Source organism: Arvicanthis niloticus, chromosome 13 (assembly GCF_011762505.2).
Source record: "Arvicanthis niloticus isolate mArvNil1 chromosome 13, mArvNil1.pat.X, whole genome shotgun sequence".
In the NCBI taxonomy this organism is placed as follows: domain Eukaryota; kingdom Metazoa; phylum Chordata; class Mammalia; order Rodentia; family Muridae; genus Arvicanthis; species Arvicanthis niloticus.
Genome location: NC_047670.1, coordinates 21,811,182 through 21,883,270, shown reverse-complemented (window position 1 = coordinate 21,883,270; position 72,089 = coordinate 21,811,182). Strand labels below are relative to the sequence as shown.

Here is a 72,089-nt window from a genome sequence, read left to right as displayed (position 1 = left end):
ATTCTCTTCATGAGACTTAACCAGAGAACAACGTCTCTGCTGGGCTCTTTTGAGTCTTTCTTCGTCAATGCAATTATTATAAATCTCTTTTCCTTAGCCTCAGGTAGACTCTTCAGACAAGGGCAAAAAACAGCCACATTCTTTACCAGATTACCACAAAAACAGTCTCTATTCCATGTGGGAAGCCATGGCAAGGCCTTACTCTTGGCAAACATTAACCCTTGGCTCTCCTATCTACTATTCTTCTTTCTGCTTACCTTCCATGATTCACTTGTCAGTTCTCAGAACTTCAAACAAGGCCTCATAGCAACCCACCTTAGTAACCCTTCCTCCTGATCTCTAGCTTTAGACAACATCCTGCTAGATAGATGTTTTTAGACCCCCTGGTAACGGAAAGGCTTTGTAAGAATAACTTAGTTAGACCCCACAGCTGCAGCTAGCTTCCTCCACCTGCAAAGCCCTCTTTCCTTTCCTACCCCTCCCCATATCCTGTTTTTAGAATACATAACTGGTATGAACAATATACATTTTGCCAGCTTGATCAGACCTCTTGACTTGCTGTGCCTCCTTGTTTTCTCTCACATCTCAGTCCTCTCCACAGGGTCTAAGGGTCCCACTTGATTGTCCAGATGGCCTGGACAATTCCACATACTGAAATTCTTCTCCTCTGAAACCTCTTGGGCCAGGTTTGCACTGTTCAAATCACTCACACCAAAAAAAAAAAAAAAAAAGTCCTCCATATTTTTTACTATGATGGCGCATTAAGCCCCACTTAAAATATTCCATGGCTTTTCAAATCCAAAGTCCCAAAATCCATATTCTTCTATACAAAAGCATGGTCAGGCCTATCACAGTAATACCCCACTCCTGGTACCACCTTCTGTTTTAGTTATGGTTTTACTGCTCTGAACAGACACTATGGCCAAGGCAAGTCTTATAAGGGACAACATTTAATTGGGGCTGGCTTACAGGTTTAGAGGTTCAGTCCATTATCATCAAGGTCGGAGCAAGGCAGCATCTAGGCAGGCATGGTACAGCCTGAGCTGAGAGTTCTACATCTTCATCTGAAGGCTGCTACTGGAAGACTGGCTTCAGACAGCTAGGATGATGTCAAAGCCCTTCAATGACTTTGACACATCTATTCCAACAAGGCAACACCTCCAAATAGTGCCACTCCCTGGGCCAAGCATACTCAAACCATCACAGTGTTGAAAATGAAAATACTACTATGTGCATATAAGAAAATGATTTATTAAACAGGGTTCACAGGAGCTCACAGAGACTGAAGCTACAAACACAGACCCTGTATGGGTCTGAGCAAGGTCCTCTGCATATACTTTATAGTTGTGTAGTTCTTGGTCTTGTGGGACTCCCAATGATGGGGCGGGTTTGTCTCTGACTTTTTTTTTTTTTTTTTTTTTTTGCCTGTGCCTACATTTCAGACTCATTTCCTCCTACTGGTTGCCTCATCCAGCCTTGATATGAGGGTTTATGTTTCATTTTATTGTAACTTGTTAGGCCATGCAGTGGAGATCTCTGGGAGGCCTGCTTTTCTTTTTGCAAAAAAAATGGAAAAGGAGTAGATCTTAGGAAGAAGGAAGATAGGGGAAGGGGGAGAAGAAGGGGAAACTGCAGTGGGTATGTAATACATAAAAGAATAAAAGACAAATCATTTATAATAATAATTTGTAACTTTTCTGAAAGTTATAGTTTGTAAGCCCCTCAAATTATTATAGCAATTTAATTCATTCTTGGAAACAGTTCATATAGAAGGCAAGTATATGTGGTTATGAAATAAGCTAGGAGACAATAACAACATTAGATGCAATACTGGAGAAGCATTTTAGATAGCTGCATTATTGGCTCATTACTTCTGCAGCACTGCAAAGAGCTACAGTAGATTTGATGTTGGTCCTGTTATTTCTCCCTGGAAAGAATCAGTTCTGGCCTGCTCTATCTCTCATTATTGTGATGACGGCTGTATCCAGATGCTAAACACTCAAGGGGCACTCCAGTGCAGTGTTAAGGAACGAACACTTCATCCCCCAAGAATGTAACATTCCGAGAGAAAACAGCCCTCCTTCTGACACTAATAAAGTTGTGAAGGTGTGTGATAAATCAGAGATCAAAAGGAAGGACTTGAAATTGTTAAAGGTATATGGCCCCTCACAGGAAGTCTCTGTTTTTCTCTTTCCAATACATAAAGTCACACATTATAACTGTAATAACAAAGCTTGTAGATACATAAGCACAAACAATGATAAAGTGTTCAAACATAAATCAGACAATTGCTGTAGTGCTAAGAAAGAGCTCTTCTTTCCTTCCTTCCTTTCTCCCTTCCTCCCTTTCACCTTCCTCCCTCTCTATACTTTCCTTCCCTTCTTTCCCCTTCCTTCCCCCTCCTTCCTTCTCTGCTTCCTTCCTTCTTTCCTTCCTTCCCCCCTTCTCTCCCTCCTTCCTTCCTCTCTTCCTTTCAGAGCTGCTCAGGAACAAGCCAAGGGGTCTAACATATACTTTACCATTAAGCTACATCCCCAGCTCCAACAAAGCTACTCTAATTGAGAACCAAGAAATAAATACCTAGAGATATAATACCTAAGGATCACTTATGAAATGCCTTATTCTGAGCTGAGTATCCCATTTTTCGGGATTTTTCATGTCTTCCTATTTACAAAAGGAAGACTACAGCATTTGACAGTCTCATTTACCTGAATAAACCTTCTAATAAAAAAAAACTAAATAAGAAAATCTAAAGAAAAACAAACCCAAACTTTGTTTATATAAAAGACAAAGTAGCCTCCAAATAATTTTTCTATATTCTACATTTTTCCACTGAACAATCAGACTTATTTAACCAAAAGTATGCCAAAAATACTTTCTAAAATGCCCATGTATGCACTTGCTAACAAAATATGAATTATTGTACACACACACACGTGTGTATATATATACACATATGTGAGATATATATACATATATACATACACATATATATATGATGCCTATCAGTATAAACTAAGATGCACTAAATAAATGTACTTATTTTGCTAAAACATGTAATTTCTAAGGTTTTTCTTTTTGTTTTTAAAAACAATTCTGTGTGTGCATACCCGGCTGCGTTAAGTGTGTGCTGCATGTGTGCATGTACTCATGGAGGCCACGAGAGAGCATTAGCTCCCCTGCAAGTACAATTACAGGAGATGGAGAGATGTCTGCCATGTAAGCACGTTGAGGCACAGGGCCAGCCAAGGACTTCCCCTGAGTACCTCCAACCAACAGGTTCCACCCACAGAACAAGGAAGTAGGCTTCCTGCATGAAAATGACTTCGGGCTAGGACAGGGAAGTCAGCTCAGATATTTTGGCCATCCTAATAAGCCCTTAGAAACAGCATTCACGATCACTAGAGTGTTCATGGGACTTTGTTTTTTGCCTTGCTTGTTCTTTGACTACGTGTGTTTATTGTCTTGCTTGTTCCTTGACTATTTGCATCTATCGTATTGCTCGTTCCTCAACCTAGAACTGACCTTAATACTTGCATGTAATTAAAATGGTATAAAAGCAGATTGAGGGAAAAGTAAAAAATAAAAATAAATAAATAAATAAATATTAAAAAAAAAACTTCATAGCCATGTATAAGACTCTCTTGAGTTGTTTTTAAACATGTGGACCCCTGGTCTACATTCCAAGATTCAATAGTGAGTCTGTAATAAGTCCTAAGATATGGCACTTAAGAAGCACTTCCACATAAAGAATCTCTTCCCTAAAAATACCTAAGTTGACTCCTGGCTTCAGAAGTCTATTACTTTCCACTTGAAAAAATAATATTTAGGTACTTTCCCACTGAACACTGATGTATATGATATTTAATGTTTTTGTATAACGCTATGTTTTGTGGGGCTTTTTTTGGGGGGAGGGGATCAAGACAGGGTTTCTCTGTGTAGCCCTAGCTGTCCTGGAGCTCAGTCTGTAGACCAGGTTGGCCTCGAACTCAGAAATCTGCCTGCCTCTGCCTCCCAAGTGCTGGGATTAAAGGCGTGCGCCAACACTGCCCGGCTTATTTTTTCTTTCTTGGAGCCAGTCTTTCAAATGAAGTTCCCAACAATGCATAGAAAATGCAAGTTGAAAAGATCATAATGAGTTATTTATAAATCAAATGCACTTTAAAGTATTGGCATTTATTTTGAGATATTCCTTTATAATTCTATTGTTGGGGGGATTGGTCTGGTGCTATGTATACAAATGCTAAATTTTGAACCCCAAAATCTGGTTGCCATCCAGACAAGTGCACTCTCATGTACACCAACCTTTGTTGTGTAAACCTTGCCACCCAATTTAAAGGTGAATGGTTAATAAAAGGCTAGAGCCTGTGATTGGGGAGTAGAGAGAGGAAGGCTGAACTTGGGGGATTAGTGGGGGGTCTCGGGAGAGACTAGGGAGAAGATACAGAAGAGGAAGATGGAAAACAGAGAAAGAAGAGGAGGCCACCATGAGACCAGATCAATCTTGAGCATGTGTCCAGGAGAAATGCAACCTGAGAACAGGCTGATGGAACAAAAGCAGCCCAGACAAGAGTCAAACAGCAAATAACAAGAGGTATCTGGTCTGGATACAGGTAAGACTAGCATAGAACCTGCCTAGTCTAGGTTTACAGCCTGTAAATAACATACCAGGTTTTTGTGTCCTTTATACAGGCTAGCTAGAATAAATAATTCATTTACATTCTATCAGTAAAAAATAATTCTAATTTATAAACAGTTAAAATTTTAATGTCATTCGATTTTTCTAAGTTCAAACCGTTATGACTTGAACTGATGCCACTGGGGGGATGTATAGTGATATAACTTCATTACTTAAACCAATGGGCTTTTATTTTCTGACAGAAAATAAAATATTTTCTACTATTCCAAAAGAGTACATCAGTGAGCACATACAATTCATGTCCTTTTTGGTCTGGGTTACCTCGCTCAAGATAACATTTTCTAGTTCCATCCATTTGATATTTGTGATGTCTTTGTTTTTAATAGCTGGGTAGTATTCCACTGTGTAATGAATTACATTTTCTTTATCTATCATTCAGCTGAGGGACATCTGGGTTGTTTCCAGTTTATGGCTATTATAATAAGTCTGCTGTGAACATAGCTGAGCAATGTCCTTTTGGTATGATGGAGAACCTTTTGGGCATATGCCAGGAGTGGTATAGCTGGGTCTTCAGGTAGAACGATTCCCAATTTTCTGAGAAACTGCCAGATTGATTTCCAGAGTGGTTGTACAAGTTTACAATCTGACCAGCAATAGAGTAGTGTTCCTCTTTCTCCACATCCTCACCAGCATATGCTGTCATTTGAGTTTTTAATCTTAGCCATTCTGATGGGTATAAGGTATAATCTCAGAGTCATATTGATTTGCATTTCCCTTATGACTAAGGACTTTTGACATTTCTTTAACTGTTTCTCAGCCATTGGAAATTCCTTTGTTGAGCTCTGTACACCATTTATAATTGGGTTATTTGTGGTTTTGGTGTCTAACTTATTGAATTCTTTATATAGTTCAAATACTAGTCCTCAGTCAGATGTAGGGTGGGTAAAGATCTTTTCCCAATGTGTAAGCTGTCATTTTGTTTTATTTATGGAGTCCTTCGCCTTACAGAAGCTTTTCAGTTTCATGAGGTCCCATTTATTGGTTGTTGATTTTAGTGCCTGAGCTCTGGGTATTCTGTTCAGGAAGTTATCTCTGTAGGAATGTATTCAAGGTTATTCCCCACTTTCTCTTCTATTAGATTTAGTGTATCCAGTTTTATGTTAGGATCTTTGATCCACTTGGACTTGAGTTTTGTGTAGGATGATTAATATAAATCTATTTGCATTCTTCTACATAAAGATATCCAGTTAGACCAGCACTATTTGTTGAAGATGTTTTCTCTTTTCCATTGTTTGGTTTTAACACCTTTGCAAAAAAAAAAAAAAAATCAAATGTCCTTAGGTGTGTAGGTTTATTTCTTGGTCAATTTCATTGATCAAACTGTCTGTTTCTTTGGGAATACCATGCAGCTTTTATTACTTTTGCTCTATAGTATAGCTTGAAGTACCTCCAGAAATTCTTCTTTTTTCTTTTCTATATGAAGCTAAGAATTGCTCTTTTAAGGTCTGTAAAGAATTGCCTTGGAATTTTTATGCCAATTGCATTGAATCTGTAGATCACATTTAGTAACCTGACAATTTTCATTATGTTGATCCATGAGCATGGGAGATCTTTCCATCTTCTGATATTTTCTTCAAATTCTTTCTTCAGAGACTTGAACTTCTTGTTATACAGATCTTTCATTTGGTATTGTCTCCCTAACTCCTTTCTCAGCCTGTTTATCGCTTGTACAAAGGAGGGCTACTAATTTCTTTGAGTTAATTTTGTATCCAGCCACATTGCTAAAGGTGTTTATCAGCTGTAGGAGTTCTCTGGTAGAATTTCTGGGGTTGCTTATGTATACTGTCATATCATCTGCAAATAGCCACACTTTGACTTTTTCTGATTAAATTTATATCTCCTTGTTCTCCTTTGGTTGTCTTATTGCTCTAGCTAGGATTTCAAGTACTATACTGAAGAGATAAGGAGAGTGAACAGTCTTCTCTTGTCCCTGATTTTAGTAGAATTGTTTTAAGTTTCTCTCCATTTAATTTTATGTTGGCTATTGGCCTATTGTATATCTCCTTTATTGTGTTTAGGTATGCACATTATCCTTGATCTCTCTAAGACATTAACATGAAGGGGTGTTGGATTTTGTTAAAGGTTATTTCAGCATCTAATGAGATAATCATTTGGGTTTTTTTTCTTTCAGTTTATTTATATGGTGGATTGCATTGATGGAGTTTTATATATTGAAGTGCCCCTGCATCCTGGGATGAAGCCTACTTGATCATGGTGGATGTTGTATTGGATGTGTTCTTGGATTTGGTTTGAGAGTATTAACTGCTTTTTTCTCCTACTCTTCTGTCAAGAAAACTTTCTAAAAATGAAGGAAAAATATCCTATCAAACCTTCCAAACTGTTTCTAATGTCTATTCTTTTTAGTCTTTGTCTATGTATAAGTTTTAAGAGTCAGAAATAAAATACACATAAACATGCAACCATTGCCACATGACATTTTTAGTACTCTGTGGGTGCTAAAATTCTTCTCAAGGTGATTTTCTTGTATGTGATAAATGTATTAAAATGTACTATAACCCACTGTAAATTTAGACAGACATAGATGTTATTTCTGCTTTACAAATGCAAATGACACCATTGTGCTAGTTGACAAAAACAACTCCTGAGAGGACAAGTTTATTTTGGCTCAAGCACTAGTCCATAATAGAGCAAGAAGGCATGGTAGAATTCATGTCAAAGCAACGTGGCAGAAACTCGCCGTGTCTTGGAGGATCAAGATGACAAGACTAGGACTGGAAGTAAGATAGAGTTCAACTCTCCAGGCCTGTCCCTAGGTGCCCACAACTAGCAGCTAGGCCACAACTAGAGCCTTCCAAAGCAGTGCCACCATCTGGGAGCATGTACTCAGAAACATCAGCCTATTGTTCTCACTTCACAAGCAAGCCATATAATACTACAATATGTAATTTTGTGTACATTTTAAGTGACTTTTTAAAATATTTTAAAATAAATTATAGGAAGAAAGGAACATTTAGAGTTTTTGATAAATTGTGCTCCAATTTTCTATTACTGCATAATAAAATCCCCACATTGTTGTGGCTAAAAAAAATAAAATAAAATAACAATGTAATTTTTCTACTTAATCCTGCCCAGCATCACATACACAATTGCTCCAACCTGAAAGATCCATTTCTACTGGAATGTGCAAGATGAATCACTCACTTCTCTGGCACATAAACAGAGATAGCTCAGATAACTTGGTGCTGTCTTAGCTTCTGTGTGTCTGATACCCTTTTTCATTTAACACTCCTGCTTGAGCCTCTTTATATGGTTATGAATCTCACCAGCCCAAATGTGAATATAAGGTTGTTTTTTTTTTTTTTAAGACCTTGACCTAAAGGGTCAAATCATGGGGAAGCCCACATTAAGGAAGGAGAGAAATCATCTTCATTTTCTCCACTAAGAAGTGATTCAAAGTCGTATTTGGATTAGGAGGAATTATTATGGACATCTTTGGAGCAAATGGAGAGTGATATTTTGCTTTTTGATGGGGTGGCTAGAATCAGACCCAAGGCCTTGTATAGTCTAGGCAAATACCCTGACTCTAGGCTACAACCTTACCATCTTTTGTCCTATATTATTATTTTATGAAAATGAATTTATTTTAAAAATAGATTAAACATGTTTTAATTATATTTTCATGAATTAAAAGTGGCAGGTCATAGCAATAAGTAACTGCCACACACTCTTAGTGGTTGTGGTTATAATTTGAATCTTAAATGTTGCTCAATGACCATAGACTGAAGTTTTAGTGATCAGCTTGTGGCACTATTGAGAGATGGCAATACCTTAAGGAGGTGAGACTTTGTGAAGAAAATTAAGCATGTTCTTGAAGAAGATTTTGAACCCTACTATGTTTCTCTTTCTCTGTGTGTCTCTTTCTCTGTCTGTCTTTGTCTCTCTCTGTCTCTATGTTTGTTTGTTTCTGCCCCTGACTCTGTCTATGTGCCCCTCTCCTTATCTCCCTACCCCCAGCCCCTGGCTGCCTTTATGCAAGCCAGTTTATTCTGTCATGTGTTCTTTACCATGATGTTTTTATCCTATAACTAAAGCTATCTTTTCTTCTTTTAAGTTGTTAGTTTCAAGTATTTTGTCATTGTGTAAGAAAGTTGACTAATACAATATAATTTTGAACACCTAGTTTTTAATTAGTCAGGATTCTTCAGAAAAACAGAACCAATCTAAAAAAAATAGAGATATTTATATTTGGTTCATATGGTTCATCAGTTTGGCTCATACAGTTGTAAACTGACTAGTCTAGTAATAGCTATCTTCATGGTATGGAGCCAGAGAAGCTAGGAAATGCCCAGGCAAAGAAGCTAGAAGTCTCAGAATAAGTGAGACCAGCTCTAGTCTGAGACTGAAGATGTGGAAGTCTCTGGATAGTCCATAATGTGATTCCACACTGAAAGAGAGAAGAAGCTGTTGTCTGGTACCTGCAGGCAGTAGAGGCAGCAATGGGTATACCTAGGCACAGCCATGTTGCATAGGTTTTTTTTTTTTCTTTTAATGTCTTCTTTTACCCAGAACCCTAGCTTAATGGACAGTGCTGCTGACATTCAGGGTTGGTTCTTTCCAGTGAGCCTCTATGCTAGTGTTCCTAGGAAATATCTTTATAATTTTTTTTCTTTTTTTAATTTTTTTTTATTTTATTTATTTATTTTATGTGAGTACACTATAGCTATCTTCAGACACACCAGAAGAGGGCATCTGATCCCATTATAGATGGTTGTGAGCCACCATGTGGTTGCTGGGAATTGAACTCAGGACCTCTGGAAGAGCAGTCAGTGCTCTTAACCACTGAGCCATCTCTCCAGCCCGGAAATATCTTTATAGATCACCCATAGGTTACTCTCATAGTTATCTCTCAATCCAATTAAACAGTCAAGCAAATTAACCAAGTCAATGGTAAGAAACAATTGGTATTCATGAGCATATATTGTGAAAATTGCAGTATGTATAAAGGGGGATGTAAGCGTAGGAGAGTTTATTAAAAAACAAATGAACAAAAAACCAAAAAACAAACAAACAAAAAACATCATTTATAGTTTATTCTAGCCTTTAATCTGGAAATTCCAAAGTTCATCAACTCTATAGAAGACTGTGAATTGTATACCATTTTATGCAAACATCAAACACTACATACTCTATAACATAGGCAAATTCTTTAAACATAATGTTGAAAATAAAATATAAGTCATCTGTGGATGCAGTGTGATTTCAGTTATATTTAGCTTTTAAAAAAAGCAAAAAATAAAATCATGGTGTTTAGTTGTATGCACATATGTACCTATAAAGAAGAGAAAGCAGACATACTGTTTCACCCACAGGGTTGAGAGAAAAAGACTGATACAAGTTTCAGGCCACCCTGGGCTATGGTGAGAGTAGCTCCAAGAAAATGAAAAGAAAATTAAAACAAAAGAGAGAATTAAAAATAAGACAAGAAATACTCACTACATTAAGGTTAGAGTGGGTGAGCTAAGGCAGTGTCTCAGCTTGGAAAGTGGTTTCTACACAAGCGTGAGTACCCAAGTTTGTATCCCCAGCACCTACACTTAAAAACTAAAAGTCAAAACAAAAGTTGTGCCTGGTGGCATGCATCTGTAATTCAAATGCTGGGCCAGAAAACCCCTGTGTCTTGTTGACCAATTAGTATATGCCTTAACCAGTTGAATCTGAGAAGCAATAGGAAAAAAAGGGAAAACAGGCCATTCCAGGTCCACTTGAGAATTTGTGTGTGTGTGTGTGTGTGTGTGTGTGTGTGTGTGTGTATGCTAAGAATGATCAAAAGCTACTGACAGTTTTAAGCTAAGGACTCTTAGGGTTTTATTTTCAAAGTGTCAAGAGTGGACACAAGAATATAACTAAAAACAGTTTTCAATCGCTTCAGGGGAGATTCAAGTTGCATATTAGATAGGCTTCAAAAGTGCAACCAGGGACTGAGGAGATGGCTCAGTGAATAAGGTTTGCTGTGCAGAAATGAAGACCAGAGTCCAAGGCTCCAGAACCCAGTCAAAAAGCCATTTGTGATGGTGCTCATCTGTAACCTAAGTGCTGGGGAGGCGAAGGCAAATAGATTCTGGAGGCCTTGCTGGCCAGCCAGTCTCGACAAAAGGTGAGTTCTGGGGTCAGGGAGAGTTGCTGTCTTGAAGAAGAACAGGGAGGTGGAGGTGGAGGTGGAGGAGGAGGAGGAGGAGGAGGAGGAGGAGGAGGAGGAGGACGAGGACGAGGACGAGGACGAGGACGAGGACGAGGACGAGGACGAGGACGAGACATTCACTACTGACCTCTGGCCTCTAGATTTGTACTTATGGGTGCACATATGTATAACACACACACACGGCAAGATGAAACTAAGTACAAAGTGTTATGTGATTCTCAGAAATGGATGATTAATTCTGGGAATGTCAAGAGTTTGCCAGAGGAAAGGAATTTCAGATAGATAAAAAGCACCATGGCTTGAATGCGTCTTATATACCTGCATGACACCCACAGCTATAATAAGTGCACTGAGTTTAAAGGTTAAAAGGAAGGAGGTCAGACCAGAGGGAGAAAATTCATGGTCATAGGGGGTCTTACAGACTCTGTCATGGGGGTCAGGTTTGTTACGTAGACTAACAAGTGATGGGGTAATGTTTGTATATTAGATGACCTATATCAGGTGTGAAGTGGACGGGGAACACAGCAGACCTGCTTAGCAAAGAAGCAGGTGACTAAGCAGGAGGTAGTAATAGAGATATAAAACATACAAAAACTTTGCTTAGAATGACGCTTTAATGCACATGTCTGGAAGGTATTATATATGACTGGTTCCAAAATTTACCCCAGCTTTAAATGCTGTAAATGTACATGGGATGTAGACAGAAAAACTACACTCCATTCCTGACCCAGTAGAACTAAGTAGCACCACATTCTGCCTATATATAAGTTAACCTATCATAGTGGTCATGCAGGCAGTATTTATTTGTATTACTAAAAGCATTCAAGACAGGTAACACAGACATGGTGTGTTTTATAAAAGACACAGAGAAATAAAAATACTTAAGAGACACAGAGGTACTCTCAATTGGTTAATGGTTTCCTTAGATTACCAATTCTTATAGACTCTTCACAACTCTCAGATTCCTCTGAGATACTCCAAAGTACTGTGGATTGCTACTTTCCTCCCAACTAATATAGTTTACATTCCAGGTCCTAGTGTTGAGGACAGATGAGGAAGAACAGTGACAGTTCCATTTCTTTACATCCTTCTAGTCACACACCGGAGGGCCACAGAACTTGAAGGGAACTAGCTGTCAATCTTAGTTTTATATGAGGTGATAAGTGAAGAGAATGGGATAAAGTCCTCCGAAAGTGCCTCTTCTCTGTGTGATCCTTTAGTGAAGATGACAGCAGGACTGACTGAGGCTTCTGGAAACTCTCATATAGGCGTTAGGTGCAATCAGTGCATAAAGAGTTCCAGAAAGGTCTCTCCGGAGCAATGAGGTCAAGAAAAAGTCATCTTCCAAAGATAATACAAGAAATAGTGATTACTTTGCCTTAAGAACCAAACAAATAGAACTCACATGTTAGTTGTCAATCTAATCAAACCCAGATCACTGTGTAGAAATGCTCAGATATATTATATAGATATAACTGCTCATATTACTGCAGTGTAATCTTGCTTTATATCTCTTTCCTTCTGCCTTGCTGGAAGTTTTTTTTTTTTCCTTAGAGAAACAGTATTTCAGTGGTTTTATGTTATAAATCTCGTAGTCTGGCATAGATTAAGAACTAAAAATGCATTGACAAAATGAAATAGAAATATAACTACAGAAGGCAGATGTACCGAAATACAACAATGGCCTTTCCTGGCTGTCCACAGTACCAAGCTTGAGCTGCACTTCGTAACCTCTTCAGTCCTGAAGCTTTCATGTCATCCAGACCGAAACCATGAGGACAGTTCTTCCACGATGTTCAGCTGCCACCAGGAGATGCAGCTTGTTCCCCTAACACTGAGAAAATGCTCCCAGAAGATTTAACCTGAATGAGCTGGTCTCTTAATCATAGCTGATTTTTCATACTGAGCTAATCATCATCAATTTGTCCCACTAAACAATGTTTTCACTGCGGGAATTCTGGTCTCTTGTTAGTCACAGCCGATTCCTCGTGTTGAAATAACCAGAAATCACAGGTTCTTAATTTAAAGTATCACATATGCCCTGATAGAGTCTTTGAAGGACTCTCAAACAGCCATCATTCTGAATTACTTTCAGCATTGCCTTCTGAGTTCCCACAATAGCTCAATAAGCTCTGGGCACACAGGGCTTTTTCATACCAAGTTTCCAAAATCCTTTACTGTCTTCCAATAACAACATGGTCAGGTCTATCACAGCAATAGCTCACTCTCTGGTGCCGATATTTGTCTTAGTTTGTTTGCTGATGCTGTGATGAACAGCATGACCAAAGCAATTTCCGGAGCAAAAGTCTCATTTTATCTTTACAGGTGACAGTTTACCAGGAAAAGAAGTCAAGACAGGAGGAACTCAAGAAAGGGAAACTAGAGGCAGGAATTTAATTGGCGTCCTTGGAGAAACGTTGTTTATTGGGTTGCTCTTCATTGCTTTCCCAGTCTGCTTTTCTAGACAACTCAAGACCAACTGACAAGTGGTGGCATATCCCACAGTAGGCTGAGCCCTGCCACGTCAGTCATCAACTAAGAAACTAACACACAGACTGGCCAACAGGCTAATCTGATGGCGGCATTTTCTCACTTCCTGTTCCCTCTTCCCAAATGAAACTTGGTTGTGTCAAGTTGAAAAAATAATAATTCTGTACTAGAATGCAGTCTAATAGCAGCAAACAATGCTTGTGTGTTAGCTAAAATATTAGAGGCTCTGACTTAAAACTTCCTTTTCAAACAAGAGAGTGTTAGGAAATATTATTTCAAGTCTGTTTTGCACTTGCAAGAATACAGAATGGAGAAGGGGGTGTTTCATGTACCTCTTCAAAAAATTTACATCAATAGGGTGAGAGGAGAGAGAAGACTACTAGAAGACTACTTTAGTCTGGGAGTTTTACTGAAGAAACAGTAATGTTGGAAGTTTGAGCAGAGATTATTGTGGAAGGGATATAAGGTTCTGAAGAGAGGATGCCATTATGGAATGTATTAAGAATGTTTAAAGTGTGCAGGCAAATAGATAGAACTAGAAAATATCATCCTGAGTGAGGTAACCCAGACCCAAAAGGACATGCATGGTATGTAATCACTGAAGAGTAGATATTAACTGTTAAGTACAGGATTCTCACATTATACTCCACAGACTCAAAGAAGCTACACAAGAAGAAAGGCCCAAGAGAGAATGCTTGAGTATTACTTAGAAGGGGGAATAAAACAGTCACAGGAGGCAGAAGGGGGAGAGAACTGGGTGAGACAGGAATGGAGAGGGTTGTGGGGAGGGTTTCAGGATCAAGTATGAGGAGAGTCAGCAGAGAGTGCCAGAGGGTCAGGAGAATGAATGGAAATTGGTGGGTGGCAGGGGTGGGAGTTGGGGATGGGGGCTTCTCTAGGACGTGCCAGAGACCTAGGATGGGGGAGGTGCCCAAGAATCAGTGGGTGTGACCTTAACTGTGACTCACTACATTGGGGATGTGGAACCTGAAAAGGCCACCTCCTGTAGCCAGGCAGGGACCCCAGTGGAGCAATAGAGATACCAACCCACCCACAAAACTTTTCACCCAAAATTTGTCTTGTCCATAGGGATGGGGCATGGAGCAGAGACTGAGGGGATAAATAAACAACAACTGGCTCAACTTGAGACCCATCCCATGGGCACCAATCCCTGACACTATTAGTGATAATCTGATGTGCTTGCAGACAGGAGCCTAGCCTAGCCTCTGACAGGCTCCACCCAGCAACTGACTAAAGCAGATGCAGAGACCCACAGCCAAACATTGGAGAGAACTCAGGGAGTCTTATGGAAGAGTCAGGGGGAGAGATTGAGGGCCCCAGAGGGGATGTGAGCTCCACAGGAAGACCGACAGAATCAACTAACCTGGACCCTTGGGGGCTATCAGAGACTAAACCACCAACCAAAGTACAAACACAGGCTGGACCTAGGACCCCTACATATATGTAGCAGATGTGCAGCTGGATCTTCATATGGCTCTCTAATAACTGAAGTGGGGCTGTCCTGTTGCCTGTCTGTGGATTCTTTCTCCCTAACTTGGCTGCCTTGTCTGGCCTCAGTGAGAGAGGATTCATCTAAACCTGCAGAGATTTGATGTGCCAGGGTTGGAGAATACCCAGGGGGGACCTCCATCCTCTCAGAGGAGAATGGAAGAAGGGATGGGGGGGGGAGGGAGGGACTGTGGTGGAGGAAGTGTTAAAACTGTACATAAAACAGGAAGTGACTTGGTATATTGGTTAGACTGCCATATCAAATTATCACAGAATGTATGGTTTAATCAACAGATATCTCTTCTCTTAACAATCCTGAAGGCTAAATATCAAATATTAATATGTTATAGATTCTTTCTCATAAAGCCCCCCTCTGTGCGCAGGTGCCACACACACACACACATATATATGTCTTTACAACATCTTTTCACAATACATATCTTTGCCCTAATCTCTGGTTTTTATGTGGACTCTACTTATAATGAATCAGAACCCACTCCAATAACCTGGTTTTAACTTAATTATTTCTCAAGACATTATCTCCAAATATAGTCTCTTGCTGAGGTACTGGGTTCTAGAATATCTGCCTTTCTACCTGGAGAGAGCATAATTCAGCTCATGAGCAGGATTGTACCTTATTCAAATCACTGGTCTGGTCTTATTTGTGCTACTATAACAGAGTATCATGAACTAGGTAATCTGTACTAAACTGAAATCCTGGTTCTGATGACTGGTAGTATGAGATCATCATGTTGTATCAGTCCTTGTAGAAAGACAAAAATTGTAAAACTGAGCTAAAAAGAGTTAAACCTATTTTATAATGGATACATTATTGTGACAGTTACATTAATTATCCCATTCCCCCCCCCCCCGTCTTAGTCAGGGTTTGTATTCTTGAAACATCATGAACAAGAAGCAAGCTGGGGAGAGAAAGGGTTTATTCAGCTTACACTCCCACACTGCTGTTCATCACCAAAGGTGTAGATTATGTAAAACAACTTGCATATGAAAATGCTAATCCTGCCTGCCAAGCGGCCATTAGACCTTACAGGAAAAAGATAGACCTTACGGGGTATATCAGACTCTGTTCTGACATAGGTCCCTCTTACCAACAGGGCTTAGCTATGGCGGCTGCTATGCAAGGAAAATCAGTAAGAGATTTTTTTGGCAAATAAAGACAGAAAGGCATGTTTTAAATGTGGTAAACCTGGACACTTGGCAAGAGATTGCAAGGTAGAAAATGAGTTAAGCCAGAGACAACCCAGAAAACAGCCTGGGCTCTGCCCACGTTGCAAACGTGAAAGGCATTGGGCTAGTGATTGTAGGTCTAAACAAGACGCACAAGGTAACACCCTTTCCCATAATAAGGGAAACGGGAACAGGGGCCAACTCCAGGCCCCGAACCTACGCAAGCCAAAGCAGGCTTATGGAGCAGTCAGTTTCTTACCAACAAACAACAATCCTTGTCTGAACTTAGTCGAGCAACACCAGGAAGCACAGGACTAGACCTCAGTTCTGCCACATTTTGAATTTGAGCATATAAACCTGGGTCATATTGCATCTGGTTATCACTAGAAGCAAATTGCCCTTTCCTACTAAGGCATCAAAGGACCAACCATTGCCTGTCTGAATGTTTCTCCTAGCTGTCTCTTTACAATTCTCATGATACTCTGATTTCCAAATTAAATAATCTCCACCAGTAAGAACTGCCCTCGCTAGCGTATTCCAATCACTAGGAGTTAGCCACTCCTCTGTGGCAGAGTCTAAAATTGCAAGAGTAAAAGGAGCAGTGGCACCGTATTGAGATACTGCATTTTTTAATTCCTTAATAATTTGAAAATTAAACCCTGTGTGATGTCTCCAAGCAATCCCTTGATTGTCTCTAGTCTCTGATACAGGGAAAGCCTCAGCGTTTCCCTTCTTTGGATGATCTGTGGCTAATCTTAAGCTAGACGACAGAGAGTGTCTTTGGACTCCTAGTTGAGGAACACAAGGAGCCAGGGGATTTTCGAAACTTACCTCTTGAGACATCTTTCCTGTCTTTAATTTTTGTAGTTGATTAATTAAGTCCTGATACTCTTTTTCTAATTCTATTTGTTGTTTAAGAACACATATTTTTTCCTGTAACTCCCTAATGGGATCTATAACCACCATCTCCATTGGGGGAGCACTTGGAGGTGAAGGTGCATGGGGGGGGGGGTCTTTCAGCGTCATAAAATTTGACTTCCTCTTCCTCTTGGTCAGCACAATCTGGCTCTGACAAATTGTCATCAACCTTTGGTTGTATTTTGGATTCTAACTTACACTTCCTTTTATTTTGAGCAAAAAAGACAGCATTCAAGAACAAAAGCAGAAAATTAACACATGTGAGCAGAAAACAACAAAACCAAAACAGAGTTGAATTCAGGCTGACTAATTTCTTGTCCCATTTTCCTTACCTTTCTCAACGCGGCAGATTCCTGCGACAATCAGCAGATCCTTCTTCTGGTAACCTCCCTCACTGGATCTCTCGTTCTCGCTGCCTCTTGTTGAGCACCAAAATAATGTTGGGAGCCGCACTAGCCCCACGTTCAGGCACCAAAAAAATTTCTCGGGCCCAAGCAAAATGTTGAGGCCCAGGCCGACCCACGTTTGGGCAGCCACTGTATCCCGGCCCAAGCTGCCACTCTGGTCCGAGGGTCGGGGTTCAGCAAGAGGAATGGAGACCAGACAAAGTGTGATTCAATCCCGTTTATTCTTCAGTCTCTCTTCCTCTAAGTGTCTCAAGTCCTAAGTTCCTAGTCCCTAGTGCCTCCAAGTTCCAAGTTACTTCTTCCAAGTTCTCTCCCAAGTGCCTGCTTCTCTGTCTCCTCTATCTGCTGTGTCTCCCTAATGTTTGATGTGTCTGATTCTCTGATCTCAGTCTGATTCTCTCCATCTGCCTCTGCCTTTTATATGTCTTACTTCTAAGCCATGCCTCTAAGTTACACCTTTAATCATGCCCTTAGGTCTTGTCTCTAAATCTGATCTCTACACTTCTAAGTCATACTCTTAAATCACACACCTTTAATCTCACGAACCTTTAATCTCACGAACCTTTAATATCACGCACCTTTAATCTCAAAGTATCTAAACCAAGATTATCGGAGTGTGCTCAGCTGTTGTAGGCTATTTTAATCCAAGTCACATGTCAGGGTATATGGCTCAAGATGGCTGCAAAGCTGATAGCCGCTTTCTGCTAAAATTCGGCCCCCAACAAGTCAGTACAGGAACTCAAGCAGGTCAGGAAGCAGGAGCTGATGCAGAGACCATGGAGGGATGTTACTTACTGGTTTGCTTCCCCTGGCTTGCTCAGCTTGCTTTCTTATAGAACCCAGGACCACCAGCCCAGGGATGGCACCACCCACAGTGGGACCTCCCACCCTTGATCACTGAGAAAATGCCTTACAGCTGGATCTCATGGAAGCATTCCCTCAAGGGAGGCTCCTTTCTCTGTGATAATTTCAGCATGTATCAAGTTGACACACAAAATCAGCCAGTACAACTGACCTCTTGTTAACTTGACACACAAAGACATCACTATTAAGCCTCAACCCTTACTTTGTTATTCATCCCCACGATCTAAATAACTTTAAAAGTCCTACAGTCTTTACAAATTCTTACATATTAAAATTTCAATCTCTTTTAAAATATCCAATCTCTTTTGAAATTCAAAGTCTTTTTATAATTCAAAGTGTCTTAACTGTGGGCTCCACTAAAATACTTTCTTACTTCAAGAGGGAAAAATATCAGGGCACAGTCACAAACAAAAGCAAAACCAAACTCTAACCATCCAATGTCTGGGATCTACTCACTGTCTTCTGGGATACTCCAAGGGCTTGGATCACTTCTACAGTTCTGCCCTTTGTAGCACACACCTTGTCTTCTAGGCTCCAGCTGCCTGTACCCCACTGCTGCTGCTGTTCTTGGTGGTCATCTCATGGTACTGACATGTCCAAAACAATGTTGTCTTCTGCTGCAACTGGACTGCACTTTCACAAATAGCTTCGCATAGACTCTTTTCATGGTGCTAAGCCTCAACTTCTCTGCATGACTTTTTCAGTCCTGGATCTTCAACTGCCACTGAGGCTACACCTTTACCAATGGCCTCTCCTGGCCTCTCACAGTGCCAAACATCAGCTGCTACCCCTTCATGTTTCAAAAACAGTACCATCTGGTTGATTCTTATATATTACCAAATCTGACTGCCAACCAGATACAATGGTGGCTGCTCTCAGGAAACAGTCCACAAAAGGTTTCACCTTAGTGATATTGATCTATTCTTAATCACTGCTAATTTCTTAGCTCCAGCTAACCAGCATCTATCATCCCAGTAATGCAAGAGTTTTGATTTAGTAGTTCTGGTATCTTGTTAATCACAGCTGATTCTTCAGCCCCAGCTAACCCAAACCGCAGAATCTTCACAATCAAAACTGCAACAACCTTGAAAAAAGTCTTTAATCTTCCTTCTGAAATTTCACAAGCCAGGCCTCCATCATTTGCACTATTCTCAGCATTATCTTCCAAGTTCCTACAGAACATCCCACAGAGCTCTTAACACCCAATGGTTCTTCTAGCCCAAAGTTCCAAAGTCCTTCCACAGTCTTCACAAAAACAGTACACCCCCTATGGCCCATTAATCACATTAGTTCTCATCTCTGAACAATGTCACATTAGGGCCAGTCTCTGAAAATGCCCACAACAGGGAAGTTTCCAATACATGAGTTTGGCAACCATTCAAACACTGTGGTACATAGGTACGAGATACATTTGGATGAACATTACAGTGGTCTATGTAAATATGATCAGACTCTCACAGGCGACAAAAAGGGACATGGCAAAAAAAAAAAAAATCATGAGAATCAACAGAAAAACTAATGCTTGAAATCACTCTCTTGACCCATCATACTAAAAGTGTATAGTCCAATGGATGGAATCTACCTACCACGTCAGCACATAGGTTCTAAAATTGGAGTCCAGCCTACACTTCACAGCAAAACCCCACATTAAAAAAATTCACAGTTTGGGGATGTAGTTCAGTGGCAAAGGACCATGTGCTAGGCCCTAAATTCTATCCTCAGAAGTACATTAAATAAATAATTCTGCAGCATGTTACTCAATTCAACAGAATAGTCCATGGCCTTAGGACAACTTAACCATAATGCCCTGATATAGACTCATGTCTTGCCAGGAGATATATGATGCATGTTCCTCCTGCCATTAAGAATTTCTCAAAGTCTCCATCCATTCTATGCTTCTTCTTAAACTTGTGTGCCTTCTGAACATCTATACGTACAGAGGTAGTCAAATGTTAACTTTCCCAGGAAGCTCTTACTTTCTCTGGCAGTGAGTTGTTTCCCTCTGCCAAGCCTCAGGAACACTGTGCATAAGAGTATCCTTACATGATGTTATGATTGGCTTATGCTTTGCATAATTGCCACCCCTTTGAAAGTATTCCTTGTGGGCTAGAATTAATTTTTTCTTTGTCTCTCAAGAGTTCAATATGGTGATCATTCAATATTCATTAATGATTCATTAAGCATTCATTAAATATTCATTAAACATCTGGTGAGTTTGTAAGAAGCAAACTTTACACCTGACACTATCACAGTAGGTCAGGTGAGGCTCTTCTTGTGCTTTCTCTGTAATATCTCTTTTCTGAAACACTGGGAAGAGACTACATCAGTAAAATTAGATTTTCCATATTTAGAAATGAACCTCCCTTTTTAGAAATGAACCTCCCTTTCTTATAAAGAAAAATGCTTTTGACTAACCAGCAAGGAAAATTCCAGAGGAAAAGCCAGGCAAATTAAAAGAGTTTCCAATCTGTCACAACCTTAATCAGTCTTATAAATCAAATCCAGGTTAATTTTAAGGGACAAAAAAAATCATTGTTTTCATATATTTTGCAATTTAAAATTTAATAAGGGGCTCTCATTGCCTATCTTGTCAAATCAAGGTCTCCCAGTCCAGCTTTGAAGGTCTTTAGAGACTCCTCATATATCACTCTTCCAACCCACTAGCCACACAGCTGTCAAAATTAACCTTCCTGAAATATGGGACTATTCTCTTCCATACTCAAAAATGCTTTAAGGCTCCTTAGGACTTAAAATACATTTCTAATTGTCCATGACTACCTATGGCCCTTGTCCTTTTTAAATTTTTCCTGGGACCACATCCTCTCCTATAGACACTAGTTTTCAACTAAGTTTCCAAGTTCGTTTCCTCAGGTTACTCTTTCGTTTTCCTGTCTATGAGTCTCTCTAGTCTGCAAGTGGTTCCTGGACCACCTTCATACTCCAGTGCTCTCTTCTCTGTCTATTATGAGATTCAGCATGTCCAGCCAAGCTTTCTCCAGCTGCAGTATTTCATTTGTACTCTACTGGGCATCAGCCTTATTGGTACTCTCTGTGCTTCTCATATTCCAATTGACTTCTCACAATATTCTTCCATTATACCTAGTACTACCAGCATCCAAACCCCATTCTTTGTTTGTTTGTTTTTGTTTTTTTGAGAAAGGGTTTCTCTGTGTAGCCCTGGCTGTCCTGGAACTCGCTCCGTAGACCAGGCTGGCCTCAAACTCAGAAATCTGTCTGCCTCTGCCTCCCAAGTGCTGCAAACCCCATTCTTTACATACTGCCTGTATCCTTTACCGGAAAGATCTTCAAAGCATGTTTATATATGTTGCTGCAACCTTTTTCCTCTCATCTTTTGTGTTCACTTTGAGTAGGTTTTTCATCCACAACTGATTGAAAGGACCCATGTTAAGGTCATCAGTAGGATAGAATGTGCCAGGAAAAAATGACCGGAGTCAAATATTGATAGGAGAAAATTGTTGTGGTTAATTTAAATAAATTTAAATAAATACACTGTTGTGGACAATTTAAATGTGAATATAGGCCTTATTTATTGCCACGAGCTATCAATGCTATTTTCCTTAATTAACTGCTTCTTGGATCCTCTGGCTTTTCTCTCCTCCATCTATGTTGTATTAGTTAGGGCTTTCTAGAGAGATAGACTGGTTGAATGAGTGCCATGGCTCATCCTAGGGCCTAATCCGCCTGCCTCTGCCTCCTAGATGCTGGGATTAAAGGCGTGAGCCACCACTGCCCGGCTCTTTCTTTTTCTTTACTTAGGCTGCCCAAAAGCCCAGATTAAAGTTGGGTATTCTGATCCCAGTGATAGGCATTTAAGATAGGTTTTATCTTAAATAACTTAAGAAAAATCTCTCACAGATGTACCCAACTGCTTGTGATTTAGTTAATTTGAAATGTAGTCAAGCACAAATAGCCATCTCATATATTTCAGTGCTCTAGTTTCTAGGCTTAGCTCTTACTTGCCCCTATTTGTGTAAGGTGAAGTACCTAGATTTAACCTCCCTCACTTCTCTTTCAAACACTAGTTCAGTTTAATTTTATGCAGTTTCGTGGTTTTCAATCCCATTAGTAAGTTAATGGATACCTCTAGTCCTGATCTTTGAGACCTAGTTGTAGCTTCATATATGTACCATGGCCTAATAATCACTCTTTCCACTTAGACATCAAGCAGGCTCAACTTCATCATACTTAGGTGTAAAACTAAACTCTTGGTTTCCTTTCTCCCTGACACTAGCACTTCTTTACTGGTAAAAGACAGAACTTGCAAACAGGAGAAATTATGTGCAAAGCTTGAGCCCCACCCAGAAGGCGTGGAGAGGGAAGGAGGGAGAGCCCACCACGCGCGCCCGCGGCCATTGTCATCAGCCCGCTGGGGCGGGACCACGACTGCACATGCGCAGTGCCGGGCCTGTCCGCCTCTCGGCGCTGTCAATAAAGTTTTAGCGAACAAGCGCTCCTTTCCCACCGGCAAGATGGCGGAGTACGACTTGACTACTCGCATCGCGCACTTTCTGGATCGGCATCTGGTCTTTCCGCTTCTTGAGTTTCTCTCTGTGAAAGAGGTGAGGGCGCTTTGAGAAGGAGGACGGCGTAGGGACGAGAGAGGCGCCGGGAGAGGCGGGGAGGTGGCGGCAGGGCCTACACACGTGCGAGCCGGAAGCCGGCTTGGGCCGCCCTGACACCGGCTGGGCCCTGGGACGGCAGCTTCCCCCGTAATGTAGCGCTTTTGGGGTCTTTGGGGCGGTGGGATTCGGCTGTGCCTCCAGAGGGGTGAGGTGACAGCGCGGGCTTCTGGCGACGCCGAGGTCTTTGCTTGCTGGCCTGAGGTGCTGGGTCCTGCGGGCGGCCATGTCCGTACTCGCCTGAAGCTGCGGTGTCTGAGCAGGAGGAGCGCCGAGCTTTGGGCTCACCACGGAGGCCGTTGGAAGTTTCATTTTTTTCTTTTTAGAAATGGAATCTATGGCCTTGGATTTGGGTGGTGCTCAGAATCCCATGACAAGATTCTCTTACACTTAAAAAAGTAGTATCTGGCACTTTAATGTCCGTGAAGTTGTGGATGCTTTGCTGTGAGTTTCCTGGTCTTTGGTAGATATTTACTAAGTAGAAATGTAGCGTACGTTGTCAGATGAGGGTGAAGACCAAGAATAACCCACAGCCCCACGGCCTGCAATGTAAACTTTGTTTTCTAGGGTTGATGCTCAGACTTAATGTAGTATGGTCTCATCGTTACTGTTCTAAGAGATATCCTCAGTAAGTATGTAGTTTTGGGACTTCATAATGTTTCAGCCCTAAAGGACTTTGGGGGTACTGAAAAGAAGGATTAGAAGTATTAGGCCTAGTTATATATTGGCTTTATGGAGAAATTGATGCATTTTACTATTACAGAAAGTAAAATGTAAGGCTAGAATTTTGTCTAGAGTAGATAGTGAATTCTGTTTTCTGGACACAGATTATAACATAGGGAACTGTAGATTCAGATATTTTTGTGTTCACTGGCAGTTTTTTTTTTTTTTAAAGTCTAGTAAAATTCTTTTGATGACATATATAAGCTTCCAGATAGCTATGGTTTATATGACAGGCATAACCTTTATATTTATAGGAAACTTTGTAAACATGCATATTGTCACCAGGGAACAAGCAAAATTAATTTTCAATAAATGCTGGAGAATGTCTTGACAGGTGAGACCTGAGCTTGATGGATATGTTCTTTTTGCATTGCATTTTGCAGCCTGCATACTAGAGATTAGAAGTTCTGTCTGTCTGTCTGTCTGTCTATCTATCTGTCTCCACCTCTTACCTTGCTAGTGTACCAGAGATATTTTTAATCTTCCTGAACTAAATATTTTTGTGTTTTTTTTTAATACACTCATGTTTTTAAGGCAAACGGGGAAATGTGAAGTATAGCTTGTTTATTTGTAGGCAAAGCTATCATTCAGACTCAGTGGAATCATCTAAGAGGATGTTATGGTGGCTTTAAAACTTCAAGAGGAAGGCAGTTCCTGAATATTGACACGTAAAATTGTGAAAGATCCAAGCTAAACTTCTGACATCTCACCATTGAAAAAATGTAATTTTTTTTTAGCATGATGTGTAAGGTAAAAGTGGTACATATCAGACAAGTATTGACTAAATACTGTTAAAATTCAAGAATTTCTGTTACCTTTAGTGGAAAAAAAGGACTTTGAGAAGGGGGATTGAGTCCTGAAAAGCTAGGTAATTCAGACAGAGTCAGGGATTGTGATGTTTGCCAGTACTTACATTTGTAATATATTGGAGGCTCTAAGTTCCAGGAGAGAACTGATTTCTAATCTAGGCTCTCCACATGGTCTCAGCACTTGAAATAGTTCTGCATAAAGGCTTTTGATAACCATTGAATAGTTAAATGAATTATGTATTTGCATGTCACAGTTGATTACGTGAAGTGTCAGGTTGGATGATAGGTGCCAAGATAAGAACAGTGGGTTTTGAATTTGGACACAGGTTAGGATCTTTGCCCTGTCTTAATTCCTCTGCACTTCAGAAGGTTTGGTTTGTTGTTGTTTGTTTTTCCGTTCTTTGAATTTTAACCAGCTTCTCAGTCATTCCACCTCTCAGTATAAGCTCTGTTCCTGTGATTAGCTTGACTTGGGGTGGGAGCTAGGGAGTTCTTTCTGAGATAAGATCTTGCTTGCTGGGCAACCTGCATACCATTTTCCCCAAGGGCTGAATTACAAAAGGATATACCATGCCCAACTTTTTTCCCTTCATTTTCATATAATTGAAATTCTCGAACAGAAATGTATTCTTATTTACTTCTAGGGATTGAACCCCTTGATGTCATAGGCAGGCTGTCTGCCACTGTGATCTAATTTCCAAACTGTTTTTAGAAACAGTTTCCCTGTGTAGTCCTAGCTGGTCTAGAACTCCCAACTCCAGAGGTCCTCCTGAGTGCTGGTGTTATAAGTTTATACCAGCGCCCCTGGCTTCATGAACTAATTCCTGTGTCATCTTTCCTTCTGCATTGCTCTGTGAAAGTCACCCACTATGTGATGGCAATTTTGAATTTTCAGTGCTGATGGTTAATTTGTTATATTGTACCAGTTTGTTCATCCATTCTAGTATTAAAGGACTGTATACTGTAAATATTTTTAGGAATATACTTTAAATAGATGTACTCATTTTTGATATTTTACAAAGTTGGTGAGTCGAAGCATGTGTGATTTTAGGAGATAAAAACATTTTTTCTTAAGTGACTATTCTTGCCAGTAGGATTTAAATATTCCATTTAGTCTACATTCACATTAACACTGATACTCTCAGGTTTTTTGGGTTTTTTTTAATCATGGTTTTTATATGCATTTCCTTTTGATTATTGAAGTTGAGTTATGTCTTGTTCATTTGATTATCTTGTTTTGCTAGTGACTATTAGGATGATTTAGGTATTTCAGTCGGATTAGTTGTCCTTTGTTACTGTTTTGTTGGAGCTTTGTATATAGTTTGGAACATTCACTTTTGATTCTATGTTACATAGTTGTGGATTCTTTCTAGATGTTTCTTTTGCAAGATTAAACTGAACATGAGTTCCATTTGTCTAAGTATCTCTCAGATCCCTTACATATTCTCAGTAGCCTTCATGTTTGTGTGAATCTGTATTATAATTTATTCCTTGTGAGTTATGTGTTTCCAGAGCCCTTTACAAAGCAAAAACTTGTCATGAGGTTGTTGACTTACAAAATTGGTGCTAGTTTAATTTTGGAGGTACAGATGGTACATTTAAGAGTCGCATTCAAATGATTGCAACTCTTAAATGAGGACTGTGTAAAGGTAAAGGAGTGGCCACATCGAGGCGTGGTGGGTAGCCATCATGGGGATGCAAAGGATAGTAAGAAGGTAAAATATTTAAGAGCCTGTTCCTAATTTTATGGATGTGGAGAAGCAGGGACATTTGCTTTGCAGTGGAGAAGCTGTGGATACTTTTGTATACTGCATAACTTTCCTAGAATGAATAAAAGATTGCTTGATAAAACAATAATTGAAATCAAAAGTAAATGGAAATGACATTCATTTACAAATCTTTAGGTAGACAGGATATTTTGTGTAAATTGGGTGCTTCCTATATTGGTGCTTTTCTTTTTACAAAATGTTTAGTGTGTGTCTTTCTGTGAGTGTGTCTGTACTGGGTGGTGAATCTGTGGCTTTATATACACTAAGCCAGTGTTTACTACTGACATGTATATCTAGCCCTATGATGCTTTTTTAAGTAAAAAATGTCTGTGGAGAAGGGTGGAGCTCTAGGGTGCACTGGCTACCACAGCACAGGTGTGGAGGACAGAGAACAAAGGATAACTTTGAGAAGTCATTTCTCTTCATCTTTGTGTGCTATTCAGCGATTGAGAACTGCTCTCCTGACTTACTTGCTCAGCAAGTTCTGTCAGAACTAAACATCTTGTGCACAGCAAGTTCTGTACCTGCTGAACCAACTCACCAACCCATACACAGACACATACATTTTCAAAATAGTTTCATGAAGTATTTTTTAATAAACTGAAGAACTTAAATATACTCGTTAAAAAGTAGTTTTTTTTCTTGCAGATTTATAATGAAAAAGAATTATTACAAGGAAAATTGGATCTTCTTAGTGACACCAATATGGTGGACTTTGCTATGGATGTTTACAAAAATCTTTATTCTGATGATATCCCTCATGGTAAGTTTTATTGTTAGAACTAAAGCTTGAGAATAGCTGAAAATGTATGTTTTATGATACATGAAAGAACTGTAGCCAAAAGGATTAATGATTGTGTTCTTAAAGTCCTTGGAAGAAAAGGCATAAGAAGGTTACACGGGTGCTAAGGGGTGTTTTCTCCTAGTAAAAGATGTAAATCTACGTTAAACATATCTTCAGATCATAGTGTGTGCCATCAAAGTTGTACTCTGTATAAAAGTTGTATTAAACTCTATCAAAGTTATATTCTATAGGCTGTCAGCTTATGATTTTCTGATGCGGCTGCAGTTTTTTGGTCTCATTGAACCTTCTCAAGATGTGGTCTCTAAGACCAGCATCACCAGTTCAATTGGGAGAATTCTTTAGAAACACAGATTTTACACACAGTCCAGAAGTGTTTGATTAGAAACTGCTGAGGCCCTGTAGTAAAGTTGGGGAACTATTAGGAGAGTGGTTTCCAAACTAGTTCAGTACAGTAGATAAGTTTTGACAATGAGAAAAAATGATCCCTGAAGTATTATGGGCTGGACATGGTAGTACACACCTCTTATCCCAACACCCTAGAGGCATAGGCAGGTGATTTTCTGTGAGTTTGAAGATAGCCTGGTCTACATAGCAAGTTGTAAACTTGCCATAGTTATTTAATGCCATGCCTTACATGATAGTATAGCTCCCACCCGCACCCCTGTCTTCCCCAATGCATAGAACAAATTTTGGCTACAGCAGAGTGTTCTTTGTTTAAAATTGCTGTTTTTCAGATTTTGTTAACAGATTCTCCCACTCATCACCCCCCCCCCCCTTAATTTGGCCATGAACTTGCAAGGTTTTTGTTGTTGTTTTTTATTATTAACCTATGTCTTAAGCACAGAGGTTTATAGAGAAATGTGTAAGGAAGGAAAAGGGCGCCTATGTAGTGCCAGAGGTGGTTCATAGAGTAAAGCATTTGCTGCAAATGCCTTACGACCTGAATTTGCTTCCTGGAACCTACAGTAGAAGAGAGAACCAACCCTATCTGCTCACACAGATAATCCCCATCATGCACACAGAAAATAACTGTATTTAAAATAAAACTTGGAATCCATGTATGGAAAAGGAAAGGCCGTTCACTCTAGGATAAGAGTGCTATATGATACTGACATTGTTAAAGTCAATACAGCCTTTTTGAATTTGTAGGCAGCAACTATTTAACGTTAGTTTGTGATGCAAGTAAAGGTTTTTTTCCCTGAATTTTTGTATATTTATTATGTGTATGAATGTTGCCCTCTCCCCCCCCTTAGAAAGCCAGATCACAAGTGACATTTCCTGCCTACTTTCAGCACCACCCAGCCCTGCTCTTTATAGTATATGTCGTTTTTTCTCTTCACAGTAGGTGGATGAGTCTTTTTTTTTTTTTTTTTTTTATGTGCTTTTGTGGCTTCAGCAAAAGGAAATTGTGAGTTTGAGGAAGTTGTTGAGTTGGTGGTTCCTGGCATGTGAATTGAAAGTATGAGGATTAAATAAGTGTGTATACTTTGAATTAATGGAATCTTCTTTAGACAGTCTCATGGAATTGTGTGGTTTAACTTTCTAGTACTCATGTTTTTCATTAGCTTTGAGAGAAAAAAGAACCACAGTTGTAGCACAGCTGAAACAGCTCCAGGCAGAAACAGAACCAATTGTGAAGATGTTTGAAGATCCAGAAACTACAAGGCAGATGCAGTCAACCAGGTAATCTGCTAATGTGAAGTCTAGTTCTCTTTGCTAGATTAATGTAACAGTTAAACTCATATTCTCTAGTACAATTCATGACACTAAGTGATGGCTTCATTTGTTTGTTCTCACCTCTCTATCTTTTGAAGAGTGGGATTCCCTAACAATGAATATTAATATTTACCTTTGTATGCGTCTGAGTGTTTTGTTTGTGTGTGTACATACAAGTCTATTGCACTTGGAGCTCAGATGCAGGGCCAGATTCCTTGGAACTAGAGTTACAGGTAGTTGTGAACCACCAACTAGGTGCTCTTAGCTGCTGAGCCACCACTCCAGTCCCAGCCAATACTAATTATTTTAAAGAAGCTTTAAAATTCATACCTGTCTTGACAGCACCAGACTCTCTGCCCCTTCTTAGAAGACATTTGGCAATGTCTGGAGATTTTGAATGTTGAAATTTGAGAGGGAAGTGTAGAGGTCGGTTTGCAGAACTAAACATCTTGTGCACAGCTTGCTTTTCCCTTTACTCCTCTAAGAGTCAGCCAACTCAAAAGTATTGTGTGGCAACATTGTTTCCAGTGGTTACCTAGAATGCCTGGGTTGCTTTCTGCAGGAGAAACCTGAGCTCACTTATCACTTACATTCTCTTGTACCATTTGAATGTCTGTACTCATCCCAGCTATAAGATTATTTTATATGTAATTTCTTTTTGCTAGAAACAGACTTTCTTGTTTGGCTTCAAAATAGGTATGTTGCCTTAACCTTACTTAACACATTGGAGCCTTTGGAGTTACCAGAAATATTTAAAAGTGAAGTGTACTAAAACAGAATGTTACTGTTGTAGTAATTCTTAGGTACCCTATGGATGCATTCACTTCAGAATTGTTAGTTATCTTGTCATGCTGTTAGTTTCTAGAATATATGTTCAAACCGAAATTTTAGCATTACCTGATACCATTAGGAAAGCTGCAGGCCTGACCCTCTTATTCTGCTGTGTTATAGGCTCCATACCTACATGCTGTGGTGTTTTGAATAGGAGTGGCCCCCACTGTGTTTGAATGCTTGGCTCATAGAGGGTGACACTATTAGGTATGGCCTTGTTGAAGGAAATGTGTCACTGTGGACTGGCTGTGAGGTCTTGCTCAAGCTAGGCCTCCTATGGCATTCACTTTTGCCTGTTGGTCAAAATGTGGAACTCTCAGTTCCTTCTCTAGCACTGTCTCTGCCATGTTTCCTACCGTGATGATAATGGACTAAATCTGTGAAACTAAGCTAGGCCCACTTAAATGTTTATAAGCACTGTATGGTCATGGTGTCTCTTCACAGCCATGAAACTATAACTAAGATATGTGCCATATTACACTATATGCATGTGCTATATGCATGTGCTATATGCATGTGCAGGAATAAATACAGATACACAGATAAACAGTTGTGTTCAAAGGAGAAAGCTCCACCTCTGTGTGAATGTGCATATATCTCCACTAGACTATTTGTTTACTTACATACTTCTAGTAGTACTAAGACTAGTTGTAGCCTTTCAGACCTCATATCAGTATCCAGGAAGTGACTGTTGAAGTAATCCAGATGTTAGACTAGAACAGACATTTTAAGATGTGGTAGGCACTAAAAGAGTGGAAGTGGGGACTGGAGAGACGCCTTGGTGGTAAAGACCATTTACTGCTGCAGAGGGCTGGAGTTTGGTTTCCAGCCCGATTCAGGTGACTCACAACTGCCCATAAGTCCAGCTCTAGGTGCTCCGTCTGTGGCCTCTGTAGGCACCTGCAGCTACGCGCACAGTACCCACACAGGTACACATACACTAGTTAAAAATAATAGAAATAAATCTTAAAAGATGGGAGATGATGAAATTAGGGGAAGAGTAAAAAGCATGCACGTATGGTGTGTACTTTTACCACAGAGTAGAGCGGTGCCTGGTGCCTTTCGGAAGGTAACAGTGCTGTGCTGATTGTTTTGGCAATTTGACACAAGCCAGAGCAGTGTAGAAAAGGGGAACTTCAGGAATTGCTTCCATCAGATTGGCCTGGAGGCAAGTTTGTGAGGCGTTTTCTTGATTAGTGGTTCTGTGGGAAGGCTCAGCCCAGAGGGAGAGAGAGGGGCAGTGTCAGCCCTGGGCAGGTTGTCCTGAATTGTATAAGAAGCAAACTGAGTAAGGCATCGGGGAGCGAGCCAGTCAGTGGCATTTTTCAATAGCCTTTGCATTACCTTGAGCCTCCAGGTTCTTACCTTGAATTCCTGCCCTGACTTTCCTCAGTGATGGACTCTGATTGGGAAGTATAAGTCAACTAAACCCTTTCCTCCACAGGCTACTTTGTATGAGAATGTTTAATCACATCACTAGAAAAAACTAAGGCAGGAACTAAGTTGAAAATAAATGAAGTGATAAAGTATTACAAAGTCATAAGCTAAATTAGAGGTAAAAACTACCTTGTTTTCACACGAATGACTTTTTTTCTACCAGTCTCCTTAAATTTTGAACATAGAGTAAACTATATTTGAACATAGATATTTATATTTCATATACATTGTCAGAAACAGCCAGAGAACAGTGAAAGTTTGAACTTTGTGCCCATTTCGTATTGAGTGTTGTATTCAGTAATTATTAAATTAGTTCCGGGCCCCTTCCCGTTAAATTCTAAGTAACGTATTTATATTTCATATACATTGTCAGAAACAGTCAGAGGACAGTGAAAGTTTGAACTTTGTGCCCATTTCGTATTGAGTGTTGTATTCAGTAATTATTAAATTAGCTCCGGGCCCCTTCCCGTTAAATTCTAAGTGAAATTATGCCCCCAAAGCATGCTGCAAGACACTGCACATGCCCACATGAAGGAAGACGCCTGAGAAGCCCTTTCCTTGGTGAGGTGAGGATAAACATCTTGGCTTTTTAGTTTTTCTCCCTCAGTGTTCTTGTTATGCTTGTCTTTTACTGGTATGTTCGGATCTTGAGTTAATGCAAAAATACCTTAAGAAAGTTAAGTTGGGCTATTTGGTAGCTTGATGTGGTTTGTAATTGTGTGGAGTTTGCAAACATTGTGACATAGGCATCTTTTAAGTTTGCTCTTCAGAGCTGAGGAAATCTGAAAGAAAATTTCAAGTTTGTATTTATAAATTCTTATATCAAAATTTGACATGTGCTATTTGTTTTATTCTAAAAGTTACATTTCTGCTTAAGTATTAAGAGATTTAAAGTAACTTAAAATGATAACTTAAAAGATAGAGCTGCACATTCTGTGTTCTGCAGTGACTAAAGCATAATAACACTCACTTTTCCAACATTAAGGGATGGCCGGATGTTATTTGACTACCTGGCAGACAAGCATGGGGTAAGTTTTGGGTTTTTTTTTTCTTTAATATTAAAAAATGGTTATGTTCTGAAAAGTTCATTAGAGAATGCTGTGCACAAATAGTTTGGTAAAAGAATATAATTCTTAGATTCACTTAACTAAATACAACTGGTATGGTTTTAAATGTAGTTTTTTTTAACTCAACAGTGATAGTTTATAATTCTCTTTTGATAATAAATCCTCATAGTGCTTGTCTTTTTGTGAATCATATAATAGTAACTGATGTTAGCACTAACAGAAAATTAAAGCCTAGAGAGGTTGGGGGAGCATTTATCCCTCTTGTTTCTCCCTCTTCCTGAGCCCCCAGGACTCGATTTTTGAGAACAGGATATTGCTGTGTGGGCCAAGCTGTCTCCATATTTCTGGTGATCCTTCTGCCTGTTTTTTGACTCTAGGATTATATGTATGTGTCGAACTCAGGCTTCCCCCCCCCCACCCCCCCCGTGTGGCGTTTACTTATAAGTAAGTGAAGGCAGAACTAGAGCTGAATTAAAATTTTTCTTTTTACAGTAAAGAACATTTTGGCTACCTTAGGGAATGCAGTAGCTCTTGACATTTTCATAGCCTTCATTAATTTACAAATTTATAAGTAAATGTTATTTATTTTTTTGTAGACATCTTTGATTTCTCTTTTGTTAGTATAGAGACGTTCCCATTGTATATAATCAAACTTAACTTTCAAGTCTTAGCTCCTATTTAATAATTATGGAAATGGCTTGCTGACCATCACACAGTCCTGTCTGTGGTTTGCTACAGAATATTTAGTAGTTTGTTGGAAGTCTTCAGTTCTTTTAGATTTCCTCAGTTTTATTTTATTTACTTATTAATTCTCAAAGTTGATGAAATTTTGAGGCTAATTTTCAAAGAGAGGTTTATTGTCTGTGTTCTTTGTGTAAGACCACAAAAACCTTGGCAGTGTACATGTGCGCGGCAGTTGACTAGATCAGTCAGCTAGGAGACTTACGGCAGACTTGAGTTAGAGTCCAAGTTTCTTTTGCAGTCAAATTGCTATCAGCACAGTTCAGAACTCTATTGAGATCAAAACTAAGCATTAAATTGACAAATCCATGTGTACACATACACAGACATACATATATACAATCAAGTGTTTTTCTGGTTATGTTATTATTGGTGGTAATTGTAGGGAGACTTTAAAAGAACTGACTTATTTGCTCATCTAAAAGAGTTAAATGAACAGAATTATGTAATTTAACTATAGAAAGTTTTTCTCCCTCCCAGTTTAGGCAAGAGTATTTAGACACACTCTACAGGTATGCAAAATTCCAGTATGAGTGTGGAAATTACTCTGGAGCAGCAGAATATCTTTACTTCTTTAGAGTTTTGGTAAGTACCTGTTTGTCGTTTATTTGTTTTCCTTTTCCCCTCTGCTTCCAGAACTTTGGTCTGAGTCTGTCTGTTAAATTTACAACAGTCATTGGCAAAGGAGAAAGGTAATTTAGGTTAAAAAAAACCCAGGAGGGTTGGCTTCAATCAAAAGCCAAATAGAAAACCTTGTTAGTATCCTCAGAACTTATAGAGAGAGCTGTGAGATGGATCAGAATCACACACTCTGCAGTACAGACCTGGCAACTGAAGTTTGATCCCCAGAAATCACATCAGGGTACAGAGAGAACCAACTCTACGAAGTTGTCCTCTGACTTCCACATTTAGGCTATGGCAACCTGCATCCATGCACAAAAATGCTTTTAAATATATCTTAAAAACAGATTTTGAAGAACTTTAATTTGACCTTGAAGTCCAAAAATAGGAAATTATTAGCTTATAATTGTATGAATTTTACTATTAACAGAATTCTGTCTTATAATGGATTTTTGTGGTACTGTAAGCAGAATGAATTACATTATAGTTTAGAGCATGTTATCTAATCTGTTTTCTTTTTCTGAACAGCTGTAAGCCTGTATGTTTTAAGGTGTTATGTTTTAGTGCTGACCTAATTTCTATTTACCCATATTCCCACTAATAGAAAGTGAGGGGAAGTGAGGTATGGAGCCGCTCCAACAGTGTTGCTATGGCGCTGGAGTGAGTCTGTTGGGTCACTGCCTAGATTTAGTGCTTTTGCAGAGGGGAGAAAAAGTTACATGAAACCTGATTAAAAGTAAGACCTTAGACTTAACAAGTTTTCTCATTCTGTCTTCTTTTCAGATAATTGCAGTAATAGGAACTTTCTAAAGTAATCAAAATGCTCTCATCCAGCCTTTTATCTGAGAAGTTATAATTTATTACTCACAATGGATTAATGAGCAAGTGACGGAAGCCAGTGGTTTATCCTAGAAGTTAAAATCTGATTAAGACAGGAACCTTTTGTCTTCCAATCTTAGATTTATTTTCTGTTGCTTTTTTTCCTTTAACTTTATATGTCACAAAGAAAAACACTTGGACCATGATGTCTTTGGTGCCTTCAATGAAAGTCAAGTTTCCTGTTTGGGGTAGTTGAAGGGGCAGATCACTGTTATTCATTCAGATTCTCCTGCACTACAATTGCACAGGGAACTCTAGTTTTTAATACTACCCACCATCCTTCCTTCAAGGAAACAAATATTTTCTGTTTATTTCTAAGCTAGACTTAAAACATTATTTTTCTATTTCCCTCATTTGCAATGAGTTCTTCATTTACGGATAAGCTGTGATTTGCTTGCCAGTGCACTGAAGGTAATCATTGATATTAAACTTGGAATGACTTATCAGAAAATGCCATCGCTTTTACCTTGAATGTTACCAGAGATTTAGGAGAGCAAAAGTTGATTACTTTGAGAATATAAACAGCTTAAGCTAGGATTGTAAAGCCAGAAGCCTGGTATGATTACAGGTACATGAAAAGAGCCGGTTATTCATATCATTTGTTACTGCTGGGAGTGAAGTTTGAGAAAGAAGATTTAGTGTCGTGTTAGAGTTCCAGCACAGTAAATTTATTGTTGCCGGTCAGTGAGTGAACGTGCCATTTTCCTAAGACATGGAAACTTAAGGTAACTGCTGGGAATCCAGATATTGAAACTCTTCTAGTATATCCACGCTTGAAAGCAGGCTGCTATGAAGAGCCAACTGTAATGACATGGAGTTGAGCCAGGGTAGTGCACGTGAACCTTTTGGGTTACAAACCTTCCTAAGCTTGTACAAAAAGCTTTTATCCTACCACATATAGCATACTTTAGTTTATGAGTTTCATGGTTATGTAGTATGGCTTTATAATTAATCTAAGAAGTTCTACAATAAATAGGTGTTTACTTTATAGCTGGGAGTTTTAATATTTACTTTGAAAAGTTATGACATGTAATACTCTGTCTTTAAAAACATTCATCTCTATGCTGTTTCATTATTCCTAAAATGTCCTATATTGGAATTCAAGTAATAAATTTTTTTTAAATTTATATTCACTAAAAAATTGTCTCATTTTATACCATAAAAGATTTAAGCTAGGTTTTTGCTGTTTTCTTTTGGCATATTGTTACTTAGTACAAAGAAAGTAATACTAGAATGTTAGTTATATTTTCTTGATTTAGATACGGCCATTAAAAATCTTAGGTGTTTGAAAGTTTAGTAGCAAAAACAAAAATCTTGGTTTTGATTTTGATGAAAATGACATGTTTTAGTTTAGTTATTTTGTGTTAGTTTTTTTTCACTTCTAGATTTTTTTTTTTCTGGTGATTGGTTTCTCTTTTAAATCTATGGTTAAGGAAACATAAGCTATGAAAGAGCCATTGTAACTATGGGCTGAGATTAGAATTTGACTCTCCAAATGACCTATTGTAGGTCAGTGTTTATAAATTAAAGCTGTGTGACCCTAGATTTATTTTTTTTAAAGACTTGGTGGCTTTTCGAGTATGTTGAGGAATGTCCCGTTTGAATGGGAGACTTCTTAGCACTTTGTTCCAAAAGTGTGCTAATTAAAATGAAATCAGAAGAGTTAGTAGAAATGTTTGAGTGTTTTTTGTTTTAAAAGTTGTACTGAATTTTTATTAAAGCTTTGTCCTCACTGTGGAGCCCTTAGTTTACTTTAAAATTCAGGACCATTAAGGAACTATTGAAGTAAAAGGGATTTTAAAATACCATTTCTTATTATATTGTAAGAGTTTTTTTTTTTCCTCCCAGTTAGAATGAAGATATAGTGACTGTCAGTGGCATATCAGGCCATTTAACAGCACTTTGCATGATGCGCAGACTCCTTGGGTAATGGTGAATTGAGCATCTTGGCCACAGTTTTAGCTCTGATATGCCTATTGGCTGTCAGTTTATAAAGGGCATCTAGTTTATACTAATTCTCAGGCATGGCTTATACTTCAGTGTCTCTAATTGAAATCTATACTGAGGCAGATTTTAGCTTTAGGTAGACAAAGTAAGTGTATTAAATTTGGTAGCATATTAGATGATGAAATTGTGTATGCCAGGTAGGGTATTTGCACTCAGGATTGGTGCATGCATGCAGAGTAATGTTGGATGGCCTCTCCCACCCTGTACCGGTATTAGACTTAACACAACACTGTGGCAATAGGCAGTTGTGCATGTTTATGTATGGATCTTATTGTAGGTATATTTCAGGATCAAAATTGGAGCAGGTGGCATCTTTTTCATGTTTCAAAATTTAACTTATAGATATCATTTCTACTGTTTGACTGCTCTGAGAGTTTGCTAAATGTTATCCAGAACATTTGTGAAAATTTACTACAAATGATAATAACACTTAGGTCAAAATGCTATAAATGATTCACCTCAATAACCTCATATTTACTAGCATGTGTTGGGTAATAAACCTTCTGTCAAGTTGAAGCTTCGTACCAGCTGAGAGGGGTTCTCTGTCATCCTTGTGTGGAGGCTAACACAGGTGACTTTACAGTGGCAGAGCTGAACACTTGATTGGCTTTCTAATCACACTGTATACATTTTAATTTATAACGCAAGTTATAGGTATATTCTGTTGTATGAATGCTTTGGTAAAAAGTGAATTCAGAATTTCAACTTGGAGTGCAGGAATATATTCTTTCTTAAATAACCTCCCTTGCTTTTGCTACTTCAACACATGATTAGTTCAGATTCATTTTATGTGTTTCCATTGGTGTACTGTAAGGGAATATTGTTGAGCAATTTTTATCATTAGTTTGGTAGTTAGTTATTTACAATTTTGAGTTTAATTTGTCAGTAACTTTTTTTATAAACCAGTAGGCCTGTACATTACATTTTCTTTCCTGTCATATTTTTGTATTATTTCTTTTCGTGAGTCAAGGTCTGTTAAGTGGTCCAGGCTGTCCTCAAGCTTGTGATCCTCCTGCCTCAGCTTTCGTAGTGCTAAGATATTGATGTGCTACTGTGGTCTCTTTGAAGTATTTTAGTATTTGTCTTATCTCTTACAATATTGCGAATGAGATTGGGGCTTTGGTTTCTTACAACTTAAATTCATTGACAGTAGCTTCCTTTGAATCGTAACATGATTTGCAGAGTAGTTTAGGGATACAGACTTCAATTGCATGTGTATTCTCTGAAGTGGATTATGCCAAAGTGATGCTGTTGTTTGCCAGCTTTAAAATCACCTTTTATTTTACAATAAAAACCTGATATTAAAAACGTGTTTTTAAATAAATTATTTAAGTAGTTTACTATTGTGTTTCAATAAGGCCTTGAAAATAATGAGTTTGTGGTAGAGATATAATTTGGATATGTCTTTAGGTAGGCTAGATGAATGTATTGGGTATAAAATGTACCTTTGTTCTTGCTGTATAATATTGAGGCTATAACTAATTATTCCTATAGGTTCCAGCAACAGATAGAAATGCTTTAAGTTCACTCTGGGGAAAACTGGCCTCTGAAATCTTAATGCAGAATTGGGATGCAGCCATGGAAGACCTTACTCGATTAAAAGAGACCATAGACAATAATGTAAGTTACATGTTTTGGATTGATTCCCTGAAATTTCTTTGCACTTGTTATGTTTTCTGAAATGGGAACACATTCTAAGAGGGAAAAGAAGAAATAAAAACCATTCATATTTTGCTTTGATAATTTTTGTTTGTTTGTGGTTTTGCCTTGATTATGAATGCTCACTTGGAGGATAAGTTCCCTTAACCTTGAAAGTGGTCACACTTGGTTTGACTGCTTTAACTATCATGCCCCTGAAAATACTGCCCTGTCAGTGCCTCCTACTGTAGAAAGTTGTTGCAGAAGATGAGTTTCACCCACAGTTAATGTCACCCTCCCACCCATTAATTAAAGACTGCTTGAGTCTGTCCTTGGTTTTAAAACATCTTTGGGTGGGGTCAAGCCTTGATCATAAAGCATAGTTATTATAGCCTTAGAATAGAGCCTTGTTGTAGTTCTAAAATCAGTGTGTTTATTTGCTTGTCTGTTTTTCATATACTAATATTTCCTCTGTATACGTTTCTTAATGCTTTAGTCTGTGAGTTCTCCACTCCAGTCTCTGCAGCAGCGAACATGGCTCATTCATTGGTCTCTGTTTGTCTTTTTCAACCATCCAAAAGGCCGTGATAATATTATTGATCTGTTCCTCTACCAACCACAGTAAGTTACATCATTGTTTAATTTTACTTTTGATATATGATTTTTGTGTGGGTGTGTGTGTGTGTCACATGCAAACATAACTCGTTACAACAAATTGATATATGATTTTTGTGTGGGTGTGTGTGTGTGTCACATGCAAACATAACTCGTTACAACAAATAAATAGATTGTGCCTTTAAGGCACAGTGGAAATAAATTGATTTAAAATTTAACATTAACATTGACTTGGCGATATGGCTATGCTAATGGGTATATCTTCATCACCAAATTATAACCAGTGAATATCCTCAACTGATTGAAGAGCAACTGGAAGAAAATTAAGAAATTTAAAATACTATGTCACAGCAGAATTTGCTCACAGAGACTAATGGAAATGATGTTTCAACAAAGTTTCTGTTTAGTTGTGTTTTTAACAAAGAAAAGTCATTTGCCAGTACGGATTTGGTTGGTTTTTTTATTTCAGCAGCAAAGACACACAACCAGAAACAAATGAACTTGTTTGACACTAGAATGGTTGCTCTGGTGAGGGCTATGGCGACCTGGTCAGGAGAAGTAGATGTTTTCTAAGATATGGCTGTCCTTGAGCTACTGTTGTCACATGCTGCATGATAGATTCACTTCTGCAGTCTAATATTCAATCTGGAATTCCAAAGTGAGACGGTGCTTTCATATAAGATCTGTGTTTCAGTAAGTCATTTAGATGGATGGCAGCATGGTATGAATGAGAACTTGCAGCTTTGTACACTTTCCATTCCGTCACAGTTAAGACTAGAAGCAGACCTTCCTAGCTGCAGAAATGTATGACAGGTACTTTCAAGTCACGCTGCAGTTCTAGAATGTTGCAGCCCTCACTGCAGGCACAAAGGAAAGTCCCATGCCTCTAAATTCCTTCAACCAAGTTACGTTGGAAGTGATGTTGTCACGCGTAGCCACATGCTAAGAAGCAGTATCAAGACCATTTAACTAAATTATGTAAGCAATAAAGTGCTCCCATATGCTTGTCAATTGATCATAGCGGTTAGTTAAGAGAATCTGCAAGAAAAATGTATTTAAGAAACTGATTATAAGAACTGAAGATGCAGCGTAGTGGTAGAGCTACAGCCTAGCATTGCTTTTGTGAGCCCCTGAGTTTGAGCCCTGGCATTGTGAAAAGCCAAAAATAACTTACATATTTGAAAGTCTTACTATAGGTCAGTATTAACCAATAAACATTTAAAAATGTATGATAAAATTTTAAATTTTATTCACTAATTTTTTTTCTCAAGATGGTCTCATGGAACCTAACCTGAACTTGTTTAGTAGCTAAACACTATTTTTTAAATGTTGTCAGTAAAATACTTTAGAAATTTGATTTCTCTTTATGTAAATACCTGCATAACCCTAGTTGTTAACAAAGTTTTCTCAGCTTCTGGCATGTATTCTCAATGGTGTGACTCACTAGGAATATGAAAATGTACAGTGACACAAAGTTTAGAAGAAGGAAAAAATACAAGTTTAGTGTCCCGGATGATAAATTTGCAAATTTTAGAGAAACGTTTAGCAAGTTCCATAAATACCTACTAAAATGAACTGTTTCAAAAAACTCTGAGATATGATAATGAGTTAGATTACTTGATAATCTGATTTTAAAAACAGATTATCAAGTAAACTGTTGTTTGACATGAGTATTGCAATTTGCTGCTTGAAACAGGGCTCAGGTTTTCTCAGATGATCCAGCTGGTAGCTGCTACATTTCAATTCTCTACCCTGAAGTTTTACTCTTATGGATATTTAGTTTTATACCTTATCTTAGTTTTATACCTTATCTTGGGGGGGGGGGGGCAGGTAAGCAAGAAGGTGAAGATTAGTAGGTAAAAAATGGCTAGAAACGCTCTGGGTTCCTCCAGCTGGAAGTTAGGCCCGGCTGCTCACTGACTAAAGGCCTCTCCATGGTTCCTCATGGCGGGCCCCAACACAGGAGGAAGTCCTTGGGTTTCCAAAACCAGTTTATTGGCATGAGGATGGTGGATGGATCTGGATGCACACTCCTTAAAACCCAGGGCGGACCTGAGTTAAATAGGGAGGGGAAGGGGTGCGGGGCTGGGGAGGAATGCTTAATTGGCTCCACCTTCTGGCCTTCAGGTACCTCATTAGTATGTAAATCTCTCTAGGGCCTGGGGCCTGTTTATCACGCCCACCTGTGTATGTGACTGAAGGGTGAAGGTGCAATGGAGATTAGACCTCCAGTTAGGCCCGACATCATTAGCTATTAAATTCTAAAGTCTTCTAAAGAACTCAGTAGCAATCTACAATATAATGATGCATGTGACATTCTAGTCAAGGAAAGATTGGAAGTTTAAATGTTAAAAGTTAAAAGATTGCTGGGATTTCATCTTCTAAGAAGTATATAATTGGGGGTGCAATTTCTGCAGAGGCAGCTTATTAATGGGAGTTGAGTTAGTGGTTTAGAACACATACAAACATACATGCATACATATATACATACACATATATACACACACACACACATACATCTTTGAGAAATGGTTTTTACAGACTGATAATTCTGACCTCAGTAGAGGACCTGCTGGGGGAAGGGGTCAGCTAGTACATATTGTATCAATATAAGGAAATTGATCAGGAGAAATGCAATGAGTTAGATCCTTGTTCACTATCAAAACAGTAGTATGATTTGATAAATAATTGTTAAGGCCCCTTTGACCTTTATCTTTTATCTGACTTTTATTCCTATTTTTCATTACTGCCACTGCTACTGATTCAATTTAGGCCATGTAATACTGCAATAATGTCCTCCCTATCCTTGTGCATTGTATAAGTGCCCAGTTTTCTGACTATGAGAAGTACTTTGCACATATCCTTTTTCATTCCTTTGTTCTAATGGGAAAGTAAAAGTCATAGCTGTTTTCAAGTCTTGGAATAAATAGTGCATCTAAAGACCTTCCAACATCTGTTGAACCATAAGTGACTTCCTAGACTCCTGAATGAGTTTTCCAGCTCACTCTTCATTGGTGATAGTGATGATATACCTATTGAGTTTCTTGGCATTGGATTCTGCTGATTATACAGGTGCTTATTCTCTTGTAATACTTAAATGTAATTCTTAAATTCTTGCAGTTTTAGGCTAAATAATGTTAGATGTTTTCTTTAGTTCACACTGAACTATGTACATGAAGAATTGTGGGGATTTAGTGAATATTAAGAAACTGTTGTATTTTTACCTTAGGTACCTTAATGCAATTCAGACAATGTGTCCACATATTCTTCGCTATTTGACCACTGCTGTCATTACCAACAAGGATGTGCGGAAACGCCGGCAGGTGCTAAAAGATCTAGTGAAAGTTATTCAACAGGTAAAACTAAACTTAAAGCAGTAAGATAGTAGGTGTAATCTGTAGATGCTGGGGTCTTAGGTGAAAATATGTAAGGTGAGAAGGAAGTCTACGTGAAATTAGAAGAGAGGCAAGCCCTGAGCTTACTTTTGCAAATTCACAAGTAATACGGTCTGAGTGATTAGTGCTTAGTGGAGCTGCTTGTTGATGGTTTATGGAGTGGTCACCTGTTCCAAATGGTGATCTTTTAACTAGGATATTGTAGTAAGAGTTGTTAATGTGGGCAGAAGCCCCTGCTGTTTGACTTACATGGAGCTTCTTGGGAAAAAAAACAAAACACCAAAAAAAAGCCAAAAAAATGTGATATAATCTAAGAATGCATTTATACAAAGAAATGATTGTTATTTTAGGGTATATATTCATACCTGGAAAAGTACATCATTGTTTATTGACTATAGGAGACTAGATATTAGAATTGAAAATTTGTGGAGTAATTCTAAGGTGAGAGTTTAGAGACTTTAATTTGGACATGTGACAAACTTCCTGTGTTATATGATGTAAGGGTTAGAATGGGTGCTTTGAGAAGATGAGATTGGATTATTAGCTGTGAATTTGGATTTTTTTTTTGGCACAATGTTAAACAGTGCTCAACAAAATCTAACCGGGCATTTGGTTTAATTTTATAGGAGTCTTACACATATAAAGACCCAATTACAGAATTTGTGGAATGCCTGTATGTCAACTTTGATTTTGATGGGGCTCAGAAAAAGCTTAGAGAATGTGAATCAGTAAGTATGAATTTTTACAAAGCAATTTATATTTTTAAATTTCTAGATGTGGTAAAGTATTGAAGTAATTGAATAAGAAAATAAACTAAATGGCATATTATTGATAGTATGAAGTCACCAAATTGACATTGTCTCCTTTAGGTTAGGGAAATTAAAACATCAACTGTCTGAATTCATTTGTTTCTCCTTAATTCTAGGTTTTTCTAATCTGGTTCATATGTAAGTGCATATCACAACTGTGATTCCCCTTATTTATAGATGGAGTAACTTGTAGAGTTTTTCAAAAGATTAAATTTAACATTTTCTAAAAACTAGGCAGTTTATTGCAGTCACTAATTTTATACTTCATTTTTCCTATTGTTTAGTTGAAAATAATGTTCTTTCAGAGCAAGTCTGAAATGTGCTGTGTAAACCAAAGTCAGTGGATTTATGGAGATACTTCCACCTGCTCTGCCTCTCAAGTGTGGTGTTAAAGGCCTGCGCCATCATGCTCTGATGCTGTGCTTTTGGTTTTGTTTATTATTTTAAAAAGTTTCTGCATTTTTTAATGCATGTGGACACACGTGGAAATCAGGGCTCCTCTGTGGAGTCGGTTTTGTTGTTTTCCATTACGTGTCTTCCAGAGGTTTAGTTCTGGTGGTAGGCTTGCATGCTGTATGCTTTCCCACTCAGCCATCACCAGCCTTGCCACACCTATCTATTTATTTGCTCATATTTACAGCATATTTGGGGTTAGATGAGGGTGAGTACATAGTTTGGATTTATCTTAAGGTGACGTCAGGCTCATGACCTTTGTACCGAGGTTTCTTGAGTGCTGGGATTGTAGGTGTGCAACCCTATCCTCAGATAGTTTTGTCTTTTAAAATCAAATTAGGGAACAGAATTCTGAAATTTAGCTAAGATCTATTTCTCTAAGGAAAAAAATGTAAATACACATTGTGTTAGGTTTTGAATATTAGTCAAAATAGGAAACTAAAATCTTTCTTCATAGTTTGTATCACTATAACCATGTGAACATTACACATTACTTATACATTCCTGTTGAAATAATCTCCTTTAATTATTGTCTTTGAAACGGGAGCTGTTCATTGCAATGTTTCCTAATGCTGTCTTGTTGTAGAAAGTTCATTCCCTTAGTTCGTTCCTTCTTTTTAAGAAGCTAGAGTGTGTTGTGCAAAACAAAATGTATCAGGGAAGTTGCTGTGTTACCTCAAATCATCAGTAAAACAAGGAGACAATGGTACTTCTTGGAGAGTTTTCTTTTTTTTTTTTTTTTTGTCATTCTTTATTTGTTTAAATTATTAAGGATTTGTACATGAGCAACATTCTAAAACTTCCTGTGCTGTAGGATTTTTTTTTACATGGTGAATAAAGCAATGAAGTAGACAAAGTGAGTCAAGTTTTTAAAAACAGTTGTCAGCATGATTAATTTTTCAGTATTTTATGTATCTAGGTGCTGGTGAATGACTTCTTCCTGGTAGCGTGTCTTGAGGACTTCATTGAGAATGCCCGTCTCTTCATATTTGAGACGTTCTGTCGTATCCACCAGTGTATCAGCATTAAGTAAGAACATACAGATTGTATTTATATTTTTTACCTTTAATCTCTGTAGACTGCCATTTATTTTAATGTTACATGTAATGAGATTTCAGTTAATTCCATTTTTATTTCTTTTAAAAGAAAAAATAATTTGCTAATAATTTATGAAAACTTTACATGTTTGAATTTTGAGAAATGTTTGCCTTTATGTAAGTGGCAGAATATAGTTTGCTGGAAGTGACAAGTTGAAGCCTTTTCAGCTTACTTCTAGTTATCTTTTTTAGAGTAAACAGTGTTGTTCCATTATGAAGGATAGATAAGATGGTTTTCAACAATGGGTTAAATGACTTAGCCCTTAGCAAATTGGAAGTGTTGTTGAAAGACGACTGCATTTGGTAATAATTTCTGTTAATTAAGTTTGTTTATTAAATTACATATTTAAATTCTCATATAGTAAGCTTCTGTGACATCCTAAAATGTTGAAACATGGAAAGCTTGTGGTGAATTTTAGTTGAAAGTTTCTCTGTTGTGTGAGAAAATAATTAGGAAAATTGTGAAATGTACATGAGCTATTAGAAACTAATTTCATGTATTAGGGTTTCAAAAATTATTAGTGTCTTTTGGCCACAGATGAAGTCAAATATAAAACATAAAAACTTGGTACTTTTAAGCTTTGCCTCAGAGGAATCGTATGTAGACCAAATTCTGTTTCTTAATGCCGTTTGGGATTGGTAGGAGATCCATCCATACTTGCCTAATTTTAGTGAATTGTCCTTGAAGTGGTTTTCCAGAGTTAGCAGTGTAGTGTGATCGCTGGGCTTTTTTTCTGGGAATTAGAACTTTGTTGTAGTTTGCAGGCATTCTTTTTAAAACTAATTCTCTTCCTATTCTTCATATGCAATTGATTGTGTGATTTTAAAAGGTAGGCACATCACATATGAAACTGGCGGACAGTAGTACATAGCTTTGATTGTTCTCTGTTTTTAAGATTTGTGTTTAAGTCTTTTCTGTGAGAGAGGAATGTTGAGTATTTGGTTTTCTTTTTGTGGTTTTTCTCCATTTCCTCATAGGCTATGGTTGCTTGTATGTTTGGGGTTGATGTGTTTTGTTTGCCTGTGTGTTTGACCAGAACTTTTTAGTTGCTCTTGTGTTTGAAAGCATATTTAATCTTTGTAAGTACTAATCTTTGTAAGTAAGTAAATAAATGTATTCTGGACATGTTAGGTCACAAGGCTTCTTTTCATTTTACTTCTGAGGTACCATGGGAAAGGAGTTTATGCTAATTCTAGCTCTTCACCTTTATAAATGGGTACTTGGGTTCATTATTATGTTTCTTAAAATTGAGCTTACTGTGTTTGTCAGTAAAATAGACTAAATCTTTATCATGTCTGCGCTCATAAAGTATGTAGTTGGTGAAGGTAATAGACTAGGAGGACAAATGCCTCTGTGAATGTTGATGGTTTTATCTGTGTTTGCTTGGCCTGCTTTTTGGTACTACCCGGGATCCAGACTAAGGCCTTCTCATAATTAATGAGAAGCAAGCACCTAACCACTGATCTATGTACAAAGCTCTCCAGTTTACTGTATGTATGTTTACTTTTTCTTTGATCTCTTCTGTTTTCTGCTACGCTATCTCTAAAGCATCTTAAACTAAATTTCTAGAGGGGTTCCAAAGCCCTGGGTTCTCCTAGTTCTTGAAATGTACTTACTTGAGGTTGATCAGACTTTCCTTTGCCTGCCTTACAAGATTAAAAATACATTTTTTTCTTGTAAGGAATACATAGATAATTTTCGTTTTCAGAATAGTAAATGAGACCAGGCCCATTCAGGTTGTAAGTGTTTTGAGATTCAAGGACTCAAAAAAACTCTAGCTGTGTATAGATACTGAACATCTATAGAAAAATTTATTTTAAGTCTTCTCAGTAAAATAAGTCTAGGAAAACCTAGAACTTTCTGTGGTGGTGACGGGCATGCTTTGTATCTTCATTGTTTAGCCTGACACTAGAGACTTGTAGAAATACTGACTCGGTGCACTCTCCTGTTACTTAGCTGGAAAACTTAAGGCTTGGTGTCACTATGGATTACCAGACTCAGGCTGATGATCCTCTCATACGTTGTAGTGTTCCTCACTAGGAATTGTTTTGTTGGGAACAGTTTACGTTTTTAGACATTATCTTTGTATAAATTGATTATTTAGAATCAGTAAATGAAGCGCTGAAGAGTAAACATGAAATCTTTATCAGCTGGTAACTGAATTACAAAATCTCAACTCTTAACCCTGTATTACAAAATCTCCCATCAGCTGGTTAACTGTATCATAAAATCTCTAGTTTTCTTTGACACACACAATAGTGATATGGACACACACAATTGTGATGTGTAATGGCTGCTGTGCTGTACCTTGAGGGTTGGTTATTCCAAAGCACAGCCAGGATTGAAAAAAATCACACCCCATCACTTCATTTTTTTATTCATGTAAGTTATATCTTTAGAGTAATGAAGCGACAGCACAGAAACATTCTATCTTTAGTATATTGAATGTAGGAAGCTTTTTCTTTCATATGTTGGAAAGCTGTTGTACTGGATTAGAATAATAGCAACTAAGAGTAATGTGAGGTATTTATAGTAAGATTTTACAAATGCAGCAGATCTCTCAATTCAGACTCCAATGATTTATAATCTAGTTAAATGAACAACAGAACTAACCTTTATCTTTAAACAGTACAGGAGAAAAGCACTTATTCTGTGATCTAGTTTTCAAACACTGCTGTATAGTGAAGTCATCATGAGAAGTTATATAGCAGCTTAAATAGAATCGATGTTTTTTTTTTTTTTTTTCTGGTTTCCCACAAACCTTTTGAATCAAAACAGAACCAACAATATAGCTTTTCAAAGAAGTATTCCCAGTGTTAGCCAGACACTGAGGATCAAGTAGTGACATCCTCAAAGGAATTAAAGTGTGGAAGAAGAAGCAGATACTAAGTGCACAAATACATTCAGATTTAAAAGTTATCACTGATGTCTTAGTTTTACTTTTCTTTTGTTGTGAAGAGACACCGTGGTCAACAATTTATAAAAGAAAACATTTAATTGGGGGCTTGCTTGTATCTAGTTTCAAAGGCTGAGTACATGAGCATCCTGACAGGAAATGTGGCAGCAAGCAGACAGGGGTGGTGCTTACGTAGCAGCTAAGAGCTTCCGGCTTACCCCAGGCATGAGGCAAGGAGAGCCAGCTAGACTGGGCCTGGTGCTGTGCCCTTTGAAACCTGAAAGCCCACCCCAGTGACATATTCTCCAACAAGGCCACACCTCCTGGTCCTTCCTGAGGAGTCAACAGACTAGGAACCTAACACTCCAGTATATACTGTGATGCCCATTCTCATTTAAACTACTACCTCAATAGATATTTTGAAGAACAATATGGAGTAATAGGAAAAATTACATGAATACACATTGTATATTGGAAAGCCCAGAGAAGTAATTCAGATGGAAGTTTCCGTCAATCCTAAATTCTTTGAATCTGACACTAGACTTAATGTAAATGTTTAGTGAGCCACATTATTTTGTTCTGTTCCCTGGACCATGCTGGCCTGTTTTAACACATTAATCAGTGTATGTTCATATTCTAATTTCATTTTTTTTCTTTTGTGGGTTGGGAAGATGTATGCATCTCTGGCCTCCTTTTCCTTCATAAGGACATATTTCAGTTCCTGAATTCAATAGCTTTATAAGGCTCATTGCTTATTAAATAACTTTATACTTGTGATTCAAAACATTCACTATTAATACACTAACATAAATCATGCAACAGCTGTCAGAAAAGATAGTATGGTGAGATTTAATTAAGTATAGCTTACTAGTTTATTAGATATGTGTGTCTGACATTTAAACACTGTTAAATAATTCTTGGACTAGTTTTCAACAGGAAATAAAACAAAGAATGAAAATAATATTTTAAATGCATGATAAACATGTTGGATTATGCACTAATATGGTTTCTTTGGAGGATTAATCTGGCTATTTCCAACTAATCTTGGGTTTTTAGCATTTTAAGTCATTAAATAAAATTAGACTTTAACATTTTCCTTAAAGTTATCACCACATAAGAATTTATATTTAAAAATCACATTTATTGGGAATAAAGAAATATAGTTAATAGTTTCAGAGGCCATTATTATCTCATTTCTGTGTTAGTTTTAATATAAGGTTATATATTTCAGTTGTTAGAATCAGCATTTAGTGTTTGTGAGCTTGCTATGTCTGCCTGCTCTCATAGTTAACAACAACTTCTACTTAGCAGATTCCTTTGGTTAGTTCTCGTAGCTTACTCTTACAGATAACACAGGCCTTCTCTTTCCATGTATTGGCTGTAGTCTTCAGTGAAAACCAGACCACAGGTTCCCATATCATAACCCCTAATAATATTTGAAATAAATTGCACTTGTCAACTAAAATTTGGAAAAACGGGTTATGAGATAGTTATTAATAATCACATGTGAAGTCCTAGACTCTTCACTAAGATGGACAGCATAATGACTGGGGAGTTCAGAGGAGAAAGAGAACATCCTCAAGACCTGTTATTGATGACTTGATAGATAATCAATGTGGAATCAATAAACCACTACTTAAGTCCCTAGATCAAGCTTTATATCTAACTAAGGCTTGTAAGTGGGGCCACCATTATTGATCAAAGAAAAAAAGAAGTATCTGGTTTGTGCTGGAAGCGTGAACAATCTTATTTAAAGCAACTTGATTGCGGGTAGAGCATTGGTCTTTGCTTGATGTTGAGGATTCTTTGCTTAGCGTCCTTGTGAATTTTATTTTTGTTTCTGTAGAACAGGTAAACTAGTCAACTTAAAAGATACATGAAGCAATTTCAGAGAAAATATTAAGGTCTTTTTGCATTGCTTCCAGACACACTTAAAATTTTTAATACTATCTGAGTCTATCTATACTCTGTTTCTGTTTAGAGCAGAACCAGCTTGAATCTTTTTTCCTCAGACATTCTCTGCTTTGATCCATTTTATAGCATTTCCTAGGGTGACTTAAGCCACCTTTATCTTCCAAGCTTTGATTAGTGTGTTTATTTTGTTCATTTGACTTTGTTTTTTGAATCTTTAGTATTTTGTATGATTTATTAGTATAGATATTGTTTTTAAAATATTTTTACATTTATTATTCTCCTCAATCGTGAATGAGAAAGAGCGCGTGTGTTTCTCCGTGTGCCCATAAGGTTAGAGGGACCTTCTGAATCAGAACTTCCCACTGTGTGATCTCTGGTTGTTAGTTAGGTTTGGCAGCAAGGACCTTTACATGCTAAGCCTTTTGCCAACCAGTTTTTACATTCTTCAATTTTGTTCTTAAAGTGATTGGTAGCTTGGATAATCTAAGGTGCCATCAAATAATGTGCTAATGCATTATTAGAACTTATTTCAAGTTTACTTTGACTCCATTTTATTAAGTAAAGAAAGGATCAAGAAACAGAGTGGAGACAGTGGGATTATTATAGCTCAACCCACAGATGTTTATGCAGCTCTACTGTGCATACTGTTAAATCACTGTAGCCATGTTAGAATGTGCATTTAAAGCAGAGGATATTGATTCTAGTTAGAGTTAACTGTGTAGAGTGTAATTTTCTTTTAAAATCTGAAATTAGATGTTTCCTTATGTGTAGGCTAGCATTGTTAACCCTGTTGGATTTCTCAGATTTTCTAGTGATAATAATGGGGGGGGGGAAAGGAGGGGAGAGGGGAAAGAGTAGGAGGAGATGGTGGTGGTAGTGATGGATTATGTGATACCTACTCCCTAAATCCTTGCACTCTTGAGAGTTGATCTTTGCCATAAGCATCAAAGCCAGTTCATGTTTCATTGAAAGAGTGATAGTGGAGGAAGAGAGTTGGTTTGCTATGGCTGTTCTATGGTAGTCATAGATATGAGAAGCTAAAAATTTCTATTGTAGCTAAAATAGAGGAAGCCATAACTGGATAATAAAGTTAGAATGTTTTTTACGTTTTGTATTATGAGATAGATATTTTTTTAAAGATAGGAAAAAGAGCAAGAAATAGACTGGTCATAGGGTTTTAGGGTGAAACAACTATGTAAAATAAATTAAGGGCTCAAGATGCAGATTATTTGGGTAATAACTGGGAAATAGTAATGGAGCCTGAGTCAGTTCCTGGTTTGAATAGGAAAGAATCAGACAATTAAGTATTGGTTGTCTCCTTTGTGATATACAATAAGCCATCTGAAAACGGTGCATATTACTTGGTTTATTGGGTACAATCTGCCTTGGAGGCATGTAGTCAGCAAAGTGACTAAGAGAGGTTAGTTATAAGAACACTTCATCACTGGAAGATGGATCAGGGTCCCTTTCTATTTGAGAACCATGTAAGAGAGGACAGTACGTGAGGAAGAGGGCATGTAGTCGGACAGCCTGTGCAGAGACCTAGAGATGGATGGGAGTGTTGGAAGAACGTTTAGTGTGGCAGTTGAATAGTGGCTTTCAGGATGAGAAGAGGTTGGTAAGGGATTTTTGGTGAGAAGCTGTGGTTTAAAAAGCAACTGAAGTACTTCCATTTAGATAGAACACAGAAGACTCAAATTGCCTTGGTTTTAAACTGTTATTTACATAACTTAAGCAGTTTGCGTTATAATTTAAAATTTTAATGCTGCCAATTACATAATTGTCTGAAAATTGGGTTCTCTGCTTTTAAACAGCAGAATATGGCCAGATACAGTGACAGATGACTTATAATCTCAGCACTAGGGGTGAGATTAGACAGAGGCAGGAGGCTCACTCCAAGTTTGAGGCCAGCCAGAGCTGAATAGCAAAATTCTGCTTCCAAAAATATTAAGTAAGTAGAATGGTATAGAGAAGATTGACTGCCAACAATCCAATTTTAAATAAATTGTTTCAATTGTGCTGAGTGAGATAGTATTTTTTAAAAACTTGCTTCTTAAGTAACAGCTTCTTCAGGTATTTGTTTACTTAGTACAAAGGAGGTGAAAGTTACATTTAAGGAAATGTCCTAGTAAAAAATAGAGGGATTAACTGCGAAGTTATAGGAACGATTATTTTCAGGATTTTCCCCATTTTGAAAGCAATGTCTTCTAACTGGGAAGTGGTGGAGGTCTCTGGCATATGCTCTGGCATATGAAGATTGCAAATTCAGGCCTTCCCTGAACTAAAGACAAAGCAATGGCAATTTAATTGTTTTAGAAGTACCAAACAGGTTAGGAATAGAGCACTTAGGGTCTTACTGCTGTGAACAGAAACCATGACCTTATAAAGACATTTAATTGGGGCTGGCTTACAGGTTCAGAGCTTCAATTCATTATCATCAAGGCAAGAACATGGCAGCATCCAGACAGGGATGATACAGGAGGAGCTGACAGTTCTGTATCTTCATCTGAAGGCCACTAGGAGAAGACTGGCTTCTAGGCAGTTAGCATGAGGGTCTTAAAGTACACCTCTGCAATGACACACTTACTCCAACAAGGCCATACCTCCTAATAGTGTCACTCCCTGGGCCAAGAATATTCAAATCACCATGATAAGAACAAATGTAGAGTACTTATCAAACTTATGCAAGGCCTGTTTTTCAATCATGTTATAGACTGTTTTATTGACAGACTTAACAAATTTTAAATTTTTGCACAAAATATTCTCTTTAAACAAATAGGGGTATGATAGACAGTATGTTATTTCCTAAAAGGTATTTTTGGTTAATTGAACTGGTTACATTTGGGTGAAAGTCTTATCACTATATAATTGCTTGTATAGCTGCTAATGACTTAAGTACATTTAAAGGTGTGTGTGCCTACTGTTAGATCCAGAATTTCTGTCTATAGTATTCCAAAAAAACTGTTTTGTTGAGGAGTGTGGTATATTATTGATGAGCATAGCTGACTTTGAGTCTTATTGAAAATATTCAAATTCTCTAAACTAAATCAGTGATTATATTAAAGAATGAACAGTGTATAATAGTTCAGATAAAGAGCATTTATAATAGTGTGCACACACTAATACATTCAAGTATAGTGTGTTCTTATCTTGTGCATATGTACTCTTTGTCAGTTGACTGACAAGTAGCTGCTCAAGGATAAGCCCTTTACAACCTTATTGTAAGTTGGGAAATTAAAGGATGCAGATCCATTGTCAAAGGGCATTTTAGCATGTCTCCATGATGTCAGCTAGTATTGTTTCTTCATCCCTTACATTGGCATTGTCGGTTACATTCATAATAACTGCAAGCAGTCCTCCAAAGTTCTATCAAATCATAAATAACAGCTTTAAGCATTTGCACTTCATAGTGGGAGTGCTTTGTTAGTGTCATAAATCTCTTCTTCCTTTGAGAGCTATTTTAGAGCATTCAAGATCATGTTTTCAGAACCACAAGTTTTATAAATGCAGAATACGGTATTTTTTTGTCAAGGATCTTTATAGTTCAGCTGGTATTATGAAGGTAATATAAAGAGGCATAAACAGGAATAGTATATATAGTTAAGGTCATGTATGTAAAAGTACATGATCCAGAAATATTTGAAGTATGTACAAAGTATGTGTCATGCTATGTACAAAAAAATAAGCTTTTATGTCTCTTATTAGTATGTTAGCAGATAAACTGAATATGACTCCAGAAGAAGCTGAAAGATGGATTGTAAATTTGATTAGAAATGCCAGGTTGGATGCCAAGATTGATTCTAAACTGGTAAGTACTATATTAGGTATGGCACATGCTTTATAGTAGTTGCTGACTTTTTATAATTCAGGAGAATTTTTAATTAGAAATATTATTCTATAAACCTTGTTTTTTGATACAGAATCACACTTTGAGGCTCTGGCTACCCTGGAATTCACTGTACTAGAATATTCTAGCCAATTGCCTCTTGTGCTGAGTTTATGGGCATGTACAGCACAGTACTTGTCTATGAATCTTTGTTAGACTGAGCCTAGTGGTGCAGGCCTGTCATCTCCCCTACTTTGGGCTCTGAGGCAGGAGGATTACATGTTCAAGGCCATCCTGGGCAAATTAACAAAATACTGTCTCAAACTGGAAAAGTAAAACCAGGACTTGACTGTAGCTAACAAGTTGCTTGTTCTGTGTCAGGCCCTATTCCTGATACTGTATTCCCCACCAAAAAATATTTGAATGACAGTTGTTTGAATGTTGGTGGATAAATATTATCATCTCAATGCAGTGTATAGGTGTGCAACAGTTATGTGGTATTGTGCTGTGCTCATGATTTACTGAAACACTCTAATCACTAACTTTACTAAAATAATTTCTGTTTCATTTCAGGGTCATGTGGTAATGGGCAACAATGCAGTCTCACCCTACCAGCAAGTGATTGAAAAGACTAAAAGTCTTTCTTTTAGAAGCCAAATGTTGGCCATGAATATCGAAAAGAAACTTAATCAGAACAGTAGATCAGAGGTAAGAACCAAACATTTTCTGTTCTGTCTTAGATTTAGCAATAATGTAACTACTTTTACATAAACTTTGGGAACACAATCAGTGTTGGTTAACTTTAATTTTATATTTCTGTTTAAGCTTACAAACATAGTGCTCAAAAATTACTAAATTGTAACTGTTTGTTTTAGATGTATTACACTCATTAGTCAAGGAAACAAAAAAAATACATTCCTAATTATAACTGGGTTTATTTCTTTTACTCTTGTGACTTTATTAACTCACTTCCTCAGGGCTCTCAACACAGAATTTTGATTATGATAGATGATAACTTAACATATGCTTGAAATGTACTCTTTCTACATCTAAGGAGTTAGTTCTATAAAAAGTACTGGTTTTCCTGCTGATCAGGCTTCAATTTTAATTTTATCTTTTTTCTGATGTTCATAGTTAACTGTCATTTTAGTAGAGGTCCCTTAGTTTTGTTATTCAAAGAACTTGAGTGACCTTGGGTGGGGGTTGGTTGTTTTGTTTGTTTTTCGAGACAGGGTTTCTCTGTATAGTCCTGGCTGTCCTGGAACTCACTCTGTAGACCAGACTGGCCTTGAACTCAGAAATCCTCCTGCCTCTGCCTCCCAAGTGCTGGGATTAAAGGTGTGTGCCACCACTACCCAGTTTGAGTGACCTTGTAACTTCAGAATTCCAAGCCTTTAATTCTCCTTAGACACTGATTTCATATAACTGATGATAGAAAGTAGTTAGTAACTGAAGTATTGAAGGACTCCATTGAATTAAGGTTTTTAAAATAAGGTGGAATTACAATTTACCTTGAAAATATTTCATGTGATAGTTTTTTTCTTCTTTGCTTGTTTTCAATATATTCAGAATAAATTTGTGAGTTTCTTTCCCATGCTTATTGATTATTGTTATGCTTTATCACTCTCCAAAAGCCATCAATATTAAGATGCTTGTACTACTTCCTTTTCTGTTAAGTGTTCAGATTTCATTTTATCTTGATTTCTCTCTGCATATGTTTTAGGCTCCCAACTGGGCAACCCAAGATTCTGGCTTTTATTAAAGGATTATAAAGAAAAGAAGAAAGAGGGATCAGTGGAAGACACAATAACCAATGTGTATAAAGGATGACATACATTTTTAGAAGCAATTAACATGTTTGCTACAAATTTTGGAGAATTTGAATAAAATTGGCTATGATTTCATTTTTTTTTATCTTGCTTGAATTTCCTTGTTTACAAGTGTGTTTTATTAACTATTTTTAAACAATTATTTACTTCTAGGAAATTGTTAAATAATACAAAGAGGTCTATATGTAAATCCTTGGTACAGTAGAACCGTACAAACCAGTGTTTTGACATTGGCACAATATATGTAAATGATTCTTTTTGAATATGTGTAGATTTGTGTAACTCGTGGTTGAGGTATAGAACTATTATTAGCTTACACTCTGTCAGGTGTGCACATAATATAATCTCAGTAGTTGTAACACCTGGCAACCACTAATCTGGTCCTCATCTCTGAGAATTTTATCAAAAATTGAATTTGAATTAGCCTATCATTGACAGGTTTTATATCTGCAATTGTATAGAACAAAAGTATTCAGACAAAAATAGATCTATATTGAATTTAACATGATGAACAAAATGTCATATCTGGGTGAGTAGTGTATTCCTTTTATTACTAAATAGGATTCCTGTTTTTTTGTTTACCACATTGCATTCTGATTTGGGTTTCCAGTTTGGTACTATTACAAGTAAAGCATTTTTAAAATGTTTATTAGTCTTTCTAGTTACAGAGACTAAGTAGAGTGTAGGTTGAATTTTATAAATTCCCAGAATGTTTTACACACACAAATTTAACAGAAGCCTGTGTTATCTAAGTATGATTTCCCCACTGCGTCTCGTTCACATAGAACTTCATTAGCATGTTTGTCTGTGTTGTGTTTTTCTTTGTTGTTGAGCTGCCACAGCTTGGGAATTTTTCTTTATCTTCCCATGCTAATAGTATAAAAAGGAAAGACTGTTTGTTTTACCATTTGTCAGACAACTGTTAAAAGTCAGTCATTGAGATCCTAACAATTATATTGCATATCCCACTTTAAAAGCGTAGAGAACTAGCAAGAGCAGAATGTACAAACTTTCTCTAAAACCAACATGTAATAATTTTTTAGGCCCTGGAATCCTTATGTTCTGTTAGAACTGTTCAACTGTCATGTAGAACAAAAGCTTATGTTTGATTAAATGAGTGCTTATGACTACCTTGTAATACAATACAGATATAATCTATAATTAGAGCCTGCTTTCTATACCATAAACAAACAAAAAGCATCATTTAGACTTATGAATTATTGCTGTTAGGTGGTTTTATTTTGTTTTTCTGGGTCAGGGCAGGAGGCTATTACTCGGAGATTTGTTTAATGACATTGTAGTTTATGCAAAGTTTTAAAACATCTTTTTGATACTTTCTCTTAGTAATGGTCAAAGTAGGAGTGGAAAGGTCTTCAAACTTTTATTCTTTTATCTTCCCAGTGTCAGTGGAATAGCTTGATAACATAGACAACCTCTTAGCTTCTAAATTGATGGTATGTGGATGTATCTGGTATTTCTTGGACTCCTGCTGATCTGTAAGCAGGATCACTGTTGTGTTTCCCAACTGGTAGATGTGGAAACAACAGGAAAGAGTACTGCTATCTTTAGATATCTCCCCTGTTTGATACAAGAGGCAGTCCACTGGGAAGTAAACCTGCATGCTTCTGTGCCACTAACACAAGAGCCATTCAAAGGTCAGTAGTAAAATTGAACTGTAAAGATGAGCAGTAAGAAAAATAGCCAAGTTCAGGGCCAGACTGTCAGAGTGAAATGTTTAAAGCCTCCAGTGAGAGTTTAATCGTTCTTAAACAGCTGTTAAGTTGTTTTTGTTTCCCATTCATAAACTGATGCACATTAAATTCTGAGATCAAGGAACCTCTGGAAAAAAAGTTCTAACTTACTGGAAGAGGAGCACAAACACTGTTCTGTTGTGCCTATTTTTCATTTTCTGTAATAAACTGTTTAATTTAGAATCTGCACAAAAGAATAGTAACACATCTCCTATTTTGGTTCTAAAATCTGACTCTTGTGCTGCCTTCCATTTAATCTGGTGCAATGATTGGGAGAGTGTAGGGGGTGGAGGATTGTTGTGCTCTCCTTCTCTCGCTCTCACTCGCTCTCTGTGTGTGTGTCCATCTGTCGATCAAGAATTCATTTCTAAGATGATGTGGATTAGTGTGGGAAGAGATTGAAAGCTAGAGGTGTGGCAAATGGGCAAAATGTAATAGGATCACACACACAAAACCTTTCTCATTTTATCAGGATTTACAGTGGAAGTTCTGCAGGAGTAAAATACTGAGGTGCAGTATTTTAGTGACATTCTTAAGTATTACTTATATATACATTGCCCCTTTGGTAAAGGAACTATAATTCTTGATAGGTGTTTACTTGTTTACCAGAAACAGGTGTTATTGAGAACATTAAAGCGGTCTGACGTAAAAGTGCCACTCTCTGGCTTTGTCTATTGAAGCATTGAGTTTCTCAGTTTTCTTTAATGGCAAGTGTTCCACAGAAAAGAAGCACCTCCTTAACAGTGTCTTTGTTTAGTTGCCTTAGGTCAGGGCTGTTGATGCATCTCTGCATAAGCCATTTGATCTTTTTTCTCTCCCACCACAGGCTTGCACGTTGAATCTTTACTAACTGTTCCTATGTGCTTGTTGTGCGAGACCAAGGAGACTTGAAAAGATTCCAAGTAGATTGGCTTTAAATCACTACTTTTTAAAAAACAAGAAAGCATGAAGGACAAACCATTTAATGGCCAGTCATTATCTGTATATTCAGAGGTCAACACATTGCTATCGTTTGTGCTGCTGTCCGAATTGATGCATGCATGCATGGATGCATGGTGTGTGTGTGTGTGTTGGGGGGGGTTAGACTGGGGGAGGCGTTAAGATGCTCTGGATTGAAACCAGGGCCTGATGCATGTTAGGATGTCCATGTGCCTCAGGTTGGTCATAAACTTTTAGTCTTTTGGCCACAGCTTCCCTAGTAACTGGGATGGCAAGGGCATTCATGCCCTGCTAATTAGAGTAATATATTTCTCTGATGGACCTCAAAACTGGGACATTTCTTTTTCCTCTTAAAACACATGCTATCCTGGAACTTTGTGTAGGAACTTTGTATGTATCTTGAACTTTGTAGGCTAATCTTGAACTCTTGGTCATTGTTTTGTCTCAGCCACCACAGTGTTGGATCACAGATGAGTAACCATGCATGGTAGTATTGGAGTTACTAATTTACATTGTGTGTGTGTGTGTGTGTGTGTGTAGGTGTGTAGGTGTGTAGGTGTACAAGAGTAGTCATAGGACAACTTGCAGGAGTGGATTCTGTCCTTACTGCTGCATACAGTCCCAGGGATCAAACTCAGGTTATCATACTTGGTGCTTAAGTGCCTTTGACTCACTGGGCCATCCCACCAGCTTCAGTATTGGAACTTGTTACCATTTGTACATAAGGAAAGCAAGTCCGTTCTGCAAATCCATTCTGCTAGTGAGCCAATTAACACATCCTAGAGAAATAAAGGGAGAAGGTAAATAGTTTTGTTGAATGAGAAATCTCTCCGTAGTTCTGTATAACCAAATGCCTCTTGCTTTTGGGGATGACATCAGAAAATGTTCATGTCCAACAATTTTCTTACTCTGGGGTTTGTGCCTGATTCTTTGGTAATTTGTAGGTCTCACCGATTTCACTAATTCATATCAATAATGTTCAATGTTTATTTTCACTTACTTGACATTTACCTGTAATTATTTGTATTACTTAAGCTCAACTTTAAATAACCTTGTGATGCTTATTGGCTGTTTCCTTTGGACTTACATACTGGTCATTGGCTCTTGTGGGACCACTAATGAGTTAAGGAACTTCTGGAGGAAACAGTTGAACAGTAGGTGGAAATTAAAGTCTCTACTACGTTTTTTTTTACTGACAAGAGTGCAATGAAATTTTAGATTCAATATGATTTCTCAAGATAGACCCCAAAAAGTAAATACATTGTCCCTGTCTAGAGCAGTTGAGGGAAGATGTTAAATCAATAACTGATACAATCACTCTTCTATCAATGAATATTTGAACAGACATTAAGGAAAAACAGTATTTTTGTGCTCAGCTAAATTATCCTAAGAACAGTACACCAGCATAGGAATGCCAATACAACATGTGATGGTAATGCAAGATGTACTGGGAGACTGAGGGTATTGCTGTTTGAAACACATTCTGTGATAATGACTTAATCGTAGAAAAATAGAGCTAATGTGTATATTATTTTAATATTTGTATGCTTCTGTGTTTTAGGAGTGAGAAAACTTTGTTCAGAAGCATTTAATCTTAAACATTTATAAAACAATGTAAGATACTTGTTAAAATTATTCATATTTAATTATAGAATTTCTTCAAAGTAAAACTGGCAAAGGCATAAAGGTATAGAACAGTAGGTAATGTTTTCCCTGCATTATATATTTAAATTGGTAGGGCTTATAATCTTTAAACTTTAAATTTTATAAGAAAAATTTCAAGCAAAATACCAAACAGCTCAGTAGGTAACAGCTCTACAAGAGCAGCCATATTAGCTTGCTTTTGAGTTTAATAATAATTATTAGGATTGTTATTCTGAGTTCTTACACAAGAATAGACAGAAAACACAGGCTGTATGTTTTGGCATATGTTCTTCCATCAGAGATACTGATGGTACCAAAACATGATTTCACCCAGAAGGTCTTTCTCTGTACTAGGTTTTGATTATCACCTAAAAACATTCATCATTTATTGGTTGCTTTTGTTTGAAGATTGCTCTCGATAGTTGGTGACTGTTAGGGGTGAGTAATAGGGACTCGGAATTCAGATAAATAACCTCTATTTTCTCTTATTGAAAAGTTTCACGAACTCATACATTAAAAAAGAAAAACCTGATACAGTCTCCCCTTCCTCTACTCTTTCCAGTACCTCGATACCTTCCCTCTCATCTGAGTTCACTTTCTCTCTTACATTTAGAAGCAAACAAGCTCCTAAAGCATAATAATAAAAGAAAGTAGGATACCACAAAAACTAACACATTGAAATTGGACAAAACAGAAGGGAAAGAGCCTGGGGAAAGGCAGGCCCTGTGGATGATGGTCAGTCTCTGTTAGTTCATTTGAGCTTTGGTAATGTTATTTAGAGGGCCTTGTTTTCTTTGTATATGTCCTCTCTCCTCTCAACGTACTCTGTACTTATTCCATAGGCTTCCCTAAGCGTTGAGAGGAGGGATTTGGCGGAGACATTCCAGTTAGTGCTGAGTATACCAAGATCTCTCACTCTGCATAATGTCCAGCTGTGGGTTTCTGGATTTGTTCCCATCGCACTGGGGGAAGCTTCTCTGATAAAGCCTGAGCAGGGCACTAACCTATGAGTATAACAGTGTCCGTCATGTTGTCGCTATGTCCCTTTAGCAGAACAGTGGTATTTAGTCTTACCCTAGGTCCCTGGGCTACCTTAACGTTCTTGGTCACTCAAGCAGATATTGATTGGTTACTCTCACAAACTTTGTGCCACTATTGCATTAGCCTATCTTGCAGGCAGGGCACCATTGTTGATCCAAAGGTATGTGTGTACATTTCTTCATAGAATACAGAATACAGTTGGGACTCTGTCTCCCCCATTATTTGGTGGTTTCAGTTAGATTGGATTGCAGGAAGTATTTAAAAAGAGTAGTAAGTTCCCGTGCTATTCCCTGCTACTCTCTGCCCCAGTGGGCTGGCTGGCTATGTACTAGGGAGCAATGGCCAACCTGTTTTTATCTCATGGAGACTCTGACTCAGAGCTCCAATATCTCTCCACCCAACGTGCTAAATTCCCACTGGTGAGTTGCTACCACACCAGTCCCATGCTTCAAAACCCCCACAGCCTTTGTGTTGCTCATCAGGCAAACCCAGTTGAGCAGCCACGTGAAGAAAAGCACCACACAAGCTTAGTTCAGAAACAATGGTGACTCTGGGCATAACAACTAGAATGCTGAGCTTGTAGGCTGTATACATCTAGATCCTCCAATGGTGATGCCTGGTGAATTCACCATATAAGCCAGGAGACATTGGGGTCCACACTAGTCCCTGTTCGGGCGCCAAAATAATGTTGGGGTCCACACTAGCCCCACGTTAGGCGCCAAAAAACGTCGCAGCCCAGGCAAAATGTTGAGGCCCAGGCCAACCCACGTTTGGGTGACCATTGTATCCTGGCCCAAGCTGCCACTCCGGTCTGCGGGTCGGGGTTCAGCAAGAGCGAGGGTGAGTGCAGACTCTACCTAATGTCTGATGTGTCTGATTCATCTGATCTCAGTCTGATTCTGATCTGTCTCTGCCTTTTATGTCTTACTTCTAAGCCACGCCTCTGAGTTACACCTTTAATCATGCCCTTAGGTCTTGTCTCTAACTCTGATCTCTATACTTCTAAGTCATACTCTTAAGTCACACACCTTTAATCTCACACACCTTTAATCTCACGCACCTTTAATCTCACGCACCTTTAATCTCAAGGTATCTAAACCAAGGTTATCGGAGTGTGCTCAGCTGTTGTAGGCTATTGTAATCCAAGTCACATGTCAGGGTATATGGCTCAAGATGGCTGCAAAGCTGATAGCCGCTTTCTGCTAAAAGTCGGCCCCCAACAAGGCGACACCAGTAGCTACATCTTACCCTATCACTGTCCTGTCCAAAAAGACCCCCTCTCTCTCCTCTTCCTCTTTCCCTATCCAATCCAAAAGTCCCTCCTACCCACCCAGTGATTGGCTCCTTTATTCATTTAATGAATAGGCTCACAAAAAGTCACCTAAGTATGTGACTCACTCCTTGTCCCCAGCCCCTCCCAGTAGAGCAGAATTAGCATGAAAATATAAAAAGCACCAGGCCCATCCATAAGATTGCCTTCACATCTGTATATATTTTAGGAAGCTACTAGTATATCAATTTCCCATACTATATCCCACAAGCCACCCTTAATTTAGCTGTCTCACTATATTCTCTCCCTTCCACTCTCTGACCCCCATTGCTTCATGGTTGTAACATACTAAAAATTTTATTTAACCCAACTCCAAAAGTCCTGTGGTCTGTCAGAATCAACACTGTTTTAAAGGTCAAACTCCTAAGTTTTTTTCCGAGACGAAAGGCGGGCCTCTAGTACATATGTGCCAGGGACTTCCCTCCAGCCTGTTATATACTCTTTGGCTGGTAACTCAGTCTCTGAGAGATCCCAGGAGTCCAGGTTAGTTGACACTGTCAGTCTGCCTGTAGGATTACTGTCTCCTTTAGGGCCTTCAGTCCTTCCCCCAATTCTTCCATAAGGGTCCCCAACCTCCATCTAAAGTTTGGCTGTGGGTATCTGCATCTATTTCAGTCAGCTGCTAGGGTAGAGCCTCCCAGAGGACAGTTATGCTAGGCTACTGTCTATAAGCATATGGTTCAGGCTCTAAGTTCAACAATTGATAAATGGAACATCATGAAACTGACAAACATCTGTAAGGCAAAGTACACACTATCAAGAGGACAAATCAGCAACCTAGAGACTGGGAAAAGATCTCCAGTAACCCTACATCCAACAGAGGACTAATATCCAAAACTATAAAGGACTCAAGGTATTAGTCTCCAAAAAATCAAATAACTCTATTTTAGGGGTATAGCACTAAACAGAATTCTCAACAGAGGAATCTTGAATGGCCAAGAAGCACTTAAAGAAATGTTCAACATTCTTAGTCATCCAGGAAATACAAATCAAAATAATTCTAAGATCCACCTTACACCAATCAGAATGGCTAAGATCAGAAACTAAAGCAACAGCACATACTGGCAAGGATGTAGAGCAAGGGGAACACTCCTCCATTACTAGTGGGATTGCAAACACGCCCAGCATTCCTCAGAAAGTTGGAAATAGTTCTATCTCAAGACCCAACTATACTGCCCCTGGGAATATACCCAGAAGATACTCCACCATACCACAAGGACACATGCTCCACTATGTTCATAGCAGCATTATTTATAACAACCAGAAACTGGAAACAACCCAGATGTCTCTCAACTGAAGAATAAATACAGAAAATATGGTTCATTTACACAATGAAATACTATTCAGCTTATAAAAAACAAGGACATCATGAATTTTGCAGGCAAACAGATGGAACTACAAAATATACTGAGTTAGGTAACTCAGACCTAAGAAGCCATGCATGGTATGTACTCACTGATAAGTGGATATTAGCCATAAAATACAGAATACCCATGATACACACCACAGACACAAAGAAGCTAAAGAAGAAGAAATACCCAAGTGAGGATATCTGAATCCAACTTAAAAGAGGGAACAAAATAGTCATGGGGGTCAGAGGGAGAGAGACACCTGAGTGGAAAGGGGAAAGGGAGGGGTAATAGTTGGGTCAATTGTGAGGAAAGACACAAAAAAGATCCACAGGGCCAGGAGAATGAATGGAAAGCTGTAGCTCCCTGGGCTTGCAGGTGGGGGTGGGAGGATTGGGAAGAATCTCTAGGAAGTCCCAGAGACCTGAGATGGGAGAGGCTTCCAGGAGTCAATGCAGGTGATCTTAACTGAGATGCCTAACAGTGGGAACATGGAATCTGAAGAGGACACCTCCTGTAGCCAGGCAGGTCAACCCTTCCTCCTCCCCCCCGACCCCCCTTGGAGGGATAAGGACACCAATTCACCCATAAAACTTTTGACCCAAAATTTGTCCTGACTAAAAGAAATGCAGGTACAAAGATGGAGCAGAGATTGAAGGGCTAGCCTACCAATAAATAGAGACCCATCCCATGGGCAAGCACCAATCCCTGACACTATTAATAAAACTCTGTTATGCTTATAGGAAAAAAGTTCTTAAAGGGCACCATATGGTTGCTTAAAAGGCAATTAAAGAATAAGACAACAGATCTAACTTTAGATGAGTTTGTGTTTTGTTTGTGAAAAACATTGAAGCAAAATGTAGTTTTAAGAAATGTATCTGAAGCCGGGCGGTGGTGGCGCAAGCCTTTAATCCCAGCACTTGGGAGGCAGAGGCAGGCAGATTTCTGAGTTCGTGGCCAGCCTGGTCTACAAAGTGAGTTCCAGGACAGCCAGGGCTACACAGAGAAACCCTGTCTCGAAAAATCAAACAAACAAACAAACAAACAAACGTATCTGAACATTTTATATCCCATTGTATTTACTAAATCAGAATTGGATAACTACAGACATAACTTAAAATACAAATTTTTCTTTTAGAATCCAGTACAGTGATGACTTAGCATTCAATATTACAGAAAGAGCTGAAATTAGTTCTAGACTTACAGAAATAACTTTGTCATAAATCTTGGAACCTCTGTAAAGCAGATGAACATTGGGCATTTTCCAGTTCATTTATCTTGGCATTTAGCTCACTTAGGTCAATGGGCAAATGAATTTTAATACTGTGGATAATTTAATCATTTATTGGGCCCCATTTTGTTATTCTCAAGACACTATGAGTATATTAATCCATCAACAATATTAAAGTACATCTGGAAAAATGTTGATATCTGGTAATTCCCATAGCTTTATAACCTACAATAATTTTATTCAATTAAATAATTAATAAGCTATTTAGTGTGTGACTGAGAGGTGATTGTTAGCTATTTCAAATGTAAGTAGCGATTTATAAAGATGTGTTTGGACAATGTGAAAAATCCACTGTTTACTCATTTGAAATAGCTATTGAGTTTCTCAAACAGCTAAAGTTTGAGTAAAATAATGTTGGCAACACAGAAACATAATACTATAGATGAAGAAATGTGTTTGAGTTAAACAAACAAGAGACTTATTCAAACCTAAATCTTATTTCAAAGTTACGACCTTCAACTGATACTGGGTATTTTGTGTGCTATAAGTTGTATCTTCTGAAAAAGCTATATAAATGTGATCTGTCAGTAAAATCTGTCATCCCATTGGGCCCCAGTGTTGACCAGACTTATCTGCTTGGCTAGGCAGATGCTCATTTTCTCCCTTAGCTCTCCATGCTTTATCTTCTGGAAGCAGTGTGTTTAGCTGAAGAAAAAAGAGAAAAAAGAAGTGTCTTCAGTAAAAAGAAACATTTTTTGGTCAAGGGTACACAAGTTAGCTCTGCTTCTCTGTTAGAACCGCCAAGGGTCTATCTAAAGACCTTTTTTGAAATGCACCCAATTTTCAAATGCTCTGAGGGAGGGAGAGGGAGGGAGGGAGGGCAGGAGAGAGAGAAAAAAAGAGAGAGAGAGAGAGAGAGAGAGAGAGAGAGAGAGAGCGAGAGAGAGAGAATATAAAACTAAGTATTTCTGAATGAAATAGAGATGTTTCTGTTACCCTGAGGACTAAAAATGCAACCAATCTCTTCTTTAAAAGACATTTTATTATTTATTTGTGTGGTTGCACTTACAGTTCGGGTGGAAATGTGTGTGGGTGTAGGTGCCCTTGGAGGCTAGAAGAGGGGATTTCACTCCATGGAACTGACGAAACGTGTGTGTGAGCTGCTGGACATGGGCGCTGAGAACAGAATGTGAGGTCCTTAGAAGAGGGGCACGGCCTCTCAACCACTAAGCCATCTATTCAGCATCTCCAATCACCACATTTAAACATACATTATGACTGAGACTAAATCCACCAATTCTTTAAAGCTACAAAAACTCATTTAGAAAACTGAAGATGATATTAACATGAATCATTTTATATACATTAAGGAAATTACATTTATATGTTAAAAACCTATGAACAAATAAGACTATAGTTCTACTAAAAAATTACAAAATAAAGGAAAAATTAACATGAATTCTACAAAAAAACCACTCCAGGTAGTCTAAGTAGAATATGTATTTCCAAAACACTTCTGATGCTGCCAGAGTCATTCAAATAGCAAGACAAAACAACGATTTATAAGGAAAAACCATACTGACCATATACCTCAAACATGATTATAAAAATTCTCAACTATGTATTACTAAAGCAAGTACAGATATGAGACAAGACAGGTGTGGCACTGCACAACTGTAATTGCAAGACTTAGTAGGCTAGGAGAGGAGGATCCCATCTGAGGCTAGCCTGGGCTATATCACAAGATGAAAACCAAATTGGAAAGTATATTATAATCACATATGGTTTATTCTAGAAATATGTTGGCGAAATAATTGATATGATTCACAATAGGATGGAGAAAAAAATCACATGACTCTCAGAAGATGGATAAAGAAACATCCAAGAAAACTCAACTGCTTTTTGTAATGTCATTTGTAGTGTGCAGAAGCCTAGAGCTTGCACTCTGACTCACCACTGAACATGCTGCCATGTTTGCCCAGGTTCGGAACAATAGCAGGATGTCCAAGATGCAGAACTGATCTTTTTCAGGTTTGGTCTCTTCAAAGGACCTCTATAGTCCAGGCTGCCCCAAAGGCCACTTTGATATCCACGGGTGGTTCACTGCTGCTGGCTGTGTTGAAGGCAGAGTTTCATGTGGATGCCCATGGTCCTACAGCAGCCAGAAACCATATTGATGGCCCTGGCCTGAAGTACCATGAAAGGTCATGCAGATGTTCTTGGTCTGGGTCACTGCCTGAGGCCCTGTTAATGTTTGGGTTCCTTCACTGAGGCCATACTGATGTGGGTGGCATGGGCTCCCATCTGAAGCTATGGTGATGTCTCAGTCCATGCTGCAGCTGAGGACCATGTCAGGGTCCATGTTCCTACTGCAACCAGGGTCTGTGTTGGTATCCATTACCTAGGCTACCACAGACTATGCCCATGTCCAGATGTCCATAGTCTGTGCTGCAGCCTGAAGCCATGTTGATGTCCAAGGGTCATGCTTCTGCCAGGGGCCCATATTGATGTCAGTAGCCTGTGCTGCCACCTGAAGCCAAGTTGATGTCCTGGTCTGTGCTGCCATGAGGGTCATGTCTGGATCCATAATCCTACTGATGCAGAGGGCTGTGTTGATGTCCATGGTCTGTACTGCCACCTGAGGTCCATGGCATGTGGTGATGCTGGAGACCATGTAGATGTCCATGGTCTGTGCTGTCTCCAGAAATCATGTGGAGGACCATGATCTATGCTCCCGCTGACTGTAAAGGGTGAGGAAGCTACTTTTATGACGGTATCAATGACACAAACTCGTAGTTGAGGAGGACCAACATAGAAGGCCTCTGTGACTATTTCCACCCCACCCTCTAACAAAGTAACAGCTTAGACAGAAAGCCACCAAAGAGAACTCTTAAAATTTGTGATAAGGATGCTAAAATGTAGTGATGGCTTCTGGTAGGGGTATGAAGTGGAATCTTCTAGCTCTTTGGAAAGTTAGTTATGTCAAATGATGGTTTGCTGGGGCACACAGGTGAAAGACGTCTTGCTAAAGCAAACATGTGAAAGACTGCTTTCCTGAAGCAGGCACAGGTGAAAGGATTTTTGGTTATACCAGACACGCGAAAGGACCCTTGATGAAGGAGTATAAATATGACCCTTCAGACAGTGGGAGATGAGCACTGAGCCTTGGTTTCGTTTGCTCCAATTCACTGTTCTTTGCTAACAACATGCATTTATTGATTTGCCTTACATAGCGTTATTGACCTCAACTTGTAATAACACTGTCATAGAGAGAAACTCACCCAAGAACTGCTTGTGAGGTGTCTGCGACAGCTTGCTGCTTCTGCGACCTTGCCTCAGGCCAGTTGGCGAGCCTGGTGGTTTCTTCAGGATGAAACTACAGCTGCCTGGTGTTTGCCTGCCGAAAGGACTCAACCGTAGCTACAGGTTCCTGGCTAGGGTCTGTCTGCTAAGAGGACTGCGCTGCAGCTGCTGAATTGTATTTGGTGTTTGCCACAGCACTGAACTGCTGCCCAGTAAGATCAAACTCGCCCCCAGGGAACTATTGCTGAACAGCTCCACTTCCCCCATACCCTAATAACTCCGATCTCCCACTACTTCTGTTAGGTGGTGGGCTACAGGAGAGGTTATTAAAAGTAGGTTGTAAAAAGTTTAGGCCTACAGGGTTAGGAGAGTCATCTTTAAGGGGCTGGCCACTAGAAGTTTGAAGATGTTCCAGTGAGTATATGGGCAACACAAATTGGACTTGTTTTGTTTTTTCTTGTTTTTTTTTTTTCTTTATTTTTGTGGAAGTGGGCAGACCACAAGGGTGGGAGGGTGGACCTGGGAGGACTGGGAGTATAGCATGTTTGGGTTTTGTGATGTGGAATTCCCAAATAACCAATAAGAATATAATGAAAAAAAAATGAAGGATCCCCTAAAAATTCTGCATGAGGCTATGCCATAAATTTACTCCTAGTAATGAACAACTGAAAATGATCTAAATGAGCTACAACTGGGATAAATAAACCAGAGTAACCACACAATGGAATATTACTCATTACAAAAAACCTAATGAACTATTAATATATATTATAAAGTGAATTCACCACGAATCCTTTTTAATAAATACGAGAAATCACATTGAAAAAAATACAGTTGATTTCAGGACACAGAATGTATTGTGGAAAAAGAAAATAGAGGAGAGGAGGGTAGTAACCAGGTTGAGGGTGGGATGCAGTACCTAAGGGGTTAACCCAGCACAGTTTTAAAGGATTGAGGGAACAGTTTCCCACCTTGTTTATAGTGGGAAACAACTCTGCTCACTTGTTAACTCATAGAACTGCCAGGTATTAAACTTAGGATCTCATGCATGTCAGCTAAGAACTGTGTCATCTTTTCTTAGTAACTTCAAAGTTCCTCCCTCGATGATTCCCAGGGGAGCTTTGCTTGGGTCACTTCTACACTTTACAGTTTACAAATGACTTTAAAGTGATGTCACCAGAAATGATAGCCAGATGCCATTTTGAATCATGAGGTTGACTATATTTAAGTTTCTTTATTCTACTTAGTTGCCTGATCTGTGAAATTAAGATAAATATAGAGTTATCTATTTCATGTTCCTGCTATGAGAGTAAATGCATTCATATTTCTAGACTCTCTAAAGCCGTGCCCAACAGGAAGTATGGATTATCAGGTGTTATTACTGTTATTGCCAACCATAGATTAGCAAGGCTAATTGAAAACAATCTTGGGTTCAACATTAGTGGTCCATGAAAATATTTGGGAACTGTCTTAGTTATGGTTTTATTGATGTGAACAGACACCATAACCAAGGCAAGTCTTATAAAGGACAACATTTAATTGGGGCTAACTTATAGGTTCAGAGGTTCAGTCCATTTATCATCAAGGTGGGAGCATGGCAGCATCCAGGCAGAGATGATGCAGGCAGAGCTGAGAGTTCTACATCTTTATCTGAAGGCTTCTAGTGGAAAACTGACTTCCAGGTAGCTATGGTGAGTGTCTTAAGCTCCCACCCACAGTGAGAAACCTACTCCAGCAGGGCCATACCTTCTAATAGTGCCACTTCCTGGGCTAAGTATGTATAAACCATCATAGGAACTATACTTACTATTATACTGGGTAGTATTGAGTTTAAATTTCCATCCTTAAGCATTTGAAACATCTCATTGGTAAAGAGTATATACATTAGTCCTTCAGAGTCAGCAAGAATTGTGAAGAATAATGGTGAATATTTGTGAAGAACTGAATTCATGTGAAGAAACAGGGGCAGTCTGGTGGGTCAGGGTGAGTATGGAGAAGCAAACATCGACCAGTAGTAGAATACTCTTGCTATGTAGTGAAGAGATGTGATGGCTTGCTAGACAGTGGAGCAGTCACTCATTTTACCTGTATATTAATTTTGGTGATGTCACTAACAGAATATGAAGAGAAGTAAGCCGTCCCCACAAAGAAAATCATACTATTCAATTCATATAAAATTCAAAGGCAAGCAAAACTAAATTATATTTGAATGCATAATATATATGCATGAAAATGATAAAACTCATGATTATAAAAGAACCCGTGAGTGGAGAATTACAGAGTCAGTTCTGAAGGTATTAAACATGTTAGATTATTTTGCAATGTGGATGAATATGAGGTCGGAGAAAAGAGGGATATATCTTTGATATCTGCTTTATAATCGATATTTGAAAATAATAAAACCACTAAGAGTATAATTGGGGTCCAGGAAGCCATCTAGCCCCAGCAGAGGGTCTTCTATGTTGTGGACAACAGGAATTAAAACTAATAAGTTGACGCTTAGTCTACTTTCTGAACTCTGAAACGGCATAAGATTGGCTCTTGGCCCCTCCTGTAAGCTTAAAAATCTCACCTTCCTCAGTATACAAAGATAAATAGTGGAAGTCATGAGTACAGACGAAAGGTCACCAGGGAAGGTATTGAATCCTTCAAGAGGAATGTTACCTCTGACACCTAGCTACCTGGGCCACAGGATCAGCCACAAGGGAAACCTGAGGTGTTGATATCCAGGAGTTGTCTATCAATATTAAAGGCTTTCGTCTCACAATTGAAGCCCTTATTCCAGTTGACAAATGACACCCCACTGAAAAGAAGGTAGGAATTAACTCTACAATGCAGGATATGGCAGGAGTAGAGTGTGGTCAGTCATCAGTGTGGAAATGGAAGCGACGGAGTGAGGATAAACCAAAGGGATGTACTTTATGAAGATCAGAACGAGATATAGACAGATATATTGCAAGTTTAGACACAGGGAGTTTGTCTGCTGTGTCTGAAATCCACTCCAGACATTCCTTGGCTTGTTGCTTTCCTTTAAAACTGCTGTCAAGGAAATAAAATGCCAGCTAACTAGGAGCAAATGAGAATCAAAAAGTTTAATATTCTTTTTTGAGTAGACTGTGTACAGCGAAGAGAAGAATCAGTCTAAGTTCTTTATTTTTTCATTAAAAAAATATATTCTAACCACCCAAAGATGCTAGGGATGAGGTAAAGGTCAAGGCGAAAGCAGAGGAATACTAGAATACTGAGGCAGATAAATCTTGACCCTCAACAATCTTATAAAACTGATTTTAAAATAATAGAAAAGTTTAAATAATTTGGCCAAGAACGTATACAGTGAAGCAGGATGTCAACTGAATTCTGGCTGAACACAAACCAGAAGTGACAGGTAAGAAATACAATTGGTAAAAAAGATGAGGTGTCTTTAAAAGCTCTTACCAGAGCTAGTCAGAAAAGATTAGTATTATGCCAGTAAGTGCTTTCTGGATTAATGAGAGACAGGGAGGAGACGCTGTTCATCAGTAAGGGACAAGGCAGTTGCAGCTTCCCTAGAGGTAATAGAGCCTTGCGGAAATCAAAGAAAGGGGCAGTACTTTCGCAAACTAAAAAGACTCAATATTGTATTTTTGGACTTAGTCATCGAGGACATCAATTAAGTTCCCAGTTTTGTCCCTAAATCATCACAGAACTGCGGCTATCACTTCATAAAGTTGGCGAGTATAAATTGCAACAGTATAGCACTGATGCCGGAGAAATGGGCGAAGATGCTCAGATCCTGAACAGACTGGCATTAGGGACCGTAGACAGCATGCTACATGTTACACGTTTGTAAATCCGTATTTCTTTCTGTGACGCTAATATCACAGAAACGGGTCTACCATTTCTTCCTGCATTTATTGACTCATCTTATTACTTCATGTCTTGCATCCAAAACATTTAGTGTTTCCTCCCCAGCACATGCTCTCCAAAGGCTAGCAGAGTATTTTAGAGTCTGTTCCAGGGGCAGAATGAGCCTAGGAGTTGAGAATCCCGACTAGAGGCCTCCTCTTCTGTGAAAGGTCAGCCAGGTTAAATACATTAAGAAAGGAATTTAGAAGTGCCGTGGAGTGGGGAAATGGCATTCAGGTTCTGAACTACAGCTCTCCTGTAAGAATGCCCTTGAATTGTGAAATGTAGAGACCATGGCTTTTCCTGAAATTGCCTTTATGGGGGACATTAGGATTCAAATGCCTCAGTGGTCTCAGTGTGGACGTGGGTCAAATAGAAATGCACACTCGTCCTTTCGTTTTCTTGTTGTGGTAGATAATGCATTTTTTATGTAAGCAACAGCAGGCAGGCCTGAAGACAAATGGCTTGCAACTCAGTCTCAGTGGGGGTAGGCTGGGCGGGAGATGTTGGGAGTGATAGATGTACACTCTGAATCGGAGAAGAGCTGCATCATCTTAAAGGGACAATGACAATTTATCTTATTGATAATAATAATCTGGAGTCCTGAAATTTTTCATTTTTCCCAAGGTCTGAAATCCTTATTTAAATGAATATTTTCTGATTAAAATAAAGTTTATCTTGGGTCCAAGGTTTTATAAAACAATATATGAGCCAAACGGAGCATGTACTCAGCATGACTCGTCCCTAGAGGCAACTGTTTGGACCCTGAGACTTATTCTAATATCAGAAACCTGGTCTTGCAGGCAGCTCTGATTTTGGCCTCCAGGGACTTGACTAGCTGCCACCCCGGCCAGATTACCTTT

At 38.4% G+C, this 72,089-nt stretch overlaps 1 protein-coding gene across 2 annotated transcripts; it reads left to right on the top strand.

The window, feature by feature from the left end:
* The first annotated feature begins 22,642 nt into the window (after positions 1-22,642).
* Eif3e (eukaryotic translation initiation factor 3 subunit E) lies at positions 22,643-54,828 on the top strand. Of its 2 annotated transcripts, none has more exons than XM_034516998.2 (13): positions 22,643-22,815; positions 26,825-26,939; positions 28,547-28,664; positions 31,951-31,993; positions 33,254-33,358; positions 37,775-37,900; positions 38,415-38,539; positions 41,763-41,889; positions 42,555-42,656; positions 44,110-44,219; positions 52,804-52,906; positions 53,498-53,632; positions 54,648-54,828. In XM_034516998.2, exons 1-13 carry the CDS (start codon positions 22,726-22,728, stop codon positions 54,684-54,686), a joined length of 1,338 nt encoding a protein of 445 aa, XP_034372889.1. In that variant the 5' UTR covers positions 22,643-22,725; the 3' UTR covers positions 54,687-54,828. The 2 variants fall into 2 exon arrangements, with proteins under 2 accessions (XP_034372889.1, XP_076767440.1); XM_076911325.1 differs by lacking the exon at positions 22,643-22,815 and adding an exon at positions 23,911-23,932.
* Positions 54,829-72,089: the final 17,261 nt, after the last annotated feature.

Excerpts from the sequence above, each read along its gene's own strand:
- Eif3e (XM_034516998.2), top strand. The coding sequence starts at position 22,726 with ATGGCGGAGTACGACTTGACTACTCGCATCGCGCACTTTCTGGATCGG. Across the intron at positions 31,994-33,253 it reads ACCTGGCAGACAAGCATGGG|TTTAGGCAAGAGTATTTAGA; the intron begins GTAAGTTTTGGG and ends TCTCCCTCCCAG. Across the intron at positions 33,359-37,774 it reads TTTACTTCTTTAGAGTTTTG|GTTCCAGCAACAGATAGAAA; the intron begins GTAAGTACCTGT and ends TTATTCCTATAG.